Genomic DNA, 71,569 nt, shown 5'->3' on the forward strand with positions numbered 1-71,569 from the left:
AATGAGTTCCTGAATCCCACCCAACAGTGTATGAAAAGGTTCTTACAATTTGTGTGTGTTTACAGCTACGGTAATTGGAAATATTTTATATATGAAGGCATTGGATAAAGTAGTTCCTCTTGAGTGCTAATCTTTATTTTGCTGATGTAATTTGAATAGGAATTTATTTGATGCCAGCAAAATGGCACTCGCAAGTTTTCTCATGATAGCTTTTCAGTTTAGCCCTGTTCACATGTTATATACAATCCATGCAATGAACACTTGTTTTTTTTTCCTTTATATATGTATTCTGTAATTCTCATGTTAAATTCAATGCATGTACAGTTGAATATGTGATTGAAAACACACATCGATCCAGGTGCTGGTCCCCAGTTTGATCTGAAAAGTAAACTTGTGATGGTGGTTTCTAGCAAATAAACATATACACACATACGCAGGGCTCACTGTAACATGTGAATGGGGCTTTGAAATCCTGCCTTTGGGGATTCTTGAGACTGTGATTTTACAGCTCCCATCTCTGTTCAGGGTGTGGGAGAGATTTTCTCTGGCTTTTGGTACTGCAGTGAGAGAAGGGCATTACTAAACACCCATTCCTATGTCATTCATTCTAGTCTGCTTCCTCAGTTCTCCACCCCAGCATGAACAAAACTGGGCCCTATGCTAGTTTCTCTGGCTAAACCCTGAAAAGAGGGTGATAACTCTTAAAACAAAAATGGAAATGACTTGAAAATTACACTGATGAGTCATAAAAGAGACAGGGCGGTATGTATGGTGGGTGTGTCTATGCAGTATTTTCTGAATGCCTAACAGCAACAGTGAGGTATTGCATTATTTCTGCAGTAATATGTACTAGTATGGGGATTTCCTATTATAAAGAAATAGTAGGATTTGTATTAAATACATACCTAATATTTGTGTAGGGATCTTAGGAAGGATGCAGTGAATAGGAAGTTGTTTAGACATAAGAAGCACAGGGGCAAATCTGTATTTAACTACAAGGAAAAGCCCTGAAAATCTTTCAGTCTCTGTTATTCTCTCACAGGGCTGTAGAAAGGGTTACGGCTTCAAACTGTGCATTTGGAAACAAGGGATGACTACACAATAGGGAAGGGAAAAGGCAAAGGGACACCAAGGCAGGCAGAGCTTCTCTCCTTCCACTAGCCAAGAACTAGGTGCACTGAATGGGCTCTAGGGCTGCCAGCTCCACATTGTAAAATTCCTGGAGATTCGGGGTGGAGGCTAGGAAGGCAGGAGTTAGAGGGTTTAATGCCACAGAGCCCACCCTCCAAATCGGCCATTCTTTCCTGGGGAACTGAACTCTGTAGACTGGAAATCAATTGTAATGCTGGGAGATCTCCAGGTCCCACCTGGAGGTTGATAGTCCTGAGTGGACCTGTCAGAGGAATCTGATTGGTCCACAAATGGATTTATGGGGCTGATTGCTTTGTTCTGAGGAGGACTTTTTGGATCAGATTTTAGGAGAAAGTCACAGAAATATCCTTCCATGCTTATGTTCACATATGGACCTTCTGGGTTTGGAAGGCCAGGGTGAGGCATGATAACGCTCAGTAGGAGGGAGAAGAGTTCCAAGGAACCAAATGAAACAATGAGAGGCTTATGAGTTAAGGCGGTGTGTGTGTGTGTGGGGGGGGGTCCTTGACCTTTTGACCCTGCAGGCACTTTTGGAATTCTGACATAGGGACAATGGGCACAATAACAAAATGGCCACTGCAGGAGGTGAAGTGTCAAGGAGCGAGGTTATATATCTAAAACTCTAATACTACCTTTTCAATATTTCTGGCAGAAGCTCTGTTGAAGCAGGATGCCTTTTAATCTGCACAGCCGATCAGAAGCCACGCTAGCAAAAGCCCTGCCCACTTTCTAAAAGCACTTGGCAGGCGCCATGAAAGGTGTTGGCGGCCATGGTGCCCACAGTCACAATGTTGGGGACCCCTGAGCTACGGGAAAAAGGAGTGATATGGATTTTTCTGCCCTATTATAGGTTTCCAGCTAGCCACCACTAGAAGCAGAAGACTGAGTAAGATGAACCAGAAAGCTGGACTGAGGTGAATGTCAAGTATAATGGAGCAGGCCTTTCCTGTCCTTATAAAAACAGATTGATGATGACAATATGGACTTCCTAACCCACAGTTCATTTGCTCCATGGCCCAATGCATCCAACCAGTATGAGGCATCTTTAAATGAGGGACTGCTTCCTACTGAGGCTAGCTTGGGACAGAAGGGAATTGCTGTCCTGTCCTGGTGAAATCCTTCTTACTTCATTTTCTAGTAACAAATGTTTTAACACCAAGCACTGCACAGGGATTAAAAACCAACAAAACCAGTGATTTATTGGTTAATTGTTAAAAAGCAGGAAACCTGTGCATTACGTAGGGCTCTCCTGGAGTCACCAACGAGCTGATACAACATCCTACAAACACTTTGATTTCAAAATAAAGATTTTTTTTCAGCCCAGCTGAATATTAGAAACAACAATCATTATAGACAATGCCCACTGCTTCCTGACACAATCACACAACTCTTGTTATGAAAAAAAAATAGATATCTATGTACATTATATAAACACACATATATCACATAAATTAGGAGCAAGAGGAGGCTGTTTGTGGGGCACAGTGCCATGCTTCCTGGAAAGTAGGATTTTCCTTGGGGAAGGACCATGGAAAGGACTTGTGAGCCTTGCTCTCTTAAGCTGTTTAAGATTCACAATGATCTTGGCTTGAGATGCAAAGTATGGCCAAATAATTTCGGCCACTCTGCAGCTGGCACAGTTCAGACACCACTCCAAAGTGGACATCCATATACTCAGACTCCAGTGGCAAATCCCAGTTCCCCACATACAGTTGACTGTAGCATTCACTCCAAGTCAGCAGACCATTTGATGTTTTGAGAACTGTCCTTCAAGACAAAACAATGGCTGAGAACGGCCTGTTCCTTCTGCCTGGGTGAGTTCTGCACAGTGCCTCGGACAGCCAAAGGCATTGTAATGCCATTCAGAATCAACAGCAGCCAGAGTCCAATTGCAACAAAATAATAATGGTTCACAATAACCTACTTGAGCCAAAATATCAGCTGTAATTACCTGTGCTCCGGTCGGGAGCCAGCATGTACACTTTGCCCTGTGAAAGGGCTGGAGTCTAACACACACTGCTTGAGAAAGCAGCTTCAGGGCTCAAGGCCCACATCAGTGCATTGTGCTTAGAACAAGTCCTCTAAGCACAAGTGAGCCAAAACCAAGTCTGTGTGTGGCTCTTGCAGCTCTTTTTAGCTTCTCTCTTGTACTTCTTCCTCCTTCCACCCGCTGGAGTTCTTGCCAAACTTGTACACAAGCCGCCGACCATCTACTCGCTCTAGGATCTCCCGCTTGTAGTAATACCTGTGTGGAGGAAGGAGAAAGTCAAGGTCTTATCTAAAAGAAGTCTCAAAGTCACAAGAAATTTTGGGCAATGTTTGTTACTAAGGAGGGAACAAATATAATCCTGAACCAGTGGAAGCCTTCAAAAGTTAATGTAGATGGGGTTCCATTTTATTCTCAGAAACAAGATGGCTTAGTGATTTACAGAGCAATCCTAGTTCAATTTAACATCCTTCTAAATCCATTGAAGTCAATGGTTTGGAAGGGTGTAGCTCTCCTTAAGAATACACTGTTAAGAATACTGGAATTAGGATGGTGAGAACTGAGTTCAAATCCCTGCTGAAGTCACCAAGCACACACAGTAAAGTTGGGCTGATAATTCTCTCATCTCAGCCTAACCTACTGCTCATGGTTGTTGGGTGGGAGAAAAACAGGACTATTCAATCCATGTATGCTGTCCTGAGTTTTGTGGGGGAAAGGTGAGATTACAAATATGATGAATAAACCTATGAGGTAGGTTTAACTGAAGGAGTGTGACCTATTCATGGCGACCCAAGTTCATTTTGTGGTTGAGATTTTATGTCTGGGGATTCAAATCCATTAGTTGCCTCCTTTGCCAAAACCACCCATCCAGAAAATTAACATGGTACTAGTCCTTTTTTTTCCGGGGTGGTGGTGGTGGTGGTAGAAATCTTTAGTTTAGTCTTACACTCCCTACTCAAAGTAAACCTAGATGCATGCAACTGCATTGGCTCACGTCTACCCCTTGTTAATATCAGTGGTCCATTCCCTCCTCCTTTGCTGTCCCCTCACAGTTTAAAGGTGGATTCTATGTTAGTTAGGGTCCAACCTATTTCCCCCTTTTATTACTCTGTAGAGGGTTATGCCTTTTGTATAGCCCTACATAAATAATACACCCCACTTGCTTTGAAAAATAAAATCAACCCCCCCCCCACAAAAAACACCACCAGGAAAGAAATGCCACATGGCTTCAAATAAGGTATTTGCCTTTGATCAGAAATGAGTCGATGGAAATGTCCCCATAGCACAAGATTATAGAAAGCTGTGCTTCCTGTCCTACCAAATTATTGTTTTTTAAACTTCCCTCTCCCTCTGTCTTGTTGCCATGGCACCCACCTCATGGCCCGGCTCAGCTTCTCGTAAGTCATGCTACTGTTCTTCTTCTTCTGTCCCCAGAGCTGAGCCACTGCCTCAGAGCGCAGAAACTTGAAGATGCCTTCTCGCCGGTCTTCCCATTTCAGCAACCCCTCATTCATCTCTGGGTGGATTAGGATGTCCCGGATGAATTCCCACAGGTGGATGCCTCTTGGGGCTGCTTCAAAAGAGAAGAGGAAGGAAAACACATCACAAAATGGTCCCCATTTAGGATCAGCTGTCTGAATGCAAGGAGAAGATTCCTAGACTACAAGTTTCCATGGGTGTCAGAGTACAAGAAACTGGGCTGAGCATCTGAACCAGCTCTGCATTTCCTTGAGGGCAGGAGACTTGCCAGGCAGCTGGGCTGGTGCTATTCAGCCCAGCAAGAAGCTGGATTTCTGTTATAAAGGGAGACAGTTTGGCAGGCATGAGGGTGAGCATGTCCCTCTGGAATAAAACCACTAAAGCCACTGTCATGTCTGTGTGCTATGTAATGTTTCTGAATCTTTTTTTAAAAAAAAATTGTAAAAAATTACAGTCTCCCATCCAAGTACTAACTACACTTGCTTAGCTTCTGAGATCTGACAAGATCAACCTTGCCTGGGCTACTGAAGTCAGGCCATAATGTTTATGAATCTTGATTGTGCAGGTGCTTTCCCTGGGTTGAGGACTGGGATAAGCAACTCAAGGGGATGCTATGGGCAGGGGTACTGAACTGCATCTATATAACATGAGAACTGAGTCCCAAGGATGCTGGGGCAACCAATTCTGGGCTACAGGAAATGGCTAAAATGTCTTGAATTGTTCCTAGCCAAGAATGGGATTCACGTACAGTGTTTGCTCTTTTTGGTCTCCAGGCAATCTCTGCTCTCCTTGCTGACTTTCCTGGGTCGTCCCCTTTTCCGCTTTTTGAGGTCTTTCTTATAGTCACCTGCAGGAACAGGAGGAGAAGTATGATGAATACACTCTTATTCCTCAGAGCACATCCAGGACCAACTCTCACTCTATACCCATGCTCCTCTGGTTGCCAAGTTTTGCCTACCCCACTGGCTGCCAGCTTCCAAGAAACTAGTGCTTCTTTCTTTCTCAACAGTGGCTTCCACTATATGGAGTGGTCTCCATGAGGAAGCAAGAGGCATGCCATCCCTGGAGATAAAGCACTCTCTTTAGCCATTCCTTTTGCAAGAGAATTTAAGGGGATTTCTGATGATGATGAAAATGAAGAAGAAGTGCAGATTTATACCCCACCCTTCTATCTGAATCAGAGACTCAGAGCTGCTTACAATCTCCTTTATCTTCTCCCCCCACAACAGACACCCTCTGTGAAGTGGGTGAGGCTGAGAGAGCTCTCACAGAAGCTGCCCTTTCAAGGACAACCTCTGCCAGAGCTATGGTTAACCCAAGGCCATTCCAGCAGGTGCAAGTGGAGGAGTGGGGAATCAAACCCGGTGCTCCCAGATAAGAGTCCATGCACTTAACCACTACACCAAACTGACTCTTATGAAGGCAGTCTCTGGGATTTTAATCAGTTTTTAGCTGAGTTATGTCACTACTTTAATTATGAATTGTAAGCCACCTTGGGTCACAAAGGAAAAATAACGTGTAAATATTTTAATAAATAACTGATAACCACCATCCTTTCTCCTCATGTGCTACAACAATGTCTTCTCACTTACAAGCTCTGACTAAATTGTTTGTTTTCACATTCTGTCACTAAGAAGAGTATGTTTATGAATAGCTAAAACCAAAAGTCAAATTTTAAGAGAACTGGCTATTAAGACAACATTTACATCTGCTCCAATTTCACTTATCTTAGTTTCCATTCACTGATCTAACCAAATAAGCTAAACTGAAGCTTCTCATCCCAAACACCAGTGTTGGTTTGTTATCTCCAACTGCTAGGGAATGAATGATCTGGTTGCAGTTTACTTTCTATCCCTTCCTTGGCTGATTCAAGGACTTGACAGAATTCTCAGATATTAGAGACAACTTCTTCTAGTTCCAAGAGTCAAATTATACTATCCAGCTTTTTGTTTTTATTTTTTCCTAATACCATCAGACCATTTTCCCACTCAAAGTCACTCCCTCAAGTTGTTTTCCTCCCTGCAGCAGGAAGATAATAGCTCCCTGTTATCATCTCCTCTATGAAGAGACAAGGAACGGGAGTTGACTCTCAGGAGAAAATTTTATCCCAAGAATTAAGCAGTCCTCCCCTACTGCTAGTGTTCCACACACACACACACTCACATGGTGGCTTTAAGAACCAAATGTTAGGACAATGTTAAACCCAACTCTACATATGTGCCTTGGCCCCTGAAGTATGGACAGGCCCAACCTTGGTTTGTCCAACTGAGTCCTAGAACAAATATATACTATGGTTAGAAGATATTGGATTTATATCCCGCCCTCCACTCCGAAGAGTCTCAGAGCGGCTCACAATCTCCTTTACCTTCCTCCCCCACAACAGACACCCTGTGAGGTGGGTGGGGCTGGAGAGGGCTCTCACAGCAGCTGCCCTTTCAAGGACAACCTCTGCCAGAGCTATGGCTGACCCAAGGCCATTCCAGCAGGTGCAAGTGGAGGAGTGGGGAATCAAACCCGGTTCTCCCAGATAAGGAGCTGTGGCTCCTTGCTTCTTAGAGAAATGTTACTAGGATTTGACAATAACCCAGTTTTATTTGGATGGTGGATTTCTCATGATTACAGTCTCTCTCTACAGAGGAGCATCTGAACAAGGTATCCAAGGATTACATTTGTGACAGCAAAGCTAGAACATTCCGCTTACTGCTTATATTCTAAAGTGTGAGGTGGTTAAATTTGTAGGAAAATCATGGTTTCCTGGAAGCCCTTTCATAAAATGCTATACATAGACATGCTCAAAAGTTATTTTAATTTAGTTATGGTTAGTCTTCGCTTTACCAGATGCTCAGGAAACTGCTTTTTAAAGCAAAATAATAAAACTAAAGTTCTTTCCTGAAATACTAGAAAGATCCAAAATGTTGTAGACATTCATTTTCCCTCAAAATTTTATGTTTGGCTACATGCTTTTGGTAGAAAGGACTGAATTCTTTATTGTCCACCTGACCTAGTTTGCCTTTGTTGATGCAAGTCACTCTGTAAACAAAACGTCTCTGAAGGTATGGGCACATATTTTCTCTTTCACACACGCAGGCCCCCACTGATAAGCTCACACATTTCTCACCATCAGAAAAGGGACAGTGCTTCATATCTATGGGGTCAAGATCAAGGTCACTTCCACCGGAGTCCTGAGAGTGAGGGCTCTGTGACATAGTCCCTGAAGAGAAAGAAAAGCACATGAAATCTCAGATACTGAACCAAGTGGAAAGCCAGGACCAAACCTTTCTAGAGGGTTCTCCCAAATGTCCTCTGTTTGGCAAATATGGGTGAGGAAAAGGAAATCACATTCCGTCACCCCATTTCTAATACCCACATGCGAAGCATGAAAAAGCTGAATATAGCCCATAAAGCAAAGCTAGCTGTTGTCAGGATGCTCCTAGCCAACAGAAGCAGAGTTTATAGCTGGTTGGAACTGTTAAGACCAGTCTGCCCCTCTAATACTCAAGGCAGAGTTTACTGAGAGGTACTAGATGCTGAGAGCATACAGCAGCCATACCTGTGAGAGACCCAGAGCTGTCTGGTGACATAGCTCCAGATAAGTAGCCAAGGTCAGGTTGTGAGAAAAGGTTTGCTAACTTCATCTCCTCCAGGTACTCCTGAGAGCAAGAGTTTCCAAATTCTACAAAACAAAGAAGACAACTGGGAGTTAAACACACACATCAATCCACAACATCAGCAGCCATGAGAGAGAAAGAGAGAGAGAACCCAACCAAAATATTTCTCTTCTCACCTAAAGAGTTGGCATCCAAAAGGGACTCTTGGGAAACCTCCTCACTCTTCAACACGGACATAATCCAGGCCAGTTCATCTGGTACTGAAGCTGCAAGTAAGGAGAAAGATATATGCCTCAATATTCCTTGTGAATAAGACTGAATGTGTCATTATGGATTCTCCCCTTTGCATTGTCAAGGGACAAGCTGAGAGATGCTTTCCCAATTCTCTGAATGGAAGGGATTTATTAAGGTCAGCTATCAAAAAATCTGTGATGGGCTTTGAGAAATAGGGACCAAAGGACTAAATGCTGCTGCTCTTTTGGCTTTGGGCAGCAGCTGGTTGTACAGAAATTCAACAAATGAAGCTTTATCTGGTATGGGTATAAAAGGATTGGAAAAGGTTCACAGAGTGGATTGCTGGGTCTTTGGATGGTGTTACAGGCATGTGGGCTGAACCAGTCATAAAAGGTGGCAGCCACACAGTGGATTTCTAGCATCTCCAAATTGTTTCTGTGTGGCAACAAAGCCCTAAGATTTGGATCCATTCATTTTCCCTCAAGTTGTCAGTTCCTGCCTAGAGAGGGAACAGCCGCACTCACTGATTTCATGCAGACGATCATACAGTTCATCACCCAGGGGCCCAAAAATGAGTCCCAGCTGGTCCCGTGTGTATTGGCAAAGGGTGTAACCATCCATGTTGCAGCAGGAGAAGTCAATGGCACTGGCGTCGTACTTGTTCTTCTCCACATGGTAGCTGATCCACTCCAGGACTTGAGACTTGCTCCAGCAATGGGGCATCTCACCATACCATGTGGGTTTGCCTGCAGAGCGGGAAGGGAGGAGGGAGAAAAGAGCGGGCTTAGTCGAGCAGGTGCGGCACTGGTTATTGCTTTGCTGGTCTAGAACACTCTGCTGCCTGAACAGCACAGGGTGTGGCCCATTCATTTACGCACAAGATTTATCTTGCTTAGTCACTGTGGCTAACACGTACACCTGTCACCTGTTCTCTTATCTCTGAGCAGGCCCTTCCCCACCAAGATGAGGTCATTCAGGACAACAGTTTCTCAGTTCCAAGCTTAGTCAGTCAGGCCTCCATTAGAAGCCAACAACGGCAGCTTCTGCAGTGCTTAGTAACTTCCCCTACAAAAACTGCTCTTCTGCTTTTCACTGCTGGGAAGGTGAACTGGAAAAGTTCCCAGCAACTCTTCAAGCTACCCACTGTCTGCCTTGTTTAAAGAGAACCTGTGTAGCTCATAGTGCTTCAAAGGCAATAGTCTCTCCTATCCCTCCCAGGTCAGTTCTTTAAATAAGGAATGACCCATGGTTATTGGAGAGAGAAATGGTAACATTATCAACTATAATGTTAATAATAGCCCAATAAAATAGTTCAAAGCTTTTCCTATACATTATCTCAGTAATAATTAAGGAAAAGAGCCAGATAGCTCAGCCTAGCTTGATCTTGTCAGAATCTGGAAGCTAAGCAGGGTCACAGGAAACTACCAAGAAGACTGGGGTTACTATGCAGAGGAAGAAAATGGCAAACCACTTCTCCTTATCTATTCCCTTGAAAATCCATGGTCCAGGGGTCACCATGAGTTGGTTGCACGTTATTATTATTTTTAAAAAGGTAAAGGTAGTCCCCTATGCAAGCACGAAGTTGTTACTGACCCATTGGGTGATGTCACATCATGACACTTTCTTGGCAAACTTTTTACAGGGTGGTTTGCCATTGCCTTCCCCAGTCATCTACATTTTACCCCCACTTTACCGACCTTGGAAGGATGAAAGGCTGAGTCAACCTTGAGCTGGCTACCTGAACCCAGCTTTCACCAGGATCAAACTTAGGTCAAATTCAGTACTGCAGCTTACCACTCTGCATCATGGGGCTCTTAGATTAATATAGCCCAATTCAAGTGTTCAAAAGCTCTTCTTGTACATTATCCCAGTAGCAGTTAACGGTGTTGCTCAAAATTACCCATAAGAAGGGCAGAACTGGAGTCCCAATGAACCTCTGAGCTACCCATTCTGCACCTTGTTCAATACCATGTTTCCTACCACCCACCCAGTGTGCGCATTGCAAAAGCAAGACTGCACTGTGCTGCCATTGCCCTGTTAAGGGAAGCAACACCATGCTCCATGTCCAGTTCACCAGTGCACAGCATGTTCCCTGGGGGATACAAAATGCTGATTGACTTGCAGCAATAAGCCCTCAAACAACCTACCAGTTGTTTCTGTTGCCATGTGTAAGTTAGACAGTGGGAGAGGAAGGTTGTCATCATCTCCAAGGTGGGTCAGGAGGTCTGGATCTGGAGGCACTTCCTCGGACTGGTACATGGCAGAGATGTAGTTTGAAAGAAGGTTGCTAATCTCACAGGATCCTGCCATGGGATTTTCTGTCAAAAAATTTGACATAGTTAGATGTAGGGATGGATCCAGTCTGCTCCACCTTCAAGAACTTGTCCGTACAGCAGAGACAGCAATATCCCTCCTGTGTTTGTAATGATCAAGCATAGCCTTCAATAGGCTTGAAACCACCAGTTTTGTGAGAGTCATTTCTGATTTCCAGCAACTCCTTCAGATTCTCAGCAATCCTTCAGTTTCTCTGTGGCTGGAATTTGCCCAAGATTCACCAGCAAATGAGATGGGCTCCCCAAAACAAAGCCACAGAAAGCATATCCACAACAACAAAAGTTATATTCTAGTGATAATTTTAAAAAATCATTTGCCCATTGGCTGTGGCTAACCCACTATTTCTCTTGACTTGAATAACCCAGGATAGCTTGATTTCATCAGATCTCAGAAGCTAAGCAGGGTTAGCCCTGGTTGGTATTTGCATGGGAGACCACCAAGGACTACCACAGTTGCAAGGCAGAGGCAGGTAATGGCAAACAATCTCTGAGCATCACTTGCCTTGAAAACCCTATGAGGTCATCATAAGTTGGTTATGACTCCCCCCCCCCACCCCTCACTTCAAATAAAGAAGAAAAATCACAACAACTTCACTTTGGCCTTTCAACAAACTTAAAGTGCAGTAATGTTTGAGGGCAGGGATTAAAGGCAAGAAGTAGAACTTTTGAAGAATTATAAAAATATTTCTGCCCACCAACTGTCAATAATCACCGTGACTCAGAAACACAAGTTTGTATTTTAATTGGTTTTCGCCTTCTTTCAAGCATAAATGTAGCCCAAAATGTGTTTTTTAGTGTCTTGTAAAGCTGCCTGCTTTTGGCATCTGGTAATATGCCCAGCAAGTCCCTTAACAAATCCTCTGCAATGGGGCTGTGGCTTGGCAGCAGAGCACCTGACCTTGTACGCAGAAGGTTCCAGGTTTGATTCCTGATATCAACAGTTAAATTAGCTCAGACAGCAGGTACTAGGAAAGGCCTTTCTCTTTCTGATACTCTGGAAACTCAATACCAGCCAGAGTAGACCATACAGAGCTAGATGGCCCCATGATAGAATAAGGCAACTCCATATTCACTAGATGCTCGCAGATGGACAGAAGGTTCTGCTTACTCAATGTGATTGCTGGAAAAAAAGGCCTAGACTTTCCTGAATCACCCAGCCTCAGTTTAGCTCAGCCACAGCCGCTCCTGATCCGATTCCCTACTACAAAGTCAAGCACTTACAGAAACTAAATTGCCAGATTTTGAACCCAAACTGAACCAGCACAGGTCCAGTACATGTTCTTTTTCTATTACCAGAAGGGAGTCAGTTTGAAGCAGCTGATAAGAGTGCTGGATTGTGGACTCAAATCCCTTGTCAGCCTTTGATTATCTTGATTCACATCCACTCTCTCTCCCATAATTCACTTCACAAGGTTGTTGTGAACTCAAGGGGAAGGCAGAGGCACAATGCATGCCACCCGGGTAAGAAGGGCAAGATAAAGAAGCAATAACGGTGAGGGGGGAGGAAGAGAGAGAAAGAGAGAACAGGCTGCAAACTGACAGAGTGGGACTGCAGGATGCAAGTTTTTGTCTTCTCCAAGTCTGCAAAAACTGTCTGGCTGGCTCAGTTTGTGGTTCACCCTTAGTGCAGCCTTCCATCTCCAACCCTGGAATGTGAGATTTCTGTGGAAGATCATAGGCTCAGCGAATTGGGAAGAGAGATGAGGCAAGCAATCCTTCTGTCCCCATCAAAAGTGTTTGTGTTCTGGGGAACCTATTTGAACGATGCCAGCAAATACCTAACGCAGCAGTCCCGAAGAGAGCTAAACCCCGATCAGGCCGAGCCCCCCCCCTCTTTGTTACCTACCAGGCAGGTGTTCCTGCAGTTGTTAATCCACTCAGTAGTCGACTCAACAAGCCAAGTCCCAGCGAACTCTTGCCTCTCGCTCACCTGTGCCCTCCTATTCGTGACTCTACTCCTCTGTATGGCTTGGCCCCTCCCCATACCTGTCCCTTTATAGGGCGTCTCCCGTAAGACGATCTCCTCCTCTAGGGGAATTCCGAGGCCCAGGTACTTAGCTCCCGCCCCGGGGAATTTGCATAATGTGTGCCATCTGGGGCCGTGCCAGCTTACCTTGCCGGGAAATCTAGCTGACAGTTTAATCATTACCAGAGACCTGGCAGGGCCGGTGTGCCAGTTTCACCCAGGCCAGTGTTTTTCGGCCTTTCCTATCCGCACTGTTTGCTCATCAAAGCGGAGAAACCGGCTCGGTTCCCCCTCCCCCGCCAAGAATAGCTATATATATAAATGGGGGTGGGGCGAGGCTGAGGTCTCACCAGAGGAGCAAGGGGCGAGGGGGCATCTGACAGCCAACGAGGGCCAGGCTCGCACTTCGATAGTCTTCACCCTCACAACCCCCACCCCGCATGCATGTGGCGCAGTGGGCTCGAGACTTAAGACCGCGGCTGGCACGATTCATGCGCGAAAGACGCCACAAGACTGGCTACCGGCTTTCCAGGCTGATGGGGCTTCTGCCCGCTAGAGGGGTCCTGCTGCGCTTCCCCTGTGCCTCTGAGTGCCGACTGGAGGGGAGCGGCCTGGCTGGCGAGTTGCGCTGTGGAAAGAAGTTGCTGAGGCGGAGGCAACCGGGAAGAGCTGTGCCATTGCTTGTTCGACCACTGCCCCCTTCTGTCCCTCTTCTCACAAGTACTGTTCGCAGCCTCCTCCTCATTAACAATGTCAGTGTAATCTAGAAAACAGAAGAAAGGGATTTCTTAAAAAGAGGATACATTCAATCTGTCGCGAGCGTTTAATTCCATGGACAGACAAGGGAAATACAACCCAACCCCTCCCCCCCCCCCTACACGCACAATGGCATAAACAGGCTTCGTAAAAACAGCCATTGTCTCCCTGTTTTCAACGGGACGCCCTCTCTGTGTAGGGCCCTACCTTTGGGGGGAGGGGCAATTGGTTCTGGACTCTTGCTTCTGGTGACCTGGCAGCAATGCTTCCAGGCGGCTGAACTATTTACTCACAACAGCTTTGTGGTAAGACCAACAGCCCACCAAGCAGCCGGCCTAGCTGGCTGAGCCAGAGGCATTGTGCCTGTCACACCCTATTGACGTCAGGAGCTCATTGCTTGGCATTTCTGAGAATGCTGTCTGGCACTGGGTTTGCCCCAGGACTCTGATGCCACTTAGCACGCACTACATTAAACTGGCAAATTTCCCCACCTCTGCCTGGCATTTCCACTAACAATAACAGTGCATAGATCCTTGGGATTATATATTGGGCCCCCATTGGATTAGCAAAATGGGTAGATCTAGGTCATTGACTCATCTTTCACTTGTGGGAACGGAGATCACACCTTGGATTATACAGTCTCCCCATGGGTTCTTGTGCTTTTAGCACCAGCGCAGGAGACAGGAGTTCAACAGGTCAAGCCTTTCCAATATTTCCAGCTAACCTTCATGTGCTACTCACATAGCTGGTAAAGGCACCAATGCTAGGCAGGGGGTGCGTTAGCAATGCAGCCCTAATTCTGTGAGAGAAATAATTTCTTCACAGAAGCATTTCTGCACCTGCGCTACATGTGATTGTATGAACAGAGCAAAGACCACAACCTTTAGTAAGGCACATTTACACCGGAAAGAGACCACTCGGAAATCTCTGTAATTTACATCATAATCTTAAAACATTTACTTGAAAGTAAGTGTGTTATCACAATTGTCACCTTACCAAGAATAACATTAACACTTTACAGTGTTTGCAAATGGGAGAAATAAACCAATAAGGACAGATTCTAAGCAACCACCATGTTGACAGATATTTAGAATGGAGGCAAGGGAATGGGGAATGAAACTTTGAGTCTGTGACTGCCAGGACCATATTTCCTTTCAAGCCAGCAGTCCAAATGGCAGGAATTGGTCAGGATGTTTTAGACTAACATATAGTGAAGATCAGTATTCCCTCTAAGCCAGGGGTAGCCAAACTTGCTGAACATAAGAGCTGCATAGAATCAACGTCAGATGTTTGAGAGCCACAAGACATGAACATCAGATGTTTGAGAGCTGCAAGACAGGAAGGAAGGAAGGAAGGAAGGAAGGAAGGAAGGAAGGAAGGAAGGAAGGAAGGAAGGAAGGAAGGAAGGAAGGAAGGAAGGAAGGAAGGAAGGAAGGAAGGAAGGAATACAAATAGATAGGGAGAGGAAGAGAGAGGTGGAAAGAAAGTGATTTTAAATGCACTCTCCAAACTTCCAGCTGGCTTGGCTTTGAGAAGTGGTTTAAAGAGACAAATGCCTTCTCCAAACTGGCCGACGGGGCAGTGGGGGCTTCAAGAGCCCCACAATATGTGTGAAAGAGCTACATTTGGCTCCCAAACTGCAGTTTGGCCACCCCTGCTCTAACCTGAGGAGTTTTGTTAAAGTTGTGAGCTATTGCATAAATTAGTTTGCTCTGGGTCCATTTTTCCTGAGCTAAGGCAAAAAGTGTGAGCCAGAGGCTAAAAAACTGTGACTCAGCTTAGAGGGAATACTGGTGAAGATAATGAATAGACATTGTTTCAGGTTTCATTATTTTAAAAACTTAATATTAAAAAATGTGTACTTCTTAGTAATCTGTGGGTGATTCACTTTATATTTGTACAACAAAGTATTTTTGAGGAATGTGTTTTGAAAGGCCTGTTACTGGATGTGTGTTCATACAGACGTTGCCTCCAAAGAAAGGTCAAAACCCATTGAGTGACAGCATTTCTTCATGCTGAATAAGAGCCAAATGCCTTCTGCTCTTATTCTTCAAACTGGGCTCCATAAGGTGGCTGGTAAATTTGGGCTGGACCAGAGGCAATCTCCATCTACTGGAGCTGTTGCAACTCCAAAATGAATATCTTCTAGCACAGGGGTCCTCAACCTACGGCCCGCGGGCCAGATGCGGCCCGCTGAGGACGTTTATGCGGCCCGCCGGGTTATGGCAAAATCAGACCGGAAGTGACGTTCGACCTAAACTTGCGTTAGCAACGCACACTTCCGGCACTGGGCTGAGGCGGCGGAGACAGAGTGTGAGGTGATACCGAGGTGAGGTGAGTTCCCAGGCCAGGGTGTGTGGTGTGGGGAAGGGAGAGAGATGCAGAAGACGGAGAACTGACGGCCCGCGGCCTTGTATAGTAACGGCAGTCCGGCCCTCCAACAGTCTGAGGGACAGTGAACTGGCCCCCTATTTAAAAAGGTTGAGGACCCCTGTCAGTTCTCATGTCAGGAATGCACGTGATAGTAGGCTTAAAACTATGCCCGTCAGGCTGTTTTATTTTCATCTGGCAACCTCCTGGCTGACCTACCTGTCCAGCTTTGGGGTTGCTTCTCTCATTACCTCCCTATAGAACCATTTCTCCATTCCTTGAAGATAGTTACAGTTTGTAAGAACTGTATTTATTTATTTATTTATTCAAAGGGTTGGATCTGGCCAGCTTTCCCACTCTATCTTGCCCAGTTCTCTTCCTTCCTAGAAACCCCATCCCACATGGCCTTTGCTCATGCAAGTCTCATGATCCCAAACTCTTTGGCTGTCCAAGCAGACCCTGACCTTCCTTTTTCACCTGCAGAATATCTGTTTGGCTCCATCCCCATGCCTTTGTGCCTGATAGCAGACCTTCAAGGCAATTCAAAATAAAACAAGAACACAATGTCATAAAGATAATAACATTTTAATGTTCGTCCCCTTGCAGCAGTGCTGAGATCACAGCCAGCATGTGCCTAGGAGGCCTTGTATCTGCAGAGGATCACAGTTATATTGCCCACAGAAAATTCATCTCACCAAGTCACCAGGTGAAGCCAGTTGGCCATATCCTGCTGTTTCCTTCCAGGGTCAAGAAGTTTATGTGAATTGTTATTTTTTTGCTGCTGTGGTCATGTCCGTTGTGGCTGCTCATACTGTGATGCTTGCTCCACTTCCCTGGCTCCAGGATCCAATTTGCTAAAAAGAGAGAGAAAAGCATTAAAATAAGCAGTCATTGACACGACTACCCTCTAGTGGCTGGTAAATGTTCCAGTTGACGAGATCCCAAGCAAATATGTGAAAGAGTGAACTGAAAATAAATTAAATGGTGGGTGGGATATACCTCCACAAACCAGTGGCCTCAGCCTCATGCAGGGGTGGGTGTAGGTTGCCACCCTGCTGCTCTTCCTTCCGTCCGAAGCCTTTTTCTAGGGCTGTTTTTGCCTCCCAATCCACCCCTGACCCACTTGCTGGGAAGCTTTGACCCTCCCTCCACATATCCTGCTAAATCAGTTGATAAAGCTGCATGGGTTTCATGTTTGGTGGTGGGGGGGAGACATTTAGTTTTGTGCAATTAGGCAAAAAATATTCCACAATGAACCTGTGACCCTGAGTGAGAGAAGAGGGTCACCTTGGGTTGGTTCTGGTTCCCCATTGTGCATTTTGGCTGAATGCTTATTTGACTAATCAAGTATCAGTTGGTTAATTTACCATATTTTGTGGCTATGAATGGAAACATGGTTAGTCCATTAGACATGAATAGTAATCTGATGGGCTTCCTGCTGCAATATGGCAAATTTTGTTTTCTTATTTATACTGCACTTTCCCCCCAATGGGAACCAAAAGCAGCATACAACATCTTTCACCTCAATTTTACCTTCACAACAACCCTGTGAGTAGGTTAGGCAGAGAGCATGACTGGCCCATAGTCACCCAGCAAGCATCTGTGGCAGAGTGGGGATTCAAACCTGCTTCTCCCAGACCTTGGTCTGATACCCTAACCACTAGAACAGCCAGCGTAGTAATCTTCCCCATTGTGTGTAGCATGGCAGTTGCTTGTTGGACTTTGATGAGCAGAGGGCACCCCTAGGGTGTTGACAATAACAGGTCTCTTGAAGGGTGCTTCTTGCCACAATATAGTATGTGTCTTTTTTTGAGGGGGGTTCCTCTCATTGCTTCCAGTGCTCACAGGCTTGCCATTGCTGCAGTCTCAGATGAGCGTAAGACCTGGCTTGAAGAAGGAAAGAGTGGAAGTGAAAAATGCTGTTGTCTAATAACAACTGCTGTTCCACTACCGATTCTAGATCATCGCATATCATGCCTTTGGGACAGAGAAACAACACTCTTGGCCCAAAACATCCTGCAAGATTGTTTTGCTACAGTCTGTGCAGTCCTAACAGAATTGCACCCTTTTACATGGATCTAGAAAGATGTAACTATGCTTAGGATTGCATTGAGCCTAGCAACAACTGTATATTCTACAGGGTGGTTCCATGGATCCCCATGGCTCAGTGACTCCTAAAGCCTTGCATTGAATTACGTCAGTGAGATATTAGTCAAAGCAAACCATGCCCGCAGGTAAAACCTGAACTACCAGCTCAGACTTCAGTTCTGTTCTATCAAGACAGATTTGGGTCACCCATGCCAGATTTCACCCTGGGCAGAAGGGTGTACACAGATCAAAAGTAGAACAAGAGACTGGTCATCACATATATACGTGAAGATGCCATCGTACTAAAGATTAGAGAAATTCAAGGAAGGTAGTTCTGTCAATGCCTGTTAGTCATAGTTACTTAAGAGGAGGGGTGGAATTCTAGCCGGAGCTCCTCTGCATATTAGGCCACACACCCTTGATGTAGCCCAAGGGTGACCAACAGTAGCTCTCCAGAAGTTTTTGCCTACAACTCCCATCAGCCCCAGCCATTGACCATGCTGGCTGGGGCTGATGGGAGTTGTAGGCAAAAAACATTTGGAGAGCTACTGTTGGCGACCCCTGATGTAGCCAATCCTCCAAGAGCTTACAAGGCTCTTTTTTGTAAACTCTTGGAGGATTGGCTACATCAGGGTGTGTGACCTAATATGCAAAGGAGCTCCTGTTAGAATTCTACCCCTGCTTAAGAGAACCTCTATGTACAGAGGCAGTACCCAAAGCCTGCATTTGCTGGAATGAGGGCAGGCAATGGGATTGCCACTGCCCTGCTTGTGGGCTTCCAGTAGGCAACTCACTGTGGGAAAGAAGATGTGAACTAGATGGATCAGGTCCCTTTTGAGGTCCTAGTGATTCCTGGATACAGATTCTTACTTCACTTCCAACCCTGCTCAAGTATCAGCCATCTCTTTGCATGATTAATTGCATAATCTAGCACTTGTGGTCTTCTAATAACATATCCAATCAGAGCCTAAAATAATGACTAGGATTTATCATTTGCCACATTCAATTTGAACTTCTCAGATTCTTGCTTCTACCTCTATGGAGTTTGGGATTGGCCCCTCCTGCTCAAAATCTGCTCAAACAGTTGGTTTGAATTACTACTGAGCAGACCTAGTTGTTTAAACTGCTGACTAGATCCAAGGAAACTATTTTTGCCATGTCTATAAATGTTCTTTAATAGTTTAAAATGGTTGTAATTTTAGATTTTTAGAAATAATTCCTTTATCACATTAGATGATAACTCTTGTTAGAATTTTATGTTGTAACCTGCCCTGAGCCCACTTTGGCAGGAAGGGCAGGATAGAAGTCATACTAATAAATAAATAAAATAACAAGGCCAAAACCCATCCTGACATTACCGGTTCTCAAAGCTGTATATGTGCCACATGGGGTTGGTAACCATGAAATAAGAAAACAACTCTTTGGTGGGATCCTCATGCTCACCTTGTCGACACATATTTTCTCTTCAACAAGGAAGCTGATAACATGGCATCAAAATGTTGCAGGATTACAACACAGAATTTGGTAGAAAACAAAACAACCCCCCCCCCCCAAAAAAAAAAAAATGTTTTGAAAGCAACCAGCAGAATAAAAACAAAATAGCAAAAAACTGTATGTCTTTAAATGTAGCTGAGATAAAACACAGCAGATGGTCATACACACAGTGGTTAGTAACAGACTCTACAGGATGAAATATTCTCAGGGTTGTTGCTAAATTGCTTTGTCATGTGAGTTAAAAATTGACTTCAAGTCAGCATGATTGCTACCTTTGATAAGTTTTTGCAATAATTTCCCTTTCGCAATACATTTCCTTTTGAAATTACTACAGCAGATCCTACACAGACAGCTTCACTCCTCGATCCTCATCCTCAGGGTTTATTTTTCTGAGATCTGTTCCACAGAGCAATCAATATAATAATCAGGCAGATAAAGCGTTAGGCGTTGGATTAACACAACCATGATGTTGGGGGTTTTTTAAAGTTACATGCCCAGAAGATTATCAAAGTCTAGTAAACACAGCAATATTATCAGTGGGCTGGGGGGACTCTGAATATCATCTCAAAAATGGGTACTGGATTCAGTGTTTACCACCATGAGAATACTAGTCTGTACCTAGATTCAGATGGTCTGAACTGGTCTGAAGCAGACTTGTTAAGCAAACTTCACCCCTGGTCTGAAGCTTAACATTAGAGCCACATAGAATAAATGTCAGATGTTTGAGAGCCTCGAGGAAGGAAGGAAAACAGATGAAGAAACAGGGAGGGAGAGATGGAAAGAAAGCAACTTTAAATGCATTCTTCAATGAACTTGGAGAAGTGATTTAAACAGAGAAATGTCTTCTCCAAGCTGGCTGATGGGGCAATGTGGGTTTCAAGAGAGACACAATATGTGTGAAAGAGCCACATGTGGCTCCTGAGCCACAGTTTGGCCACCCCTGGTCTGAAGCAATAGAACAAAGTTTGAGTCCAGTGGCACCTTTAAGACCAACAAAGTTAAATTCTGGGTATAAGCTTTCATGTGCATGGACACATCTTCCCCAAACCTTACATATAGGTGGTGGGCAGTGTTCCCTCTAAGCTGTTAGTATGAGCTGACTCACAGATTTTTAGCCTCCAGCTCACACATTTTTGTCTTAGATAGGAAGGATGACCCCAGAGCACACTAATTTATGCAATAGCTCACAACTTTAATGCCAGTAGCTCACAAAGTAGAATTTTTGCTTACAAGACACTGCAGCTTAGAGGGAACATGGGTGGGGGAGGGGTTAGTTGCCAGGAAGGGCTTGTTAGAGTCAAGGTGCATAAGTAACTGACTGATAAGTACAGCTAGATTAAAGCGGTAAATCCTGTGAATGGAAGCAAATTAACATACAAATACAAGTATTAACAAACAGATGTGAGAACTAAATTTGAGTCCAGTCTCACCTACAAGGTCAGCAAAGCTCAATTCTGGGTATAAGCAAGAACTGAGAGACTTAGCACGTGTAGATGCACACTTTTCCAGATATGTTGAAGCAGATATCCTCAAGGTTTACATATAGGTAGAGAGAGGGTGGGAGTGGGGGTTAGTTGCCAGGAAGTGCTAAGTCAAGATGCATAAGTACAGCTAAGACTGGAATAATGCATTCGGTAAGGTCTATGAATAACAGCAAAGTAGCATCTTCCTGGCAACTAATTCCCCTCTACCTATATGTAAGGCTTGAGTAAAACTGTTTCAATGTATCTGAAGAAGTGTGAGTGCACACAAAAGCTTATACCCAGATAGGGTTGCCAGGTCCAACTCAAGGAATATCTGGGGACTTTGGAGGTGGAGCCAGGAGCAAGGATGTGATAAGCACAATTGAACTCCAAAGGGAGTTTTGGCAATCACATTTAAAGCGACCACACACCTTTTAAATGCCTTCCCTCCATTTGGAAATAATTAAGGATAGAGGCACCTTCTTCTGAGGCTCACAGAATTGGACCCCCTGGTCCAATCTTTTTGTAAGTTGGAGAGTGTTTTGAGGAGAGGCACCGGATGTTATGCTGAAAATTTGGTGTCTCCACCTTAATCAGAGACCCAGATATCCATGAACTGATTCTCCATTATACCCTATGGGGTCTCCATAGGGAATAACGGAGTGCCCAGCAGACATTTCCCACCTCCCGCTTTCTGATAACCCTAAAGCAGGAGGAGGTCCTCCAAACTGAGGGATCACCTGCCCCTACCTGGGGATTGGCAACCCTATACCCAGAATTAAACTTTGTTGATCTTAAAGGTGCCACTGTTACTGGACTCAAACTAAAGTGGCACCTTTCAAAGGGCACTTAAGAGGTGATGGTTTCTGCTGATTTCCCCTCCCATAGTGGACCCCATTATGCCGTTTCTGAGGGTTTGCTGATCTCCTCAAATAAAATTTCAGGGAGCTCCATGAGGTAAAAGAAGAAGACGACACTGGATTTATATCCCACCCTCCACTCCGAATCTCAGAGTGGCTCACAATCTCCTTTATCTTCTTCCCCCACAACAGACACTCTGTGAGGTGGGTGGGGCTGAGAGGACTCTCACAGCAACTGCCTTTCACAGACAACCTCTGCCAGAGCTTTGGCTGACCCAAGGCTATTCCAGCAGGTGCAAGTGGAGGAGTGGGGAATCAAACTGGTTCTCCCAGATAAGAGTCCATGCACTTAACCACTACACCAAACTGACTCTCATGAGGCAGTCTCTGGGATTTCAATCAGTTTTTAGCTGAGTTATGTCACTACTTTAATTATGAATTGTAAGGCACCTTGGATCACAAAGGAAAAAATGTGTAAATATTTTAATAAATAATTGATAACCACATCCTTTCTCCTCAGGTGCCACAACAATGTATTCTCACTTACAAGCACCGACTAAGTGTTCACAAACTTATCAAACTGGCTCTGGTGAGGGGAGTTGGCAGAAATTAGGGTTGCTAAATCCAATTCAAGAAATATCTGGGGACTTTGGGGGTGAAGCCAGGAGACTTTGGGGGTGGAGCCAGGAGACACTGGAGCAAAGCCAGGAGCAAGAGTGTGACAAGCATAATTGAATTCCAAAGGGAGTTCTGGCCATCACATTTAAAGGGACCGCATACCTTTAAAATGCTTCCCCCTCATTGGAAATAATGAAGGATAGGGGCAGCTTCTTTTGGAGCTCATAGAATTTGACCCCTTGGTCCAATCTTTTTGAAACTTGGAGGGTATTTTGAGGAGAGGCACTGGATGCTATGCTGAAAATGTGGTGCCCCTATTTCAAAAAACAGCTTCCCCAGAGCCCCAGATACTCGCACATCAATTCTCCATTATACCCATCGGAATCAGTCTCCATAGGGAATAATGGAGTGCCCAGCAGACATCCCCTCCCCCCGCGTGCTTTCTGAATTCTGATGACCCTGAAGCAGGCGGAGGCCTCCAAACTGAAGGATCTCCTGCCCTGCACTTGGGGACTGGCAACCCTAGCAGAATTGTCCCCTCTTAAGAAACATAAGGGCACTTAAGTTTTCTTAACTGCATGGGTGAATACAAGTCCTCTGTTTGTTATTTTAAAAAATAACTATTGTGACCTTTAGAATTAGACTTCAAAGTCTGTGGCCAATGCCTTTTGAATTTTCAGGAACTTGCTTGTGTGAGCATTTTCCCACTAGGCAGCAAAATTTCTAGAAATCGAGGCCTCTCTGCCCTGCCTTGCTCTCTCCTTCTGCTCCAGCAGAGTAAATTATTTGACTTTCATGATTTAAATAGGTCATGCGTTAGCTTTTGACACCACATTCAGATTTATCTTAGTAGGTTTAAAAAAACCCCCACAGAATATACACCAGCTCTATTAGAGAAACCAGGTACAACACACCCACTTGCAATTATTTTGGTAACTTAATTAGAAAAAAGAGGTGAGAAGGAGCCGCACTTCATAGCAATAATCTTGGGACTCTCTCATTCTTCTCCTTCAACCATAGGGGTGTTCTTAAGTACAGATACCTGCTGGACCCCTCCCATTACATTCCCTACCAAGAATGGTGATTTACTAGGTCACCAAAGTTTGCAGGGAGGACAGCTGGCTGCCATTGTTGTGTTCAGAATGGCTAAAGGGATAAACTGAAGCCTAGAAAAGACTGGAAAATGTTGGAAAAGCAGCTCCAGAGTAAAAAAAGAGTTACTTAAGCGGATCCTTCTAAAACATGAACATTGTAAGCATGGAATAAAATCACAAGCAGATAGTGGCCAAATCTGCACCCCCGTAGAGTCTGAGGAGGACAGAGTTGCCATAGCCACATGCATGTTTGTTTTGACCTTTACCAGGAAAACAACTTGTGCAGAACAACCTTGAACCTCAGCCTCTGAGAAGAAGAGAGCCACTCCCCTCTCCTGTTGCCTATAGCTGCCTATTGCCTATAGCTGCCTACTGCCACCTGCTGCTCTATACAGACAGGCAGGAAGTCAATCTGTGGATCTATGGCGAGGACCAACTTGAATTCTCATCACTATATCCAATCATAGCCCTTGGCCAAAGTGAACTGGTCCAGACCTACATACAGAGCAGCAGTTTAAAATGAAAGAATGTAGACTATGCCTGAACACTTTTCAGATAGATCCAGGTGGGTAGTCTTGTTGGCCTGAAGCAATATAACAAAGTTAAGAGTCTAATGGCACCTTTAAGACCAACAATGTTTTTATTCAGGGCAAGCTTTTGTGTACAGGCACACTTTGTCAGACAAAAATATGGAATACAATGAACAGTGCTACATATAGGTAGAGGTTGGTGAGTTAGCATGCAAAATAGTGAAAATGTTTTTAATGTTCCCTATTGTTACTACTAATCTGATTTTGTTTCTTCCCTTCCACTAGCTGATGGTGCCCTCCATTAAGAAAAACAAAGAATATCACTGGAGCAGAAGCAGTCTTAGGTGAAGCTCTGCTGTCAGCTGGCCCTATATATGAGGTTTTGAAGGGGGAAAGTTGTGAAGAGTAGAATCAAAGGTCATGAAATGCAAGCAATATTCAGAGGTTGAGTTTATGTACCATTGAGATGTACCAAGAAAAATACAAAGGCCACTGAAAATAGCAGTAACTGGTGATAGTGTAGTTTCCTAAATTTTGCTCATCCAGTTAACACTTTTAATAGTAAAAACCAAGACATGGAATTTCTTCACCATGTAAATTCACCAATTAAATGCATTCAAACTTCTTTATGAATTCTAACCCAGCAATTGCACACTGAAACCTCTTTTTGAGAATCTTTTCTTGGTGATTGCATTAGAAAGCTTAACCACGAATTCTGTTTCTTCAGTCATAAATTGATTTGTGAAAACTTTTGCTGGAAAGCGAGAAATGGGTACAGTTTATCTCTTATTTTGAGCTTACCCAGTTCCTATACAGTAGCAGTTCAAAACTTATAGAGCAATTAATACAATTTGAATCAATGTGAATTTGGAACCAATTTTTGCTACAATATCCAGTAATTTATTAGTGGTTGAGGTAACTTCTTTTTCCTTCCTCTTAATTTCCACCCTCCCTTTGATGTAGCTAAGGTTTTAATTCAAGTTTGTGTTCTTAAGAACATAAGAACATAAGAGAAGCCATGTTAGATCAGGCCAATGGCCCATCCAGTCCAACATTCTGTGTCACACAGTGGCCAAATATATATATATATATATATACACACACACATACACACTGTGGCTAATAGCCACTGATGGACCTCTGCTCCATATTTTTATCTAACCCCCTCTTGAAGGTGGCCATGCTTGTGGCCGCCACCACCTCCTGTGGCAGTGAATTCCACATGTTAATCACCCTTTGGGTGAAGAAGTACTTCCTTTTATCCGTTTTAACCTGTCTGCTCAGCAATTTCATCGAATGCCCACGAGTTCTCGTATTGTGAGAAAGGGAGAAAAGTACTTCTTTCTCTACTTTCTCCATCCCATGCATTATCTTGTAAACTTCTATCATGTCACCCCTCAGTCGACGTTTCTCCAAGCTAAAGAGCCCTAAGCGTTTCAACCTTTCTTCATAAGGAAGGTGTTCCAGCCCTTTAATCATTCTAGTTGCCCTTTTCTGAACTTTCTCCAATGCTATAATATCCTTTTTGAGGTGCGGCGACCAGAACTGCACACAGTACTCCAAATGAGACCGCACCATCGATTTATACAGGGGCATTATGATACTGGCTGATTTGTTTTCAATTCCCTTCCTAATAATTCCCAGCATGGCGTTGGCCTTTTTTATTGCAAACGCACACTGCCTTGACATTTTCAGTGAATTATCTACCACGACCCCAAGATCTCTCTCTTGGTCAGTCTCTGCCAGTTCACACCCCATCAACTTGTATTTGTAGCTGGGATTCTTGGCCCCAATGTGCATTACTTTGCACTTGGCCACATTGAACCGCATCTGCCACGTTGACGCCCACTCACCCAGCCTCAACAGATCCCTTTGGAGTTCCTCACAATCCTCTCTGGTTCTCACCACCCTGAACAATTTAGTGTCATCCGCAAATTTGGCCACTTCACTGCTCACTCCCAACTCTAAATCATTTATGAACAAGTTAAAGAGCATGGGACCCAGTACCGAGCCCTGCGGCACCCCACTGCTTACCATCCTCCACTGCGAATTCTAGATAATACTAGTGCTCTTCTTATTGGGCTCCTTAATTTCTAACTTTCTGTTGATCTTGTTTTCCTGTTTTGAGGACCTAATCAGGCATCAAAACAATTTTTCTCTCTGCCATCTTTCTGTATCCATAAACATCTTACTTTTAAAGCCCCTCATAATCATGCCCCTTCTTTGAGGACACCTTTACGTTCTTCTCTGTCTAAACCTTGAGCTATGCCATCTCTTTTCCCAATATATTTTCTTCTTCACTAACTACATAATCCTAAATGGAGTTTACGCTTGAAAGCCCAGTGACATCAATAGGTGCATCTCTTCATAGGATGGTACTGGGTTCTCCCTGTGTGTGGAAGGTTCTGCTTTCCTCTTCTCGTTCATTTAAAAGTCATTCCACACTGCATTTTAATGTGTTCTGGTTTTTAAAAATAATTTCTATACCATTTTTAAAATTTGCTTCCCTCTGTTTTTCAACTCTAACACTTCTCATTGTGGCTGCAGATTTTAGAGTATGAACTGGAGGAAAGATTCATTTTGAAAGTTTCTTTATAGCATGCAGTAATTTCAAGTGCTTTATAAAACTATCTTGGCAGTTCTCAGATTTCAGCAAGCTGGGATCCCTATTTGAACTCCAAGGCCTGCAAGCCTCCCCACCTCATCAGCACCCCCTGTACACCCGCTTTCAAAGGGCATGGCAAATTATAAATATTTTCTCAGTATGTAGCCTACAAGTTCAGATCTCAGAGGATAGACGATTCTGTACAATCCTGACCCAAGCCCTAATCAATTTTACCTCTTGCTTAGAAGAAACAGGGAAATCTTCCCTATCAGTTAAAAACCTTATTTGGGGGGGGGGGGGACCTCTGAGAGCTGTTCCTAGAAATAGCAAAAATGATCAACCTCACGCACAAACCTGAACTTCCACTGTTCAAAAAGGGGAAACTGACTACATGTCCCTGCCCCCATTCCTGAAAAACAGACGTTTTAGTTTTCTCATGATCAAAATAAGCAAAAGAAGGGCCTTGCTAACTCCAAAGGTCTCCGGGGCTGCACTTTGCAAAATACTATGTGTGTTAAGTGCTGCCAAGTCATTTCCAATTTATGGGAACCCTATGAGTTAATGTCTTTCAAAAGGTCCTATCATTAACAGCTTTGCTCAGGTCTTGCAAACTGGGGTCCATGGCTTCCTTGGTTGAGTCAATCCATCTCATGTTGGTCCAGTGTTCCCTGTAAGCTGAGCCAGTGTGAGCTAACTCACAGTTTTTTAGCCTCTGACTCACACATTTTTGTCTTAGCTCAGGAAAAATGATCTCCGAGCCAACTAATTTATGCAGTAGCTCACAACTTTAATGCCAGTTCTCACAAAGTAGAATTTTTGCTCACAGCTTAGAGTATTGGTTGGGTCTTTCTCTTTTCCTGCTGCCTTCAACTTTTCCTAGTATAATTCTCTTTTCCAGTGATTCTCTTGTCTTCTCATAATGTGATCAAAGTATGACAGCCTCAGTTTAGTCATTTTAGCTCCTAGGGAGAGTTCAGGTTTGATTTGATCTAGAATCCACTGATTTATCTTTTTGACAGTCCATGGTATCTGTAAAATTCTCCTCCAACACTACATTTAAATGAATCAATGCTAGATTATCCTGTATTATGGTTACAAATTCTTGGTTTTAAATGTTGGAAACAAAGGACACTTTCCCAAAGTAGGAATGTAGATTTCAAAAATAAGTTACAGCAGCAAGAATTAAAGACAAAAGCAAGAATTAAAGACAACAACACTGGAACAAAATTAATGTAAACTGGAAACTTCATTATTTATTGAACTAAGTATTTGCTTCCACAGTTCTACAAATGTTGGAATTTATTTTAATATAGCAAACTGTGTGTATACATAATTATACATACAAAATTTGCAATTATTTGTAAGATCTTTTTAAAAATTAAAAAAAAATAACCAGCAAGTTGTCCATAAAGAAATTTCAAGAAAGTGCCAGAAAAAGTAAAAAAAACAATAATCCAGCATTTAATTGGAAGTCTTTTAGAAGACCTTTGACTCTAAAGAGTGGCACATCCCCTCCTCCCCTCAGGTGAACCCTGGAAATAGGGTTTGTTAACAAGCCCTCCACCCTCTGCTTCCCACTCCATACAAATATTTGCTGACACTCAAAGAACAGACTTTGGCTTTGTGATTCTTCTTGTTAGTTTTTTTCAGTTTTCAAGCCCAAGATCTTTTTGACATAGTTCTGGACATGAACATGAAGTTGTGGTGCTGTGGCTGAGAATGTTTCTACAGCCAGAGCTTGGGCAGTCTCTGAACCACTCACCATGGCTCGGTAGATGGGAAGGGTATATTTCTGCTTTCCCTGAAACAAAGCACAGGCAACAAATTAGAAGGCTTCTTTGACGCTAAAATGCACAGTAGACTATACACCTGCACAGAGAAGCTACAAAAATTTCTTCCAAATTCCACTGCTAGGTATCCCAGAAAACTACACATTTCTCTCTCTTCCAAAAGCTGCTAACTATTCATGTCGCAGAAATCCATTTTTCAGCACAACGAAGTACAGTTTGACATTTGTTCCAATGTACTTCTTCTTAGGAAGTGGACAGAGCTGCAGGGTAGTAAAGAATGAACTGTTTATTGCTGCATCTTCTGGACTGAAACTAGAATCATAAAATGTTTCCTGACAGTTTCACACAAAAGTTGCCACCAAATACATGTTCCCTATGAAAGTACAAACAGGCTAGTGCTGAAATCAAAAGCCTCTAGAAATTAAAACTGAGGAATACAAGATCAGTCACTGCATATTTCCTGTCTGCAGTCACAGTGTTAACATCAAAACGAACACCAGTCCCAACAGCCTCCAACAGCCGATTCCGTGGGCACCATTACTTAATGTGGGGAAATTGTCCACTGCCAACTTTAGTTAAGATCTCTGTTCGCTTGGAGTTTCTAGTTACCACCAACATCGCCTCTCAAGAAAGCTAGTTTGGTGTAGTGGTTAAGTGTGCAGATTCTTATCTGGGAGAACCGGGTTTGATTCCCCACTCCTCTACTTGCAGCTGCTGGAATGGCCTTGAGTAAACCATAGCTCTGGCAGAGGTTGTCCTTGAAAGGGCAGCTGCTGTGAGAGTCCTCTCAGCCCCACCCACCTCACAGGGTATCTGCTGTGGGGGAAGAAGATAAAGGAGACTGTGAGCCGCTCTGAGAGGAGTGTGGGATATAAATTCAATATCTTCTTCAACAGTCCTCTGAAATTTTCCTATTTAGGCTGTTTTCAACCATGCTAGGTTAGTGGTCTGTTTGAAGGAGTTTCCCACTGGTGCAAGAGGACAAGAGACTAGGTTATCCTATTCCTCTTCTTGCTGTAGCCTTTGCCTCCAAGGCTTTTTTTGTTCACGTGGGTCCCATGGTCCCTAGCAGAGCCTTTACAGGGGTCAAAAGTGAGCCCTTCATCCTGCTTGCACCAACCAGCACATTGTTTACATGGAGTAATTATTGTCTGCTGTTTATATTGGCCATCTTAATTTGCATAAAGAGGAGATTTCGGTTCCAAAAACTAAAACAGGAGTCAGTGTTCACTGAACTGTGGAAGAATATTATGTTGCTAAACAAATCTATTTATTACATTTTCCACTTCTCACATGTTACTCCTCTCCCTCCTCTAAGGAATTCAGGACAGTGTGCATGTTTGTCCTCTTCTTCATTTCACCCTAGCAACCCCACAAAGTAGACTGGGCCCCTCACTGTGGGTGCTTTCACATGCACTAAATAACACACTTTCAATTCACTTTGCAACTGCATTTTACTATCTGAAATGGCAAAATCCACTTGCAAATGGTAGACCAAAACTGCTATTTAGCAGGTGTGAAAATTCATCTTTCAGCCTCAGGTCATTGGATAAGCATCATGGCAAAATGGGGATATGCGTCCTCAGTGCAACTCCAACATTTTAAACTCTACACTGCATTGGCTTAATATGCCTGGGAACCCACCATGTGGGAAAATTAACCACAAACCTGGCTGTGAAGGAAGTCTTTCACTTTGTCAAACTCAGCATCACGATTATTCTTGAGGAGAATCTGGCACCACCGAAGACGCAGCTCTGCATTCTGTGCGCTGGAGATCTTGGGGTACAGGCTGCTCATCTTCTCAATGTTCCCTAAATATGAAACAGAGAATATCAGCTATTTTATTGGAACACATGATCACAGCCATAAGAAAGGCATGATTCAGACCTTTTATTCCTAGAAAGGTTCTCATGCCCATGCACACACACCCACACTCCTAGGAGACATGTGACACAAGCTACACAATCCCCACACAGTTCCTAGAGACATCAATTCACAATGCAGCTTGCTAGGCAGAGTCTACAGTGCCCTGCAATCATTCATTCAGTAACACAGACTGCTTTACCATCTGGCAAAGGGGATTTCGCCAACACCTTATCCAGGAAATAGACCAGCTGGAATGTTTTCCAAGCAGCGATATCCACAGCATTAATTGCCTCCATGTTGAGATCAGGAGATGCCCATAGTTCTGCCAGTTTCTCAGCCGGCTTCATCAGCTTTTCACCTGGTGAAAGATCAGGAAGGTATGGGGGCCAACCAGGTGTGTTCAGCCACCGGTCAAACTCAAAGCCTGCCACAAGAACAGGGAATAGGGAGGAGAGAAAGAAGTTCCCTGGAATTAACAGAATGCATCAGATGACGTGGACACAAAAGCTTAGTCTAGAATTAAAACACTGCACTTTAAGATGCCACAAGATTCCAGTTTATTTCTGCTGTGGCAGACTAACCCACATAGTCCTCTGGAATTATTAATAAAAGCACATGATCAACAGAACATATTTCAGATTTTCAAAGTGCTTTGCAAACATCTCAGTAAACTGTGTTACCAACAGACTAGCACTATCATCTCCAACAAGCATGGCTTACAGAGCCAAGATCTGAACCAAAGACCTTCTGCTCTAATCTACTATATAACATCTGCCCAACTTTTTTCAATAAAATTAACTTTGCACAAGAATGAAGATCATCTTGCTGCTGCTGGGATATGGAAAGCATGCTTTTCTCTTCTCTTTGCTAGGATGAAAAAACAATCAAGAAGACTCTCCTGTGAAGAAACTTTCTTTGACACAATGGGCATCTCCTCACCTGGGAGAAGCTGATGTAGTGGGAATGAAAGCACTCTAAGGCTCAGCTAGGACAGGAAACAGCCTTACACAACACCAGGAGAGCACAGACTTGCATGAGAGAGAAGGATGGGCCTGCTCCCTTAAATCTAGCAGCTGGTGAACCCAGATTCAAGGTCTTCAAAAGTTACATGAAGGGAGGAAATCCAGGGCTTTTTTTGTAGCAGGAACTCCTTTGCATATTAGGCCACATACCCCTGTTGTAGCCAATCCTTTAAGACAGTGTTTAGAAAGTTTCCCATTTGCAGGGTCACGACCTGGTACTAGGTCATGGAAGCCTCAATACTGGGTCACAAGAAAAGCCAAAGCTAGCCCCGCCCCAGCAAAACATGAGCTCTACTCTGCTTCCTTCCTTTCCCATCTCTATGTTGTGCAGAGAAAAGCTAGGCTGGAAAACTGACACAGGCTGCAAAGCCTGAGCTCTGTTTGGCTTCCTTCCATCCCCCAACATCTCTGTGTTGTGCGGAGAGGAGCTGCGCTGCCTCTCCTTCCTTCTCCCCCCATCCAAGTGTTTGAAAGAAAAGCCGGAGTCCACTGGCACTTTAGACCCATGAAGTGTTTTTCAAGGTATGAGCTTTCATGTGCCCTGCAGTATGTTCTTTTGGGGAGATTTCCCCGGGATGCCTGGGCAGCAAAGAAGGAGGGGATGGTTTTTTTTCAGCCCAGAGGGGCAGGGAGTGGGCATTCCAGTAGCTTTTTTTTTTAACCAAATGACCCCTGGGCAGAATTGTTGCTGGCTGGCGTCATCTGATGGTAAGGCTTTTTTTTCTTTCTTTGTCCCCCCCCCCCCACCTCATCTCTCTTTCTTTCCCTGCAAGTGATGTTCTGTCTGTATTCTTGGTGCTGGGCGGAGGGAAGCAACAGTGGAAAGGCTTCTAGTGCCCTGACCCCACTGGTGGACATTCTGGCGCTTTTTGGGCACTGTGTGAATTTTGGACTGGATGGCCCACTGGCCTGATTCAACATGGCTTCTCAGTTTTCAAGTTTTATTGGTTTCAGAATGAGTAAGAGTAGGGGATAGGGGGAGTAGAAAGCACAATACAGTTTGACCTTGTTCTGCATAAAAATACTTTCAAAAAGTACAAGCTTAATTCTACAATACTTTCTTTACATAAATTGTCCCATATTATTATGACTAAATTAAACATCATCCACATTTTAAAATTTTACAGCATAAATCTCTTGTTAAAGTTATCTATTAGTTTTTACAATTCCAGTAAAGGCAATTTTATAATATAAAATACAGGGGGGGGGAGAGAAATAAGTTCACACCAGAGAATCTTAAGAGTCTTGAATGTCTAACCAGGCATAAAATTTCATCCAGTATTTTCTTGCTGCTTCTTTAGATTTCCCAGCCAACAGCTGGGATAGAAAGTCCAGCTCGGCTGTTTCCAGAATTTTTCCCACCAAGTCCATTTTCGTGGGAATTTCCTGAGATTTCCATCTCTGCGCCAAGAGAATCCTAGCTGCTGTGTTAAAATGTGCCAACAAATGTCTCATTTCTTTGGAATAGTCCTCAGGAAATATCTTCAATAAAAAGAGTTCTGGTTTGAAATGGATCTGTCTTCATAATCTTCTGTAATATTTCATGCACCATTTTCCAGTAGCCCTTCACCATCTCACATGTCCACCACATATGGTAAAAAGAACCAACCTGTTTAGTGCATTTCCAACATTTGTTAGACATATTAGTATAAATCTTACACAATTTCTGCGGGGTCAAGTTCCATCTATAAAATATCTTATACAATTTTTTTTTTAAGTTGCTGACCTAGTTAATTTAACGTTAAGCTTCCATAGTCTCTCCCATTCTTCTAATGTAATATTATGACCAAAATTTTTTGCCCATTGGACCATACAATCTTTTACAACTTCATCTTGTGTCTTCATTTGAAGTAGATATGCATATAATTTGGAGATTAGCTTTTCCTGTGGACCCAAAAGAATTTTGTCAAATAAATATTGTTCTGTATTGAAACCTATCGCCGTGTCTTTGGCATATCTGGATTCAACTTGCATTCTCAACCACCAGTTCATTTTAACATCCATATTTTCCAGCTCTTCTCTAGTTTTCAATTGATTATCTTTTCCCAACAGGTCATCATACCTATAATTCTGATTTGATTTTAGGAGATTTGGATGAGTAAATGCTTCTACTGGAGAAATCATCTTGGAATTTTTTGATAAATTCTGGTCTTTAGCCATGACCATGTATGGTACAAGGATTTTTGAAACCAGTGATTCTTAAAATAGGAACGGCCTTCAAGTCTTTGATACCATAAATATGCATGCCACCCCATAGCAAGATTATGTCCTTCTAACAACAATTGTCTCTTGTCATTCAGCAGTATCCAGTCTCTTACCCATAGAAGAGCAGAAGCTTTATAATACAATTGCCAGTCTGAAAGGCCCATACCTGCTCTTAATTTAGAATCTTGCAGTGTCTTTAATTTATTTCTAGGATTTTTGCCTTGCCAAACATATTTAGCGACCATCTTGTCCAGTTCTTGAAAAAATCCACTATTTAAAAATGTTGGAATAGTTTGAAACAGGAATAGTAACCTTGGAAGGATATTCATCTTTATTAAGGCTATTCTTCCCATTAAGACAGGTTCAAGTCGTGCCATTTTTCCAAATCTTTTTTAATTTCTTTAAGTAGTTTGTCATAATTATCTGTTTTTAAGTTGCTACACTTATTTGAAATAACAACACCTAGATATTTGATTCTCTTTTCATACAAAACCCCTGATTTTTGCTGGAAGGCTTGAATTTGTTCCATCGTCATATTCTTTGTCAGAAATTTTGCTTTATGGTAATTAATCTTTAATCCTGCCCAGTAACCAAATTGTTTAATCTTATTTATAAGACAGTCTATTGTGTAAAACATTTTATTATACTGTAGTATATTGTAATAACACTTATCATTTGTTATTAAAGATTAATACATATACATTACATTTTCTCCACACACACCCCTTTTGGTGACCCCCGGCAGTGTATTTTAATTAAATTGCTAAAAAAAGGTAATCAATTAAATAATCTTTAATAATCTATTAAAGAATCTTCATAAAAAAGAAAACATCATGAAGCAAAAAAGAGAAAAAGAAAGAAAAAAACATAGATTATATTTATAATCCATCTTCATAGTAGTCCTTAAATCATTATAAAAAAACCCCTGGAAAAATATATTCCAATAGTCTCACTTTTTAACTATAGTCCATTAAACGTTCCTTTAAACTTTAACCATTATCAAAAATCGCCAAATATCCTTTAACATTCAATTGTTTTTCAACATATTTTTGAAATTTTCCCCACTCATTTTTGAACTTCTCTAGGTCATATTCTTTTAACATTCTTGTAAGCTTGTCCATTTCACTCCAATGCATAACTTTTAAAGTCCATTCCCACTTTTTTGGTATTTTGTCTTGCTTCCACATCTGCACATATAATGTCCAAGCAGCTGAAAGCATATACCAAATTATTGTTCTATCTTGTGTTGGAAATATTTCCATTTGTAATCCCAACAGAAAAATGTCTGGTGCCTTCTTGATATTATATCCCCAAATTTTCAAAATCTCTTGCTGAATCATTTGCCAAAATTGTTTCGCCTTTTCACAAGTCCACCACATATGGTAGAAAGATCCTTCTTGTTTTTTTGCATTTCCAACATCTATCCGACACCTGATTGCTCATTTTTGCCAATTTCTTAGGTGTCATATACCACCTATATAGCATTTTGAAACATTTTTCTTTAATATTGTAACATGTAGATATTTTCATATTCTTCCATATGTATTCCCATGACTCCATCTGTATTTGAGACTTAACTACTTCATCTTCCGTAGACCATTTCAATAATAGTTTATAAGTTCTTGAAATCAATTTTTCATTTTCACCAAACAGCATTCTCTCCAATTCTGTTTGTTCTTGTCTTATTCCATCATTCTTGATGTCCTGTTCAAGCAAACTCTTAATTTGTTGCAATTGAAACCAATTGTATTTATGTTGTAATTCTTCAGCCGATTTTAATTCCACCTTTCCTCCATGTATTTTTAAAAGCTGTTTATATAATAACCACTTCTCTTCTTTAGGATCTGAATACAATTTTACTACTTCTGTTGGCACAATCCAAAGTGGTTTCCTCTCATCCCCATCTCTCTTATATTTTGACCAATTATTTAGCAAATTGCTTCTTATATAATGATGTGAAAAAACCCGTCCATCTTATTTTTCCCATAATACATGTAAGCCTGCCAACCAAAAACATTTCCATGACTTTCTAATGCTAGTAATTTTCTGTTTAATAATGTCATCCATTCCTTAATCCACACCAGGCATACTGCATCATGATACAACTTTAAATTAGGGAGTTAAAATCCTCCCCTTTCTTTCGCATCAGTCAAGATTTTCATTTTAATTCTTGGGTTTTTCCCAGCCCATACAAATTCTGAAAGTTTCCTTTGCCATTTATCAAATTGTTTCTTATATTTCTCTATTGAAATTGTTTGAAACAGGAACATAATTCTCGGTAAGACATTCATCTTGATTGCAGAAATTCTTCCCAGCATAGACAAATTCAACTTATTCCATTTTATCAAATCTCCATCGATCTTACGCCAAAGCTTCTCATAATTATTTTTGTACAAGTCCAGATTTTTCATTGTTACTTCCACACCTAAATATTTTACTTTGGAAGTAACTTGACACTCTGTTAACTTCTTTAGTTTTTCCTGTTTGCTTTTTGATATATTTTTGCACAAAAATTTTGTTTTTTCTCTCTTTATATAAAAGCCTGCCAGTTCTCCAAATTCTTGTATCTTACGAAGCAACAATGGTGTTACATGAGTGGGATTTTCATTTATAAACATTATATCATCTGCAAACACTCTGTATTTATAAGAAAAACCTTTCACTTTCAGTCCCTCTATCTCTTTATCTTCTTGAATTTGCATTAGCAAAACCTCTAAAGTCATTATAAATATAAGACAGTCTATTGAGTCTATCGATTGTTCTAGTATAAAGATTAAATCATCTGCGAAGGCTCTGAGTTTATATTGTTCATCTTTTATCACAGCTCCCTTTATACTTGTATCTTCCCTTATTTGATTATTCAATACCTAGAGATAAGATAAAAAGTAGAGATGACAATGGACAGCTTTGTCTTGTACCTTTTTGAATGTTAATTACATCTGTTAGTTCGCCGTTCACTGTCACCCTTGCAAGAATATATTCTACTGCTCTCAAGAAGTTTTCACCACATTCCATGCCTTTCGGTTGCTGTAGCATAAAGTGCCAACGAACATTATCGAAGGCCTTCTCAGCATCTAAACAAATTAAAGCCAGTTGTTTCTCTGGATGAGTCTCATAATATTCCAAGATATTACAAACTGTTCTGACATTATCTTTCAAATACCTTCTGGGAGGAAATCCTGCTTGATCATAATGTATTATAGACTGTAGAACTTTCTTCAAACGTTGTGCCAATATTGCAGCAAAAATTTTATAATCCACATTTAAGAGGGAAAATGAACAATAGTTTTTAATATCTTTCAAATCATTATTTTCTTTTGGATCAAAGATATTGTAGCTTCTTGCCATGAAGCTGGTATTTGGCCTTCCTCTTGATTCTTTTCAATAAGATGTTTAAATGGTAAGAGTAAAGACTCTTCATAAGCTTTGTAGAATTCTGCAGGTAATCTATCTGGACCCAGAGTTTTACGATTCTTTTGAGATGCCATTGCATCTCCAAGTTCCCTTATTGTTACTAGCTCATTTAAAGCTTTTTGTTGTTCTTCTGTAAATTTTTTGAGATTATTTTGGTTGATATATTCTTCTAAATCTATTTTATGAACTTGCTTATCTTCATATAATTTTTTATAGAACTGTTCCACAATTTGACATATTTCTTGTTTTTGAGTTTTCTCTTTGTTGTTCTCATCTTTCAGTGTCGTAATTATTCTTTTAGCCTTTTCTTTTCTCATCCTATAAACCAACCACCTTCCAGGATTATTGGCATGTTCAAAAAAAATTTGTCTAGCATACCTCAATTTAATCTCCATCTCCTCCATAAGAATTAAATTCAATTTGTGTTGCATTTCTTTCACCTTTTTTGAAATTCATGTTTTGTTGGCTGTTTTTTAAGATTCTTTTCAGCTTTTCCAGCTTGTGATACTAAGTTCTGAAAATTTTCAGTTTTCTTTTTCTTGATACTATATCTAATTGCAAGGCCCCTATAATAAGCTTTAGCAGTGTCCCAAACTACTTGCATCTTTACCTCTTGTGTTATGTTCTATTTAAAAAAAGATTCCATTTCCACCTTAGATTCTTTGAGAAATATCTTTCAAAATTGAAATATTTAGCCTCCATGATCTTCTCATCCGTGGACCTTTGAGCTTTATATCATTATAGGTCTGTGGTCTGAAATAACTCTTGTTTGAATTTCTGTGTCAACTAAGTCTTTAATCATTCTTGCAGAAAGCCAACACATATCGATTCTTGACCAAGTTTGGTGGCTAGAGGAATAGTAAGTAAAATCTTTGGAGCTGGGATATCTTGTTCTCCATACATCAACCAAATTCATTTATTCTGCTAATTTCCAAAAACTTGTTGGAATTTTTTTTGTCCATTTGTGTCAGAAACTGCATTGAAATCTCCTTTTAGACAATATTCTACATATTCCACATTTGATAATTTAAGATGCAAATCTTGAAAAAATTTCTCTTGATGATCATTTGGGGCATAGATATTTGCAAGTAAATTTTTTTTATTATCCACTGTAATTTCCACTAATAGAATTCTTCCATCTTCAGAAGCATACTGCAATTGTGGGTTAAATTTATCTTTAGTATATATTACCACTCCCCTTTTCTTCTTATTTATGTCTGTTGCTGTAATTACCAAGTTTTTTATTTTTCAAAAAATGTTGATCTTTAGTTAAAATATGAGTTTCTTGTAAGCAAATTATGTCCATTTCCATTTTTGTCAAATATCTAAAAGTCTTCCTCCTTTTGGCAGGAGAGTTGAGTCCATTCACATTAATAGAAATTATTGAAGCCATTATGGGTTTTGCTTATCATTATCTTTTTTGGAATGCTGTCTTGTATGATATCTCCGTGGTTCATTTGGATTTTCTTCACCAGAACTTTCTTCCTCCTACTCCTCATCTTTCTTTTCCTTGCCTTCTTTTCCCTTCACTCTATCTAGAAAATTCTGAGCTTTAAAAATGGAGTTAATCCTGTATCTGTTCTCCTGGTAGGTAAAAAGAAGGCCTTCCGGCATTAGCCACATGTAGGATATTTCTCTTCCTCTCAAAAAGTCTGTTAATGCTTGATATTCTCTCCTCTTTTGTCTCACTGGCCAAGGTACCTCTCTTAGAATTTTCACCATATTTCCAGCTATCATCATTAAGGTGTTTTGCATTGTCTCTTACGTGCTTCAAAATGTCATCTTTAGTCCTCTTTCTTGTGAGCTTCAAATGAACTTCACTAGGTAATTTGTTTCATCTTGTATAACTTGATGGCACCCGTCTAACTTGATCAAACTCTTCTTCCATTCTCTGAGGAGTCATCTGTAAAATTTCAGCCTAGGTTTCACTTAAATTTTTCTGTAAATCTTCATTTTTCTTTTCTGGTATATTTTGAAACCTCAACATATAGGCGGCTTTGTCTACTTCTAGCTGCAAAAGTCTAGAATCATGTATATTCTGCTCTTTTCCCAGATGTTCCACCTTTGGGATATTCTGTCACCTGACCATCTAATACTTTTAAAGCTTTGTTGGTTTCAGCTGTCTGTCTGCTATTCTCCAAAAGCTCTTGTTTAATCTTTGCCATTTGTTCACCAGTATTGTCTACTTTACTAGTCAGCTGTGTTATAGCAGTCATTAAGGTGTTTTGCATTTCTTTCATATCTCCCTGCATGGTCGTAAATTTCCCTGGCCCGGGTGGAGCGTTAGGCGAAGGAAATGGTGACTTTCCTTCTCTGTTATCTTTTTTTTTTTTACTGTTTCTTTGAAACCAATCCCAGCTTTATTTTCCATTCTTATTAGAGTAAGCGCACTCACAGCCACAAGTTCAATAATGCCTCTTCAACGTTTGTTTTGAAATTCTATGTTCCTGTTAATAACAGATAAGCTAATCTCCACCAAGCAATGCCCTTATTAAGACGTAGTTTTAAAAAGAAAACAACCTTCTAGTTTCTATCAACAATTTGTAGTAGCCAAAACAATGCTAAGAATAATAATAAACAGAACTTTTTAGCCAACCACACTAAATAGTCAATAGGCAAAACAATTCAGTTCACTACAACAACAATTCACTATTACAAGTACTCTAGCAATGCTGATTCAGTTGAAATCCAAATCACCACAATGTCTTTCAAATAATTTCAAATTTCAGAAACTTCAAGATGTAAATTTGTAATCCAGGGCTGAATACCCTATTTGTAATCCAAGAGTGAGATCCAACATTAAAAATACCCCAATAATCCAAACAAAGGAAAGGGAAATCAGGCACTCCCCAAAATAAAGGCAAAAAATAAGAAAAAATAAGAAAAAGTTCTCCTATTTGGTGATACAAAAAGGAATGAAAAATGAAAGGTGCATAAAAAAAGAAATCCCAAACCAAAAATATTTAAACCATGTCAAAAAATATTCCAGCCACAGATAAAAAAGCAAAGAAAAAATAAACACAAGTTTAAAAGGTTATATCCATACCATCCGGCAAGAATAGATAAAAATCCACTTTGGAAATTTGTAGAGGTATTCTTACAGCCAGAGCTCCTGCTATGTCTTATAAATCAATATCAAGTACCCACCAGCCTTTAGAAGTTAATTAAAACTCTTATAAATTCATTCAGAGCACTTCAATATAAGCTTCAAAGTATTTTTAAACCAACTGTCTTTCACATCCATATACACTTGCAAGCAAGCATCTTTCCCAAAATCCAACACATTTTTCTCCCCCAAAGAGGGTTTAAAGCAGATCAGTTAAATTCAACGATCAAGTCTCTTATAAAACTAAAAGTTGATGTGGTCTCCTCATGCAGGTATTTTCAATGTTATCAGGTTAGGCAGAAACTTTTGCAAGCCTTGAAAAAGAATGAGGGAGAGTCCTCCCCCCCCTTCTCAGTCTTTTGCCCCACTTGAAATCTGCTTCAGTCCTGATTCTCCTTTTTCCTGCTTGTCAGAGATGTTACCATTCAAAAAACAGTATAGGAAAAGAACACTTAAAGTAGTAGGAAGATCGATGTCACTTATCTTGATATTAGAAGATTTTAAGGTCCAAAATGTAGAGTGCTGAAGAAAAGAGAAAGAAGCCAGTGGCTGACCCTCTTGCCATTTAAAAATGGCGATTGGAACAATGAGGCTAGAGGCAAGCGGGATCGGGGAGCAGTCACCTCCATTGACACCCCCGTTCTATTGCTCAAGCTCCTTGTCTTTTGGGACCCTTCCTGGGCCCCAGAGTCGAGTTGTCCTTTGGGGGCAACCCCTCTACGGACTGATTTGAAAGAGGCTCTGGACGCGTCGGTCTGAGCCGCTTCCAGCTACGCGTCGCTGAAACTGGAAGCTTCCCTAACATGGCTTTTCTTATGTTCTTATGTTCTTTCTTTCCACGTCTTTCTTTTCCTTTTCTTCCATTTCATTCTTTCCCTTTCTCTTGCTTTCTTTCCTTCCATTTTTACTGCATGAAACTTTTCTGTTCATCATACTGTTGTTGCAGACATAGGAGCTCTGCCAATGAAAAGTTGGCATCCCCAGTTGTAGCCAGCTGGCCTTTCTATGAGATTTCTGTGTGAGTGAGTGAGAGTGAGGGGCAGAAAGAGATTATTGGAGATTACTGCTGTATATCTCAACAGCACTGGAAGTGATGGTACAATGAACCTAGCACCATTTTAGTGGTCCTGCTTTTAACAGCTGTCTGACACCAAAATTAAACTCCTCCTGTAGATATCAAAAAGGATGAAAGAAGTTCACTGGCTAAATATCGGCACAACAGGTTGCTTTTAAAGGCATGGGAAACACAGCCAGTAAAAAACTGCAAGCCTCTCCTAAATATCCTTTTTGGGATAACTGCAGAAAAGCTTGTATGAACTTCATATGACTTGAAATTAATTCATTAATTGCAGTACAATTCTCTGCTACCTTTCACAGCAATTTCCCAGTGTTTCAGCCAAGGAAAAGTATGAAAAATAGCTGTCAAAAGATTTTCTTGAAACCAAGCAAGTTTGGTTGTAGCTTGAGGCAGGGTTCCAGTAGTAGCAGCTGAAGGAAGGGCCTACTAAATGTGTCAGTATATTTTGAGGTAGAGCAGCTGCCAGGGCCCAGTGTGGGTGGTACACAGCGCTGGCATTCCTGATGGCAATGGCAACAGCACTCCCAACTGCATACACTGGCCAGTGCTGTTGAGGAAGGGGTCTGTAGGTAGTGCAGGCAACTGAACATGGGCATTAGGAGTGCTTGCAAGCTGGAGAAGAACACAGAAACAGATAGGTGCATGCAGATGTGGGGGTGGAAAGAGAGGACCTGGGGAATGTATGAAAAAGTTGCAGATTGCCCACTTTCCACCACCATTTTGTCTCAGCATGAGTTTCAGAGAGATTTTTTTGAAAACGAAGTTACTTCAGAAGAAGAGGCAGATTTGGGGGAGTGCCCTGGAAGTGACATCACAGGAAGAGGTTAACATAAGAACGTAAGAGAAGCCATGTTGGATCAGGCCAATGGCCCATACAGTCCAACACTCTGTGTCACACAGTGGCCAAAAAAATTATATACACACACACATATATATACACACTGTGGCTAATAATCACTGATGGACCTCTGCTCCATATTTTTATCTAATCCCCTCTTGAAGCTGGCTACGCTTGTAGCCGCCACCACCTCCTGTGGCAGTGAATTCCACATGTTAATCACCCTTTGGGTGAAGAAGTACTTCCTTTTATCCATTTTAACCCGACTGCTCAGCAATTTCATTGAATGCCCATGAGTTCTTCTATTGTGAGAAAGGGAGAAAAGTACTTATTTCTCTACTTTCTCCATCCCATGCATAATCTTGTAAACCTCTATCATGTCACCCCGCAGTTGACGTTTCTCCAAGCTAAAGACCCCCAAGCGTTCCAACCTTTCTTCATAGGGAAAGTGTTCCAAACCTTTAATCATTCTAGTTGCCCTCTTCTGGACTTTTTCCAATGCTAAAATATCCTTTTTGCGGTGCAGTGACCAGAATTGTACACAGTATTCCAAATGAGACCGCACCATTGATTTATACAGGGGCATTATGATACTGGCTGATTTGCTTTCAATTCCCTTCCTAATAATTCCCAGCATGGCATTGGCCTTTTTTATTGCAATCGCACAGTCTTGACATTTTCAGTGAGTTATCTACCACGACCCCAAGATCTCTCTCTTGGCCAGTCTCTGCCAGTTCACACCCTATCAACTTGTATTTGTAGCTGGGATTTTTGGCCCCAATATGTATTACTTTCCACTTGGCCAAACTGAACTTCATCTGCCACATTGACGCCCACTCACCCAGCCTCAACAGATCCCTTTGGAGTTCCTCACAATCCTCTCTGGTTCTCACCACTCTAAACAATTTAGTGTCATCTGCAAACCTGGCCACTTCACTGCTTACTCCCAACTCCAAATCATTTATGAACAAAGTAAAGAGGACCCAGTACTGAGCCCTGCAGCACCTCACTGCTTACCGTCCTCCACTGCGAAGACTGCCCATTTATACTCACTCTCTGCTTCCTATTAATTAGCCAGTTTTTGATCCACAAGAGGATCTGTCCTTTTACTCCATGACTCTCGAGCTTACTAAGGAGCCTTTGATGAGGAACTTTATCAAAAGCTTTCTGGAAGTCAAGGTAAACAACATCTATTGGGTTTCCTTTGTCCACGTTTGTTCACCCCCTCAAAGAAATGTAACAGGTTAGTGAGGCAAGATCTTCCCTTACAGAACCCATGCTGAGTCTTCCTCAATAACTCGTGTTCATCAATGTGCCTACTCATTCTGTCCTTGATAATGGTTTCTACCAACTTTCCCGGTATTGAAATCAGACTGACTGGCCTGTAATCTCCCGGATCTCCTCTGGAACCCTTTTTAAAGATGGTGGTGACATTTGCTACCTTCCAGTCCTCAGGAACGGAGGCAGATTTCAATGAAAGATTACAGATTTTTGTCAGAAGATCCACAAGTTCAACTTTGAGTTCTTTCAGAACTCTTGGATGTATGCCATCCGGACCTGGTGACTTATTAGTTTTTAATTTGTCTATCAGTTGTAGGACCTCCTCTCTTGTTACCTAAATCTGACTCAGATCTTTCTACACACCTTCCAAAATGAGTGGTTCTGGAGCAGGCAAACACTTCTCATCTTCCACAGTGAAGACGGAGGCAAAAAATGCATTCAGCTTCTCAGCCATTTTCCTATCCTCCTTCAGTAATCCTTTTACCCCTTGGTCATCCAAGGGCCCCAATGCCTCCCTGACTGGTTTCCTGCTTCTAATATATTTGAAGACATTTTTATTGTTGTCATTATGTTTTTTGCAATATGCTCCTCATAGTCCCTTTTTGCCTTCCTGATCACAGTCTTGCATTTCATTTGCCACAGCCTGTGTTCCCTTTTATTAATCTCACTTGGACTAGCTTTCCACCACTTTGGTTGTGTGCCCCAGAAGTGACATCACTTGACCTCTGACCTTGAAGTGACACCACAGGAAATGACATAATTCCTGTCTCTTGGTTTCACCCCCAAAGTCTCCTGACTCCACCCCTGAATTTTAGTGGGCCACAAAGGAGATGTGCAAAAATTACCGGGTCATGGGGGGGTGGGGGGGAGTTTGGGAAACCCTGCTCTTAGAGCTTACAGCAGGCCCTGTAATAAGAGCCCAATAACTCTTGGAGGACTGGCTACATATGAAGGGTATGGTCTAATATGCAAAGGAATTCCTACTACAAAAAAAGCCCTGAGGAAATCCAAGAACAGGTGAATATTCCTGACCTGGCATGGTATCCACTCCTTTCTTCTTCAGTTCTGGGAAATACTCCAGGTAAAACTTCAGAGCATCATCGGCTGTGATGCTCTGAAACTTGAACTGGTTCACATAAGCCTGCAATAGAGAAAAATTGGCACAGCAATCAGTAGTGACATTTTTGTCTTAGCTCAGGAAAAATGGCCCCAGAGCAAACTAATTTACTCAGTAGCTCTCAAACTGGAATTTTTGCTCACAAGACTCCACAGCTTAGAGGGAGTATTGCCCATAACTAAACTCACAAGCTTCTCTTCCAGGAGTGAGGGACACTACAAGCAAGGAGGATTCCTTGCTTTTAGACCAACACAGGATTTATTTAACATGCGGGGTCACAGAACACCTTATGTCTTGGCCTACTGATGTTTGCAAAAAGAGACTGAACTGTCACCATCAATATTTGTGAACTCTTTGGGCTTGTGATGGAACTCTTTGGGTAGCCTCTCATGTGCCTGTTTGCATTATTTCTTCAACTTGGTCAACTTTTAGGGAACACATAACAGTTACAGCAGCAGCTGATGGGTCTGAGCTTTGCAACTGGGGGTGCATTATCAGTATAAGATAGTCTCCCCATTAGAGCTTTCCCCTTTGAATAGTCCTTCAGCTTCCCAAAGTAATGCTTTGATTCCAAGCAAAATCCATCACACTCAGAGAAGCCAGAACTCTGGTTTCTCTGGGACAGCTGTGACTGCCATAAACCACTTTTTACTGAATTATGCAAGCAAGCTCATTATGCAAGCAAGCTCTAGAATTCCCTTTGTTACACTGTCTATGACTGCAAAGTCATGCCCTTTGTGAGTGAGTGCTAGAGGGGAGACAGCATTTGCTCAGGCTCTCATTAAGCAGAAAGAAGTTCCAGGCTAACACATCATACCTGAAGGAAAGCATCAAACTTGCTCTGGTTTCCCACAAGGTGTGCAAGGTAGGAGACAAAGCAGTAGCCCTTCTCATAAGGGGTCTCATTGTAGGTGTCTTCAGGATCAACACCTGATAGAAACAAAAGAGAATGCTGCTTACAAAACTGTCATTACAATGAGTGGAGAATACCAATCAGAAATTATTGCAGTCTGTGATTCCCCAATGTGGTGCCCGGGGTCTTGATGACCATGGGCATCTGCAAACATGTCTCCAGGCACCAGGGCTGGATTAAACTCTGTGGAGGCCCCTAGGCAGTCGATTATCTCTGCAAATTATCTCTGAGTTGGAGCACCCGCCCCACTGCCCACGCCTCCTGCTGCAGCCAGCAGGAAAAGGAAGGAAAGGTCCTCTGTGCAAGCACCAGTCGTTTCCGACTCTGGGGTGATGTTGCTTTCACGTTTTCACGGCAGACTTTTTACGGGGTGGTTTGCCATTGCCTTCCCCAGTCATCTACACTTTCCCCGCAGCAAGCTGGGTACTCATTTTATCTACCTTGGAAGGATGGAAGGTCACCTTGAGGCTGGACTACTGTAATGCCCTCTACATGGGGCTGCCCTTGTGCCAAACCCGAAAGTTGCAGCTAGTGCAGAATGCGGCCACCCAGTTGTTATTGGGGCTTCCCAGGTAGGAGCACATTCAGCCGGGACTGCGGGAACTGCACTGGCTGCCAATAGTATACTGGATTTGTTACAAGGTGCTGGTTATTACCTTTAAAGCCCTATATGGCCTAGGATCTGCCTACCTTAGGGACCGTCTCTCCCCACATGTTCCCCAGAGAGTACTCAGATCAGGGTCACAAAATCTATTAGTAATCCCTGGGGCCGAAGAAGGCCTGATTGAAATCAACCAGAGACAGGGCCTTCTCATTTGTAGCCCCTTGCTGGTGGAACCAACTGCCAGATGAAGTGAGGGCCTTGCGGAACCTTGTGCAGTTCCACAGGGCATGCAAGACTGTCCTCTTCCGGCTGACATTCAATTGACTCGGCACCGGTATTTAAGAGAAGTGGAAGAAGGCCGTCACCACCAGAATAGCACCAACTCAATATCTGTTTTTTCTGTTTTAATCATTGTATATCTATTTTATTACTGAATGTGTAATTTTAATACTCATTAATTTGTGGAATTTTATGTTGTGAGCCACCCTGTGCCTGCTTTGGCAGGGAGGGTGGGATGTAAATCAAATAAATAAATAAATAAGGCTGAGTCAACCTCCAGCCAGCTACCTGAAAACTCAGCTGCCACTATGGATTTAACTCAGGTTGTGAGCAGAGCTTAGGACTGCAGTACCGCAGCTTTAAAACACTGCGCCACGGGGCTCCTATGTCAGCAGGCAGGAACCGGTGGCTAAAAAGGCATTCCCCCATTTTTGTGCCACTGCTCTCCCCAGGCTCTTCCCACCTCATTCCTGCCTCCCCTGGACTCCCCGCAGCCCCATTTCCCCCACTGCCACTCTCCCCGGGCTCTTCCCTGCTTCCTCCACTCTCCCCACGGCCCCATTTTCCCCACTGCCACTCTTCCTGGGCTCTTCCCTGCCTCCCCTGCTCTCCCCGTGGCCCCATTTCCCTCGCTGCTGCTCTCCCCGGGCTCTTCCCTGCCTCCTCCTCTCTCCCCGCGGCCCCATTTTCCCCACTGCTGCTCTCCCTGGGCTCTTTCCTGCCTCCCCCACTCTCCCTGCAGCCCCATTTTCACTGCTTTCTCTCCCCCTGGACTCTTCCCACCCTCAAGAGCGTGAGAGCCAGTGAGCTGGGGTCGGGCAGCTGACGGCTGGGAAAAGCAGCCATGCCCCCCCCGCCAATTTTATGCCCTGGGCCCCCTCCACCCAGAAATTTCTGAGCCTGCAGCAAAAGCAGTCCCCAGCTCCCCCCAGGAGTTAAAGTGTTGGCTGGTCTGGCACTGCCAGATGCAGAAAAGGGACTGAGGAGCTGCTGAAGGGCAGGCAAGCCTGAGGAAGCCGGCTTGCCTGGCTGGCTTTCTCTCGTTTTTCTGCTATAGGCAATTTGGATTTCTGCTTTGGGTAGGGGGAAGTGTCATGTGCCTGCTGCCCACCACTCAACCAGAGCCCAGACGGAGTTTGCAATGGCTTTCCTTTCCTCCACGTCGAAAGAGCGCAGAAATGGTTTTCTCACTCCAAAGATGGGTTTCCCTGGGGCGGGGCTGGCAGATGGGGAGGAGGCGGACAAAAAAGGAAACAACGGGGAGGGGTCAGGTAAAGAGGGAAGTGGACGATCAGCGAAGCAACAATGAGGAAGGGGAGGGAAGGGGTGGGCGGACAAAGGGGGAAGCGATGGGGAGGAGGCGAGGCAGGCAAGCTGAGGGGCAGGGGCCGATGGAAGGAGGCAAACTAGCCGTGTGTGGGGGGGGAATTGGGGGGGGGAGTTGGCCCGGGGCCCCTAAAGGCATGGGGGCCCATAGGCAAGTGCCACATTTGCTTAATTGTTAATCTGGCCCTGCCAGGCACCCACTTGTTTCCCCACCCCTGAAGAGTCTCATCCCCAAAGGAAAGGCTTGAACCTGGCTTTCCTCTACCTTACTAGAGTAGGAAGTGCTTCAGAAGATCCCAGGAAGCATCATCTGTGTGTGCAGGAAACACCCATTCAGAAACAGCTATTTTCATCTTAGAAGGATGTTTGCCACTGTTCTGTGACTGAACCTTGCCTCTATGGCAGCCATTTTGTGGTTGCTCCTCCCATGACAGCCATTTGTTGTGGTGCCCAGTTTCTGTCCTCAGACTTCCAGAAATGCTCACAAACTTCACGGTTGGGGATCTCTGCTTTAAAGTGCATTCGTCCTACTTTTCTTCATATCAGTAGCCAGTAGCCTACTGACTTTTTCTCTTCTAGCTTCCTCACAATAGTTCCCTAATCTCCTTGCATTTCAGACTGCTAACTGGCAAAGAGTTAGCAACATACCCTATCCTGAGTTTCTGGCTAAATATGTAGTGAACATGATACTGATCAACACACAGGACTATACCTGCCTTAGAGCCTTCAACTTACATGAAGAGTGTGTTGGAGGGAACAGAGAAAAACAATAGCAGTTTCAAGGGTAGATTATTTTCTACCTGTCATACATTCTACTTGTCCTTCCCCACCTTGTCAGCTATCCATTTGGTTCTCAGAAGCCCAGACTGTGCCACATAGACATGCACTGTTATCAATACTGACCTGGTTCTATTATGACTCTGAGCTTGTTGAGAGGATGATCTTCCCCAGTGTTGTCCATGTGTTGGCGCAACAAAGCCCTCCCCGTAGCAGCTTCCAAGCAGGTGTAAGCAGCACCTGATATTAGGAGAACAGATAGAAACTAAGCTAGTACCCAAAGGCTTTTAGGACAACCAATCAATGAAATCAAGCTGCCTCCTTGGTATTCTGAGAAGATATTTGCAATTCCAAAAACCTTTATTGGCATAACCTGAGAGGACATTTGGGCGGCAACATCACAGCTACTTGGGAATTAAAAAAATCAGCACTCCAGAGTCCCTAAAGGGCAAGAAAGTTTCCCCTGGAAATAAAAGCAAAAGTATCTCCTTACCCCCAACATATGTATACATATTTCAACATTAGCAAGTACATGTTGCTGTTCCCCAAGTTGAGATTCTAAGTGTGCCTTCAAATATCTAGGGGGGGGGTGTGGTACAATTATCTCATGGAACTGAGATTAACCTTAGACAATATAAATCAGGGCCCCCCAACACAAATGCCTATGGGTGTCCTAGTGCCCACCAACACCTTCCCTGATGTCCACCAAGCATTTTAGAAAGTGGGCATGGCCAAGTTGGGTTTTGACCCAGCAGGGCTCCTGATCAGCTGTGCAGACTTTTAAAAAGTTATGTCACACCAGTACTAAATATTTTAAAACAGTGTTCTCTCTGAAAGGCATCCTGCTAAACAGAGCTGAAATGCAGAAGAGTTACTGTTAAAGTTCTGAAGGCCTCACTCCCTGATATTTTGTGGTTGGCCACACCTCCTGCAGCAGCCATTCTGAATTTGCACCCAGCAGCCCATGTCAGAATTCCAAAGGTGCCTGCAGGCTCTAAAAGGTTCTGATCCCTAATCTAGTTGGGTATGATCCCCTGAAGACATATGCTTGAGGAGTGCTTGTCTGAAAAATCCTTTTGATAAAATCTCTCTGAACAAAAAAAGATAACATCTCAGGGAGGAGACTTTTGGCTTAGCCTAACCAGCATTCCCCTCAAGAGTATACACAGAGTGGTAAGAGTCTTGCAAGAATTATGCTCCCTGTTTAATGTTCGCACAGACTCTAAAGTGACAGTAGACCCTGCACTTCCAAAATACGTCAGTGGTCACCTCCGTATATGAATATTGCGTTCAATTACGCCTTGTGTTCTATGTTAATTTCTCAATGTTATCCTTCCTCAACCCATGTGGATTTTGCCAACTACTTCTCAGCCAGTTTCATAACATCTGATCTGTCAGGCTATGACTTATGCAAGCTCATGCCAGAACAACACATGTGTTTCCTGACATTACCGGAATCCAATCTCACACTGTGAGGAAACCAAACAGGAGCTCATCCTTCTGACTACTGTTTGGGTATAAATTACTATGGTGGGGGAGTGACACAGCTGGAAGTGCAGTCCTGTTCTGCACAGAATATCAGGATTTGCCTTGGTACATCACTGACCTTCAACTGCAAGTGACAACTTCAACATATCTAACAGAGTACTAAGAACTGCAATAATTCAGTTTGGGCATTTGCAGGCTATCAACTGATTCAGATGAACTGGCACTACAATACAAACAGAAGGTCTAGAAATATCTCGAGGAAGGAGCAGTTGCCACAAAAAACATTCAACTTCATTCTCACCAATCTGTTTCCTGCAAGCAGCATCTGAGGAAAGCTCCTGACAAATATGCCCAAGATTGATCGTCAAGATGTAGACCTCAGCCTTGTATAAGCCAGTACAGTCAAGCTCTTCCCCAGTGCATCCATGTTGGTAAGCCAAAATATCATGGTCATCTTGACTTGAAACTCACCATAGATTTCTGTAGTTATTCTCCTCTGTGCATACATGGTGAATCCCTCGTTCAGCCAAAACTCCCCCCAATGGGCGTTGGTGACCAAATTTCCAAACCAGCTATGGGAGATCTCATGAATGATCACATCGGCCAAGGAACGATCTCCAGCCAAGAGACAGGGAGTGACAAAGGTGATACAGGGGTTCTCCATCCCCCCAAAAGGGAATGAGGGTGGCATAAATAGGACATCATACCTATCAACAGGGGAAAAAATCAGCAAAAACAGTACTGTCTTTTAGTAGAATGAAACTGGCTCCCCAGTAGCATTCTAGCTATTTTTCTTTATGTTCCAGTAATGAAGATCCTGATGATAAACATGACTGTTTAGATGTAAGTCTGTTACTGCATGCATTTCTGCATGGCTGGCAACTTTCCAGAATGAAAGTTCATGAAAAGGCAAGGTAAACTTCATGATGGTTCCATCTGTTTCAAACAGCATGCATTTTGTCTAAACCATTTATTCTGCAAGAACATAGGAAGCTGCCTTAGACCATGTCAGTCCATTGGTCCACCTAGATCAGCAGTGTCTGCTCTTGATTAGGGGAAACTCTCCAGGATTTCATGCAGATAAAGGTATTTTCCAGCACCTACTGCCAAGGAACCTTTCATCTCCCTGTGGGTGCAGTGGGAGGGCAGATCCGGGCAGGGGGGTGGTAGGGCAGGCATCAGCCTAGGGCACCAGAGGCCCTAGTGCTGGCCCCGCATGTGGGATTGAAACTTATTACTTTCTGCATGATAACCATGCATTCTACTATTAAGCCACTGCCTGTTCCCCTATTAGGAGTACCTTTCCCAAACATATGGTCCAAACAGCTTCTCTCCAGTGGTGAGAAACTCTTCAATCACACCGTCATATTCTTTCTTAGCAGCCTCAATCAGGCACGGCTCAGCCCATACATGACTCCTAGTAGGAAAACCAACATATTGATGGAAATCTGTAAGAACACAGTCATATAAGCAATGATGAACACCAGCATTAACCCCGGTTTGTAAATACTGGCTAACTTGGTCACCAGCAACATATAAAAACCTACTGACTTAGGTATACATACTTTTACCCCTAAAAGTGGCTTACAACATCACCTTCCTTTCCTCCATGTTATTCCCACAACAGCCATCCTGGGAGTTGGTTAGGTCAACAGAAAGTGATGGACTGTTGGTTACCTGGTAACCTTCCATAGCAGAGTGCAGATTTGAACCTGGGTCTCATCTGGCACTACTGCACATTATTTCTCCATCATAATAAGATGGAACCATTTTTGGACTTTGCATCTTTATTAGTGATTGTTAAAAGTCATACAGAAAGGATTGCAAATGTCAGCCACTGAGCTAATGATCCCTTGCTGCTGACCCTGCTTTTAAGCCTTTTGATTATCAAAGAATATCTCAGCGTAACTAAGACTATGGATGCTATGCATATACACACAAATATGCCAAATTGAAAAAGAGACAATGATTCCAAGGAATTTACCAAGGGACAGAAAGATCTGGACAGAGGGTGCTGGCCCAGCCCTACCTAAACTCCCCCCGCCCCCGTTCTTCTTCACAAAACTAGCTGAGGGCTAATGAGAAACTGCAGGAAGGGAGAACAATCTGGATATCCCTCCATCACCTTCATGATCCCCCCCACCCCAGATTCTATAAGTTTTCAGGGCAGGCTGATCCCTGCCTCCTCCCCCCAACCCCTTAACTGGCTCTCTTGGAACACACCCAGTCTTAATCAGGCTATGTCTGAGGTTTATTTCTTTTAGCTAACTTGTGAAGTCATGCTTCCCTGCATATCTGGAGCCCCCATAGTATACAGAAACCCCTTATCAGTGGTTTTGGGGCTGCCACAGGGTCCTACCACTTTAAAGTCAGCTGTACTGAAAGAGTGGCCCCATCATTTCATTTCATCCAGTGTAAGGAAAGCCCCCTACTTTTCATACATATGGACATCGTGATCACCAGTATGGTTGCCAGGGTGCCTGGAGTTTTGACTCTCAAACATTTGCTCTAAGAAGTGGACTTTGCTTACAGTTTCTAAGGCTTATGTGGATACTATAAGCCTCAGCTTTGCAGCTGCATTCTACATCTCTGATGGGTGTTAGCCAGAACTCTGCTCCTTGTGTGCCCAGTCTTGGCCGCTGCAGTAAAGGAAGCCATGCCACCATGAACTGTACAAGCAAACAGTTTCCAGCCTGTTTCCATGAACCAAAGGCTAACACCACCAGAATCCATCTTGCTTTCCTGACTCCATATCCAACAGCTGCTTCAGCTTTTGCATAAGGCAATCAAGCTTATCCAGGCAAAGATCCTGCCAGACCACTCAAGCCTTTGTCTAATGAAACCCAGAACAAAGACTGGTGCCAGGAAGAAGATAGAAAAAGAGGAAGACCATCTCCTGCATGAGCCAAGTCTTTGTCTAATCCGGGTGATACCTAGGTCAATATTTGATTCTCTATTGTCACCTTTTCAGATAAGTCCATCTAATCTTAAGTGTTCCCCACCCAGTAATTACTTCTATTCTGTCACTTCGGAGCCACCCCATGGCCTGTTCTAATCAGGAAGATTCTTTCAGGTACCCAGGATCCAGGCAAGCTCATTGGTCAAGACAGGTACCCAATTAGGTGCCACCAAGGGACTTGCTATTGGCTCTGCAATAGTCCAGCTCTCCTGGTCATTGCAGAGCCTCCCCTTTCTCCTCCCTCCTTCCTCCCAGCCCCTTGAGGGCTCAAGGGAGTCCTTATAACCTCTGACCCAACTCCACTCATGTGTGCTTCTAGCAGTATCCCAGTTCCGCTGTCTAGATCCATCCCCAATTCTGGCCACAGTTTTGGGTCCATTCCCCCCATCCTCTTTTGTCGCCATTGGAGCCTTCCTTGAAGACTACGATAGGTAATATTACCCTGTGTGTCTACCCTTATATGTTTCCCTATCCATCTATCTATATTTCTTAGGACTGTGTGTGTGTATGATTGTATGTGTATTTTTATCTTGTATGGAAGACTATATTTTTCTTAATAAATTATAATTGGTTTTACTAAATTAGAGTCCCAACTATCAAAGCATCACTTTTCTGGACGTGTATTCTTGTATACATTGGTAAAAGATTCCTAGTGAGCCAGGTGCCCACCTAACTAATTCCCCAACCTCGTTTGGAGGGCATTTTGGTTAACACCAGCTTTTAGCAAAAGACATTTGTTCAATTCTTCTCTTTCAGATGGGCAACCATGCATTAAACTGCTGCAGCCAAAAACAAAAGTAGTGCAACAATCTAAAAACTAATTCTTCTTTGGTAAATACATTGTTGATTCATCTCTTATTATGTCTGTGATTTTATTGTGTAGTACAGGGATATGGATTTATTTTTCTGTGCAGTTTTACTGCAAGTCACTTGGCATTTTTGGTTTTAGAAACGCAATTAACACCATGTATGAAGAAAACAATCGGGATGTATTCCTGTACCACAACAACTCTTACCTGGGCCCCACTTCAGCAGAAACTATGTCACCAACAACCAAGGCAACCAAATAGGATGGAATAGGCTGAGGCATCTTGAAGAGGAAAGTGTTGTCCTTTTGCTTCTCCCAGTTAATTGCACTCATCACTGCTGTGAAACCATCAGGGACCTAGCAAGAGAAGAAACTAATATGAAATGCCTTTTGTGGGCAGGAGAATAGCATTAGGGACGGATCTTCTGAGAAAGACCCATTCACAACCACACTATTAAAGACCGTTGCTGTCCCTCTTCCACGAGATTCTTGCTCTTAGCTGAGCATGAAGATGGACACACCAAGAGAAAAGTCCATAGAACAGTCAACTGCCATCCAACAAATCTTCAGATCAGAAACTGGGTATTTCAGACAAGCTTTGAGCCCCACCACCATTTATTAATTAAACAGAAACTATAATTTGTAAATTAAACAGAAACTGAGCCCACGTGCAGGGAGGGCACAATATAATTAGTTAAAATAAATAAAAACTAGCCAGGGGATCCAGCACTTGAAGAAGAAGAAGATGATGATGATATTGGATTTATATCCCGCCCTCCACTCCAAATCTCAGAGTGGCTCACAATCTCCTTTATCTTCCTCCCTTACAATAAATACCCTATGAGGTGGGTGGGGCTGAGAGGACTCCCACAGCAGCTGCCCTTTCAAGGACAACCTCTGCCAGAGCTATGGCTGACCCAAGGCCATTCCAGCAGGTGCAAGTGGAGGAGTGGGGAATCAAACCCAGTTCTACCAGATAAGAGTCCGCACACTTAACCACTACACCAAACTGGCTCTTCACACCAAACTGGCTCTTGAACAGGTCACAACATAGTGGATAAGCTACCTAACTTAGAAAACAATCCTAGGCAGGTCTATTCAGAATCCTACTAAGGTCAGTGGTGCATATTCTAGTAAAGTCTTTAGGATTGCACTGTACACCTTTATTTCTTTAGATTTAAACATAGCATCCTAGAGCAGAAGCTGCTGCAGCACTTCTGTAACCTGCTTTAGGCAAATGTGTCTGGAACACAGACCTTGGGGTTTTCCAGATGGGCACAGGTGAAGTTCCCCTGCTGTTGTTGCAGCTGCTAACTCAGTACAGTGGTAGCAGAGCTTCCACATAACAGGCTTCCCTGTAGGTTTGGGTTTTTTTAATGGTGACTTAACAGCAACAGAACACCACTAGTGGTCACAGACAGCTCTCAGCTCAAAACAGTTCAAGGCATCATCAGAGACTTACAACCTCTACTGGATAAAAACAGTTCTTTCACAACTACTGGGGAGCAAACATTTTCTTGCCCACAGATAGCCCCCCAATTTTAAACTATTACTTACCCAAAATAATACAGCATCCTATTTGAACATGGACACTGATACCAGAGTTTGAAACAAACCCAAATGCCAACATTGCTTCCATTGTACTGGTTTATCACTAATTTGGGTCTTATCAGGGACCAACAGTTGTACTTTTGGATTCTGGTGATATCACCTTACTCTTATCCCAAAGTACTGTAAATTATCATGGGAAACAAGTAATTTTTGTACTATCTTGCTGGACTAGAACATGAGGAGAATTCTCTGGAAATACAACAGACTGTTTAATCTCTCAACTAGTTTTAAACCTGGCTATATGATGGAATATTTGTGCTTCATTGATTGTATCATTCCCCATTCATCCCTATTCCTAGTTGCCCTCTCTTAATATCATTACCCCTTCTAGCTATTGATTATTTTTCCATGCTCTCTCTTGCCCTTACAGATTGATTATAAACATAAGTAATCAATTCTAATTTAGCACAAATTTTTTTGCAATGCATCGGCAATTAATTAAGTTTGTTTCACCGGAAGGCTATAATTCTCTGAAACATTAAGTCATGTGTGAGGAGACAAAGGTGACCGCACTACTGTACAGAAGGATTCATCTAAAGAGGAGGAGGGAGGGAGAAACATTAAAGCTATACACAGTGGTGATAGAAGTGACATGACAGATATAAAAAGAAATTGAATCCAGATGGGTAGCCATGTTAGTCTGAAGCAATGTGGCAAAGCTGCAGCACAATCCTAAGGGAAGGGGGAGGGGAGGCTGAAAGTGCTGTGGAAACTAACCTTTACATTGGCATAAGTCCCAGTTATGCCCACGTAAGTCAAGTTATGTTGGTGCAAACGGGACTCACATCGGCGCAGGGGTGCCTGAGCACCCAGATGCCTACAGTCGGCAGCTGAGGGGCATGGCATCCAGGCAGCAGCACAGCTGAGGCACAGATGGCCACGCCAGCACAGGTGGGGGTGGTGTTGGGGGCGTGGCCAGAGTTAGTCTGCTTCCTAAGACCTTTCAACCTGGAAATGCCCCCCACGAAAGGTGTAAAGTCACAACAAGAAAAAAGTTGGCATAACCCATTGGTGCCCATAAACCAGGAAAATAAAGTATTCCACTGCTGTGGATCAGCCTCAAAACTCCTCAGGGAACTGACTACAGGCTGCATCAATCCTCTCGTGCCCTGGGCTGGCCAAGACCCCTCTTTAACACCCAATCATAGCCCCTCTCATCCTACGAAAACTTCAGCTTGAGCCTCACACAACTCTTTAGGTAGGGTGCATGGCACGAGACTCACAGCTCTCTGCCATGTGAACTTAAAGCGAGGAGCGAGGCACTTTGGTGGTGGGCAATGCATGGAGAGGGCACTTAAGACAGTACAGGTGAGCTCTTTGACATGCAAGGAGGAAAGCAAGGTCTCTACTCTGTGGCTAATCTCTCCCATTTCCAAGTCCCAACAGGTACCCAATCTTCAGAGGCTCAGCACACAAGGGGAGTCACATACAGGTAGATGCAAGCAAGCACCCCAAGCTTTCCTCCCTCTCCCCTTGCTAGAGGCTGGGTAGAGTGAAAGTGTCTCTGGCACTCAAGCCCAGAGGTGAGCTCAGGCATGGGGTCAGACAGTTTTCCACGGGACAGCCTGTCCCGTCTGGTTCCCACTCTCGGCAGGCATAGCTATGGGAGGGGCCTGGCCACTCCAGTCAACCCCCCCTTAAAGCTCTGTGGCCCCTCCGTTGGGCCGAGACCCCAGGCAGACACTGCCAGCTCCCCTCCCTGATCAGCTATCGATGGGTAAAACTGTTGCAGCGGCTGCCACCCCCTCCCCTCCTCTGCAGCTCTGCCCCCCATGGTGCCTCCTTCTCCCTCCCTTCTTCACACTTTGAAGGGGTGGTGAAGCACTGCTCCAGGCTCTTTAAAAGATGATCCCCCCCTTCCGGCTGATCGGCAGAAAAACCCATGCAGAAGGCTGGCCGCTCAGCTCCTATGCCCCTCTGGCGCACTCACGATCAGCACTGGGAGCAAGGAGGCAAGGGCAGCGCCACTTTTTCCACGGATTGTTCACTGCTGCTGCCCCCAGTGCTGATGGTGAGTGTGCCAGAAGGGCATAGGAGCCAAGCAGCCAGCCTTCTGCGCAGGCTTTCCCACCAATCACCTGATTGGTGGGGCGGGGAACCTTTTAAAGAGCCTGGAGCAGTGCTTCACCACCCCTTCCCTGGGCCTTAAACGTTTGAAGAAGGGAGGGAGGAGGAGGCATAAGGGGGGGCGGGTTTGCAGGGCACAGAGATGAAGAGGAGGGGAGGGGGTAGCAGCTGCTGCAGCAGCGTTTTATGGCCCGCCACCTAAAAATTTATCTGCAGGGCCCCCCAACCAAAATTTTTCTGGCTACGGGCCTGGGGCACAAGACAGGGGTCTGGCAGCTGCTCTGGTGCTTGTGGTGAGCTAGTATGGCAACTGTCCAACTACAAGCGTGTGTCCTTCTTGATGCATTCTAAATCTTCCTACAGCTGCAAATGAATGCAGCCTGGATTCCTTTACTTCACCGAGAGGGAACAGACAGGTGAAAGGAACAGTCATGGATGAAAGGAACAGTCATCACAAGCACAGAAACACATAAGACACACTGTGACAAAGAATCCACATGCATACACCCAAATTGCTAATGGAGCAGATGCTTAGACTTCATACAAGCGTGTAAACCAAGAAGTCTGCAAATACAAAAGAGAACATGTGTATGTATTACTAGCAGAGACTGACCCTTGGTTGACCCCCTTCATCTCAGAGTCCAAGAGCCCTGATGTTTATTAGAAAGGTGATAAGAACTACTCCAAAACAATTTCTGGGGTGATGCCCTTCTAAGTCCACTGAAGCCAGCGGGTTTAGAAGGGTGAAGTGCTGCTTCATTTTGCACCACTCCTGAAGTTCCTCCTCCTACAAAGAGCACATTTTCTCCCTCCCCAATGGAACTTTTATAGCCACTCAGTCTCCTTTGTACCTAGGGAGTAGCTTACCTTGATTACAGCTGAGTATGTGCTTTTAACTGCAGGGGAGTCAAAGCAAGGGAAAAAGGACCTATTCAGAACAGCTTGGCCTTGGGTGTACATATAGGGCTTCTGCTTGCCTGCTGTCTGCTCAGGAGTAAGCCAACACACCTGACAAGAGACAAAAGACAGTCCACTGTGAGCAGTAGGAAACTTTACCTGAATGTGCGCTGAATAGGTGCTCTTGACAGCTGGGGTGTGAAATCCCGGGAAAAAAGACCTGTTCAGCACAGGGAAGCCAGAGGTGTAAAGCAAGGGTCTCTCTTTCTGAGCTGTTTGGTAAGTATCCAGACAAGATATCTATAAAAGCAGGCAAAGGATCAGACTGTGAGCTACTATCACTTTGTTATGACCAGAATTAAGAACATAAGAGAAGCCATGTTGGATCAGGCCAATGGCCCATCCAGTCCAACACTCTATGTCACACAGTGGCCAATATATGTGTGTGTGTGTATCCTATTTATTTCTATGCCACCTTTCCACCAAGTCCCCAAGAAAGTGAACATTAAAACATTTCCATATTTAACATTTTAAATAAAGTATGTATAAAATAATTCAAAAACAAGTGAACATACAAACACACATAACACCAAAACCAGGGAGAAAAGGGCCAATAACAGTTATTGGGGCTAAGTCAAGCAAAGCAAAAGTCTTCACCTGCTGGTGGAAGACAACAACAGAGGGAGACAGATGACTCTCCCTGAATAGGGAGTTCCTAAATTTTGGGGGCATGATCTAGAAGACCATTTCTCAGGCTGCCTCCCATCTAGCCAGGGCACCTGAAGCATGGCCTCCAAAAGTGACCTGAGTGGACAGTAGGTTTATATGAGAGAACACTGGTGAGAAGTAGCTGGTGAAGGGCACCCTTGGCCACTGCTGCAATCTGTTTATCCGACAGGAGGCCTGGGCACAGCAGCACTCACAGGGAATGAACCTGCTCTAGAGGGAGTGCAACACCATCCAGAACAGGCTGTATCCCAACTCCTGGGTCAAACCTCCCCCCCACACACACACACACCAGTGGCACCTTCATTTTGTTAGGATTAAGTTTCAGGTTGCTAGTCCTCAACTGTTCCAAAACCGCCTCCAGGTGCCTATGCGGGGTTTTCAGAACCTCCATAAAAAGGAAATGCAAGTTCAGGTGGAGAGTACCTGCCCCCCCCCCCCAAGCCTGTTTCTGAACACACAGTTCTGAACTCCACTGAAGACCGCACTCCGGGGTATGCCCGCAGTGCATTTCCTTCATCACTGTTCCACCACTACAAGGCCCCCTACAGCGAGTATCAGTCGGAAGGACTTTCAGGTTCACGCGCATAATCTGAACTCTGAACGCCAGACTTCAGCAATCGGGGCAAGGAACCAGCCAAGGCCAGGCGGAAGGAGACGGAAGCAGCTCCGTGGCTCTCTCACCCCGGGACCCCCGCCTGCCCGGTAGGCGATCTCCACCACCACCGTGTCGCCGCACGTCAGAGGCTCCGGGAGGGTGATGTGTAAAGCGGAGCCGTAGCCAGCGAAAGGGCGGTTCTGAAAGGCGAGCGGGCGCAGCGCTCCGGCCTCCGGACCGTCCTCTCCGCAACGGCTCCCAGGCGGCGCCAGCCCGGCGCTTTCCACCTCCACGCTAGGGTGCGAGTCCAAGACGAGATCGACGGCATGGTCGCGCAGGCAGGTCAGCTCCAGGCGGACCGAGCCTTGCAAGCGGCCGGAAGCCGGCGGCTCGAAGGCCACGCGCAGCGCCAGGTGCAAGTGCCGGAGCTGGAAAGCGTCCGCGCTGCAGGCGGAAGCGGGGTCCGGACCAGCCGCCATGGCGAGCAAGAGCAACAAGCCGACAGAAGCCGTCGGCGCACGCCGCTCGGGGCGGGGAAAGGCGGGCCAGGGCCACGGGGAGGAGCCACGAGCTGTCGCGACGCCGCCGGGGTGGGCGGAGCAGCTGCAACATGGGCGGAGCAATGTTAGAGAGTTCTTAGAATTTGGGTGTGCCCTCTCAGCAGGCTCCCGCCAGGAATCTGCAATATGGAAAATGCACCAATGGACCACATCACAGGGCTGCCGTGGACCACACGCAGGCACCGGCCAGAGATGACAACGCGAGCCTCACTAACTACAGGATTTACATTTATAAAAGATTTCAGGTTTTCACGGCTGGTAACATCATTAGGGTTTGTAGAATCTTTCTGGCTCAAGTGCCATATTATACTGGAGAAAGTTTTCTTTCCAGACGTTTCGTTCTCAGCTGCGGAGAATATCCTCAGTGGCGTTGCAGCCGGAGCAGGCGCTCTGACCTTCTTGGCTGCTGTGCATTGAGTAGCCAAGGTCAGAGCGCCTGTTCCGGCTGCAACGCTACTGAGGATGTTCTCTGCAGCTGAGAACTAAACGTCTGGAAGGAAAACTTTCTCCAGTAGAACAAGGCACTTGAGCCCGAAAGATTCTACAATCCCTAAGGATTTACATTTGTTTGCCCTTCAAATTTATAATTATCATTTTGATTTAAAAAATCCCCTTTTAAATCCCCAAAATTTTCGCAATACATCGTCTGGAAAACTATGTGTTATCTGCGGCTTCGGATGGAAGGTGTCGATCCAGTGCTGCCAAATTATGGCAAAGATTTTCATTATCTCTTATTAGCGACTGTCATGTTTATTCAGGCCCGTAGCCAGAAAATTCTAGTTGGGAGGCCCCACGGAAAAACATTCGGGGGTGGAGGGCCCCCCCCCCCGCACTCTTCGCGGCCACTTTTCAGGCGGCCCCGATCTCTCTGGCGGCCCCGCCCCCCTCCGCGCGGCACCTTCCCCGCCCTCCCAATCACCAACCCGGTGAAACAGTAGAGAGCGGGCTTTTACTCCCCTATGAGGGTGGGGAAATGGCATCAAAAGTAATCTGGAAGTCGCGTTTCCAGGCAAAGGAATTGTCAGCCTAGTACTTCTTTTTAAAAAGGTCCATAACTCCCGCCCCCTGACTTCCCATTGTATATGGGCTCTCCGTTTTACCCTGGGAGAGTGGCGGCAATGCAAGGCTGCTGCGTTGAGCCCTCCTTGGACTGGACCCCCTCCCACCCTCCAAACATAGATCCCAAAGGGTTCTGCGCCAAAACGACTCATCCCAGAGGGGACAAAGGGGGCGCTACTGAGCATCAAGGCGAAAAAAGCCTGCCTCCTGCCCACCCCCCGCAGATAGCACTGCGGCTGCACTTCTCAAGGGAGGGACCAGACAAGCTGCTGGAGGGATTCTGGTTTGTTTTCTGCCTGGTGTCACGTGGTTACCAGATGTCCTTCCCCCCTCTCTTTGGTATCCATCCTCTTTGGGGTTTTTTTTTTTTAAAAAATACCTGATAAAAATATTCTCTTATGGATTGGTAGGTTAGGAATATTGCTAGTTAGTAGCAATGATCACAGTTTAAATAGTAGCAGGGGTATTTGAAATGAGATTTGTCGAAGTTATCACTTGTTATATTAGCCTCAATGAACATTTACAGTAGCAGCTCTGTTCACATTACAGTGAATGCAAGTACATCTTACATATACATGTGTATCCATCTATTTGTATGAAACAGCCAACGTGTTCACAAATGAAACCAGGCACCAGTACTGGGATCAATGTGGGGTTTAAGTCATATAGTACTATATGCACTGAACACACTCCACACACACATAAGGAAAAATCACGGGTGCGTGCTACAAAGATCGTATGTATGTTTACTGTAGGGTTGCCAGTTCTGAGTTGGGAAATGCCTGGAGATTTTTGGGGTGGAGCCTGGGGAGGGTGGGGTTTGGGGAGGGGAGGGACTTCAGTGGGGTGTAATGCCATAGAGTCCACTTTCCAAAGTGGCCATTTTGGGGCAGGTGAACTGAAGATCAGTTGCAAGAGTGGGAGTCGGGAGAGCTCCACCCCACTACCTGGAGCCCAAATTCACTGTAACTTGTGAGCAGGGCTAGGAAGAAGCTCTTCAAGGCTAATTCCAGTTAAAAATCTCACTTTCCATTGATAGAGCTGAAATGACCAAAACATCAAGAGGTTCCACTAGATCCCCACCCCCAGTGCCTATGCTCAGCTTTGGAACAAATGAAGAACACAGAGAACTATATTTCCTTTGCCAGCTCTCTTCTTAAGAAAGCCCTGGGAAATGTTATTACCAGTTGGTGGGAGTAAACAAACTAACTTGTTAATAGATGGTCAGAATATTTGAGCAGACCTTGTTCCACCCATCTTGGGCACCTTTTTCAAGCTGCACCTAACTCTCCCAAAGATTGTGCTTTATTTTACAAACTGTGTCAAATGAGCACTGAAGGAACACAGCAAACAAAAAAAAAAAACACCAGTGGGCCTTTGGGTTGAAGAGAGGGGCCTATGCCTGAACTATTTCTTTGGGTAATGCATCTAGAATAGAAACTGTGTGGTCCTAATCCATCTAAGGCTGCAATAGACTTAGAAAGGTATAATGCTGTTTAGGATGGAACTGCCCTAACAAACTGCTAGGGGAAAATCAGCTTACTGAGCTTGATGACCAAAGAGTTAATAAAGAATTCAAACATCCAGTGGCATAAAATCAGGCTGTGTAGTGTGTGTCAAAATAAAGGAGAGGTCATCTTTAGGATGCTACCTAGCGACCTAACTTGCCCCCTCTGCCCTGCCCCAAGGTGTGATTAGTGCAGTGAGCACAGTCTGCCAGCAGATGTCACTGTGCTCATGCACTTGGTTTTGAGGTGGCTCCAGTAGAGATGTCACTCTGTGGCTTTGATAGTCCTTTGGCATGGACCAAATAATGGAAATGAGGCATTTGGTTTAGATATCAAGGCTTTCCCCCTTATTTCATTTGTGTGTAAGTTAGCTGTTCTCTCTTTTCTGTTATTAACCACTGAACCTCAATCTACTCTGGATAAGGTAGAACCATGTAATTGAGAGTCTGACGGAACAGTCTATATTAACGACATAAGAACATAAGAGAAGCCATGTTGGATTAGGCCAATGACCCATCCAGTCCAACACTCTGTGTCACACAGTGGCCAAAAAATTTATACACACACACACATATACGCACCGTGGCTAATAGCCACTGATGGACCTCTGCTCCATATTTTTATCTAACCCCCTCTTGAAGCTGGCTATGCATGTAGCTGCTACCACCTCCTGTGGCAGTGAATTCCACATGTTAATCACCCTTTGGGTGAAGAAGTACCTCCTTTCATCCATTCTAGCCCAACTGCTCAGCAATTTCATCAAATGCCCACGAGTTCTTGTATTGTGAGAAAGGGAGAAAAGTATGTACTTCTTTCTCTACCTTCTCCATCCCATGCATAAACTTGTAAACCTCTATCATGTCACCCCGCAGTCGACGTTTCTCCAAGCTAAAGAGCCCCAAGCGTTTTAACCTTTCTTCATAGGGAAAGTGTTCCAAACCTTTAATCATTCTAGTTGCCCTTTTCTGCACTTTTTCCAATGCTATAATATCCTTTTTGAGGTGCGGTAACCAGAATTGCACACAGTATTCCAAATGAGACTGCACCATCGATTTATACAGGGGCATTATGATACTGGCTGATTTGTTTTCAATTCCCTTCCTAATAATTCCCAGCGTGGCATTGGCCTTTTTTAAATTGCAATCGCACACTGTCTTGACATTTTCAGTGAGTTATCTACCATGACCCCAAGATCTCTCTCTTGGTCAGTCTCTGCCAGTTCACACCCCATCAACTTGTATTTGTAGCTGGGATTCTTGGCCCCAATATGCATTACTTTGCACTTGGCCACATTGCCATGTTGACGCCCACTCACCCAGCCTCAACAGATCCCTTTGGAGTTCCTCACAATCCTCTCTGGTTCTCACCACCCTGAACAATTTAATATCATCTGCAAACTTGGCCACTTCACTGCTTACTCCCAACTCCAAATCATTTATGAACAAGTTAAAGAGCAGGGGACCCAGTATTGAGCCCTGCGGCACTCCACTGCTTACCGTCCTCCACTGCGAAGACTGCCCATTTATACTCACTCTCTGCTTCCTATTAATTAGCCAGTTTTTGATCCACAAGAGGACCTGTCCTTTTACTCCATGTCTCTCGAGTTTACTAAGGAGCCTTTGATGAAGAACTTTATTAAAAGCTTTCTGGAAGTCAAGGTAAACAATATCTATCGGGTCTCCTTTGTCCACATGTTTGTTCACCCTCTCAAAGAAATGTAACAGGTTAGTGAGGCAAGATCTTCCCTTACAGAACCCATACTGAGTCTTCCTCAATAACTCGTGTTCATCAATGTGCCTACTCATTCTGTCCTTAATAATGGTTTCTACCAACTTTCCCGGTATTGAAGTCAGACTGACTGGCCTGTAGTTTCCCGGATCTCCTCTGGAACCCTTTTTAAAGATGGAGGTGGCATTTGCTACCTTCCAGTCCTCAGGAACGGAGGCAGATTTCAATGAAAGATTACATATTCTTGTCAGAAGATCCACAAGTTCAACTTTGAGTTCTTTCAGAACTCTTGGATGTATGCCATCTGGACCTGGTGACTTATTAGTTTTTAATTCGTCTATCAGTTCCACAGTGTTGTGTTTTTGGCAGGGCTTTTTTTGTAGCAGGAACTCCTTTGCACATTAGACAAAACCCCCTATGTAGCCAGTCCTTCAAGAGTTTACAGGGCTCTTATTACAGGACCTATTGTAAGCTCTTGGAAGACTGGCTACATCAGGGGGGTGTGGCCTAATATGCAAAGGAGTTCCTGTAACAAAAAACTCCTGGTTTTTGGATTTTAACAATGCCTTCCTAAGAAGAGTTGCACCCTTCTTAGTCCAAGGCACTGGACTCAGAAGGGTTTAATTTTGCTAAGGATTTTGGCCTTGTAGTCAAACCTAGAATAAGACTGTAATGGGCCCAAGACCTCTGCGCTCATCACTGTCTCAGTTATTCTTCCACTTGTTCAGCTTTTGAATCTGGACAATCAGAATCCTTTCTCTGCCTTCTTTGCCAGCCAGTGTCCTGCTAGCATTTAGACTTCTGCAGAGTTAGTATGTCAGTTGCCAGTCCTACTTGGCTAGGCAATGTCCATCTTCTATATGGAAAGCTTTTTCAAGTGAGAAAAATCTTGTAAAACCATGTGACGCATCACATGTAGCATACATGCATTGGCAATCCATGGTCAGTCATGCCTTCTGGCTTGCATGCATGCAGCCAAATACTAAATAGATCTGTGAGCAATTCCTTCTCCTCACATGACAATCTGCAAATGGCTTTCAGACATTTTCCTAAACAAATTATTTCCATGTGGGAAATTCTATGTTTGAAAAGATCCAGTGCCTCCATGAGGCCAACAGTCTTGTCAAGCCTAATCTAGATCACAGTGGAGTTCAAGGCATTCAAGCAACACATCAGGGCTGGCCAGCAATAAGCTGCAGATTCTGGGGTACCACAAAGGGCAGCAAGCTGCCAATGATTTATGTTGTTATTATGTTCATGATCGGTGGAACTGCCATTTGCATTTCAGAATATCTCAGACATTTCTGACTATCACAGAGCTAGAGCTGCTGTTAGTCTTTGTGGAATTGATGAGAAGTTGCCCTGGAAGGATCTGGGCAGTCTTGGGGTAGAACTAGAATGCCAAGGCTGGCAGAGGGAGGTGAATGAGACAAGTACCAGATGACAGGGAGAAGGAAATCAAGAGCTCAACAGGGTAATCCCCTTCCTTCCCACTACAATTAAGACTGAATTTGAACTAGGGCTGAGCCCAGTGCCTTTTAATGATGATGTTCAGCACTGAAAATGAGAGTGCCTCTGGGTGTACACAGATTGCATCCCCACTGAATAACACCAGCCTACTGTTGTATCTCTTGGATTCAGAAGAAGGTCTTCTTGGTCGAAGGGCACAGATATTAAGGAAGTTGTGAATCATGCCTCTTTTCACAAACCAGACAAAACAAGCCAGGAACAGCAGTTACAACACCACAGAGCTAGAAATGCTACAAAGCAGAACTGTACAAACATAAATAAGCCAAAGTTAATGGGCATCCTCTTAGTATGATTTTTAAAAATTAAATTACATGATCTTTACAAGATTAGCACAGAGATGTACAAAATGCACAGGAGGCCAATACTTTTCCTGTTTCATGATAGAACATCTTCAGGCATTCTCCTTGAAAACCATCAGAAATACCATGAAGACTTTATGAATCATTGCACTGCCTGCTTGATTTAATGTCTTTTTATTATTTCATAAAGATCTATAGTTTTTATTTTGCATGCATATGACTTTAAAATTTATATAAATCTCTCTCTCTCGCTCTCTGTGTGTGTTTGAATTGTCTTTGGGTCTTTGTGATTTTTAGCAATGAATTAATGTATGTGATCACATGTCTGGATGGTTCCCCATTGCTAGAATACTTAACCTGCTCTGTGGTGTGGCTGTAGCTTTCTTGGCCAGGAGTAGAACTCCCTCTTATGGTGTCTGGCAGACAGACAGACAGATAGACAAGCCAATCCAAGCTTAAGTACTGTGTTTGCTGGTCCTCCTGAGGATCTTGGAGATAGCTGGCTGTCTTTAGGTTAGATGTTGTGGTTCTGATTGCCTGCATGTTGTTCTCTGTCTGCCAGCACCACAGTGTCAAGGTTTGCTTGAAACAGGTCCAGTTTTTGTGGTATCTCTAGTAGGACCAGTGTTTCAGCCATGAGACAGCTCATAGAGCTCTCTGGTGGGCATCTCTGACAGATCACTAACCCACCAGGGAATGGGTAGGCTAGGCATATAACACAATAGGAGCTCTTGTGCTCTTTGTGAAGTGGGTGTAGGGTCAATGCTGAGTTCTAAAATAGTGAATAATGTGTGACAAAGGATGTTTAAGACAACCATGCAGATCAGAGCATTTTCACACCCAGGGAAAACTTTACTCGCCAGCTTCCTGAAAGCATCTGTGTGACAGAAGGCCACTGGGCTGGAGTGGTCTGGTGAGCAGCTTGCTGGAAGGCAAAGTTGCTCCCTCTGGATGGGTGATTGGCTACAGCACTGGACTATATTTTAAGCAATCATGCAAAAAATGTGGGTTTAAATTATATTAAAAGATAGGCTTTGTTTCACTGTACTCAGTAATGTATCTATCCATATCCCTTGTCTGCTTTGAATCAGTATGAATAATGTGTTGGATCCTGTATGTCCCCTTCCCCAGAAGGCACACATGTGAACCAAAAAGGCAATGACAGGAGAGGACCAACACCCTCAAACACTATGCAAAACAGGCAGCTGCAATGAGGAAGAGGAAGTCTTTTGTGTCAGTGAAATCTCTACTGCTGGCAGAAGGCATCTTGCACTGGTGGAAAGGGCCCAATTCAGAGTGTTGGGCTTAGATTGTCGAAATCCGGGTTTGATTCCCCACTCATCTGTGTTGCTCACTAGTTAGCCTCAGGCAAGTCATCATCACTATTTGTACCTCTGAGCCTGACCAATTCCACAGGGCTGTTGTTAGGGCAAAAGAACTCTCTGTGTGCTGCCCTAAGCTCTCCAGAGGGCAAGTGGAATGCAAAAGTGATAAACAAAAACACAATAAGAGACTTCCAAATCTGTTATTACTGTTTTTATCTTTAAAACCTTGCGTAAAATGTCGATAAAATTTACTTCAAAACAAATTATTTCAAAATGAGTATTCTCGGGATTACATTTTGGTCCTGCCTCTGCTGATACTGGGAAATTCTCATAGACCTGGTCTCCGTTATTTAAAGTCACTGTATGAAGTTGGTCTAAGTTAGCCCAAGTTCAGTTTGATTGGTGAGCCCCGTTCTAGAAACTACCAAAACAAACTAAAATGTGTTGCTAAGATGTGAATGCAATTGAATGAATTGTAGGGTCCTTGAGGATACATTGAGGGTTGCAGAAAAGCTTGTAAATTGGGCTACAGAAAAATTATCAACATACTTTTAAATGTTCTGCACTAAAACATAAACCAGAAGGGTAGTTATGTGGGGGAAGTTTCCAGGATCATGCAACTTTAAACTAAATCTCAAAACCACCACCAAAGGAGTGCAGGGTTACCTCCACTCTCCAACTCTGGGAGGGGGGCCCCCTTTGACCACCCAAAGTGGCTATGCCAGGAACATTATTACTGTAACCCAGGTATGGAATAGAAAGGGGAGGAGCACAACAGTAGCTCGCAACCAAAAGCAGTACAAAAGCAGTGATCCAATTTTTAAAAATCAGTTTGTGCATATATTGTTGTTCAGTCGCACAGTTGAGTCCATCTCTTTGCGACCCCATGGACAAAGTCACACCAGGCCCTTCTGTCTTCCACCTTCCTCCGAAGGCTGCTCAAATTCGTGTTTGTTACATCAGTAATGCTGTCCAGCCATCTCATCTTTTGCCATCCCCTTCTTCTTTTGCCTTCTGTCCTTCCCAGCATCAGGATCTTCTCCAGTGAATGCTCCCTTCTCATTTGGTGGCCAAAGTATTTGAGCTTCAGCTTCCAAGGAACAGTCAGGGTTGATTTCCCTTAGGACTGACTGATTTGATCTTCTTGCAGTCCAATGGACTCTCAAGATTCTTCTCCAGCACCACATCTCAAAAGCATCTATTCTTCTGCGCTCGGCCTTCCTTATGGTCCAGCTCTCACAGCCATACATTACTACTGGGAATACCATCACTTTGACTATACGGACTTTTATTGGCAGGGTGATGTCTCTACTTGTTATTATGCTGCTCAGGTTTGCCATATATTACTTTAAGCTTAAATAGCCAATTTAGTTATTAGGAGTTCCCATTACATTCTTCTGACATGGCTAATCCAGAGAAAACCAACTCAAGCAGGGGAGATTTCAGAGTGAAAAGGGAAGGAGTCCTTAGTCAGTTGAGGGTGTTCTGTGGAAAGACCAGCTAGCAGTGAGACAGACCAGCCACAAACAGCTAAGAGGCTAGGAGCACATGGGAAGAAGTGGAGGGTCAATGCCAGAAAGGGACACAGAATGGGAGAAGGACAAATACAAATGCTGCCTACCTTGACAAGGGGGTCAAGCAGTTTCAGCATTAGAAAATGATCTGGAAGTAGAGAACCAATCCTGAAAATTGAAGGCTTGGAATGCTCTTCTTTGTGCCTGGATTTACCTGCATACCAATGGAGGAGCCCTGCTATTGGCTTGATCAGGGGTGGAATTCTAGCAGGAGCTCCTTTGCATATTAGGCCACACACCCCTAATGTAGCCGATCCTCCAAGAGCTTACAAAAAGGAGCCTTGTAAGCTCTTGGAGAATTGACTACACCAGGGGTGTGCGGCCTAATATGCAAAGGAGCTCCTGCTAGAATTCCACCCCTGGGCTTGATGCAGAACTAGGTTCCATGTTGATGCTGAGCCAAGATTTCTGCCCATTGGTGAGCTTTGGTTGTACATCCCTCCCTCCCCGTGAGCCTGGGATCCAGGCTGTTATAGGCTAGTTCAGCCTACCTATGGCAGAAGGGGGTGAACATTTTCGGATTATTTTCAGAGATACCCCGGACAGGGGAGCAAATTAGGCTAAGTAGCAATCTTGACTCCAATTGTCATCTCTAGCTGGGTAGAATGGCAAATGGCCCTTCCGGGGTTTATTTCTGAAACATCTGACAAGCATTTTGATTATTGCCCTCCAAATGTGGATCACTGCCAAGTGGCCAAAAGGGGTGAGGTGCTCTGGAGTTTCAAAGGAAGTAGGATCCATGAGCGATATTCTTCTTGTATGTTCAGGAAGTTGGCTACTGTCCCTTTAAAGTAGGGATCCTGCCCAAAGATCCTGCTTTTATATCATACTAGAGGAATTTCACCATACCTAAGGCATATGAAGACCAAAGGATCTTGGGGTGAAAACAAAATGGGTTTCTTTGTATGTGGGGTGTTGCCTAATTGGCCTAATTGTCACAACAGCAGGACCACAGAAGCTTAGATGGACCAATATCTAATTTTCCCTTAGAGGCCTTGTCTTGTGCATATTGTGAGTTGTTTAGTCCAACATAGGCAAATTGTGGAATTAATAATTAAGAAAAACTTGTTTATTTATTTATTTCCATTTTTAACCCCCACTCCACCCTGGTAGGACAACTTGAGTTGGAGAACTGAATTGTGGTGTAAATCCTGGCAGAGAAAGGAGCATTACAGCAGTGGTTTAAGATGGTGTCCAGGAAGGACAGGGAAGTTTTCCAGTGGACAGGAATTTAGAGAAAGGGAGTACAGTCATGAGCAGTGAGTCATGAGCATTTTCCCAGGTTTTTTTTTTTTTAAATATAGTCATCTAAGTGCAATATATCCTGCTATGGAAGCAGAACCACCAGGAAAGATATCAGGATTCTCTAGCAAAGAAAATGATAGAGCCAGTGGCCTTATTTTGCAAACATGTGATTGTCCCGAAAAGTCATTAAGGAGCCAGTAAAGTGCTGCCTAGCCCCATTCAAATGAACTGAGGTTATCTGCATGCCTTAATTAAAGGAGGGGAGTTGTACCACTGTTTTAGGCATTAAAATGTTACTACTTATCTAGTTTTCAAAAGACTATTCCAAAACAAGGACTATTCCAAAACATTTACTCTTTTGCTGTGGGGTATCCAGATAATCTTGCAGGCTATAGCACTTCTCCAGCTTGCTGGCTGTAGTATTTTGCTACTGAGGAAGAGGAAAACTGCAGTTCTTTACCAGATAGCACATTTGCTGTTATCACACTTATCTCAGTTGTTCCTGATGGGTGATGCCTGTAATCTGGATAATTTATTCATTACATTTTATTAATTGAAATATTTATATCCCACCTTTATTTTGGTTTATTATGATTTGTGTTGACCAGGGCTTTTTTTGTAGCAGGAAATCGTTAGTATATTAGGCCACACATCCTTAATGTAGCCAATCCTCCTGGAGCTTACAGTAGGTCTTGTACTAAGAGCCCTGTAAGCTCTTGGAGGATTGGCTACATCAGTGGGGTGTGGTCTGATATGCAAAGGATTTCCTGCTACAAAAAAGCCCCGGCGTTGACTATGTATGAATCTATTTATTTGTAGACAGCTTTTCTTTCCAATGAGACCCAAAGCAGTTTACAACATTGATCTTGGTTATTCTGGAGACCAGCCCTGTGAGGAAGGGCTGAGGAATGTTCAGTCAGGAGAAGAGGAGGCTGAGGAAGGACATGATTGCTCTCTATAAGTATTTGAAGGACTGTCACTTAGAGGAGGGCAGGGAGCTGTTCCTGTTGGCAGCGGAGGAGAGGACTTGCAATAATGGCAGGGCTTTTTTGTAGAAAAAGCCCAGCAGGAACTCATTTGCATATTAGGCTGCACCCTGACATCACCATTGTTTTGCACAGGGCTTTTTGTAGAAAAAGCCCAGCAGGAACTCATTTGGATATTAGGCCACACACCCCTGACACTAAGCCGGAACTGTGTTCCTGTGCGTTTCTGCTCAAAAAAGCTCTGAATAATTGGTTTATATTAAGGGTGAGAAGGTACGGGCTGGGTATTAGAAAAACCTTTTTACAGTGAAAGTTGTTCAAGGGTGGAATCAGCTACCTAGGGAAGAG

General features: G+C 43.6%; 2 protein-coding genes across 3 annotated transcripts; both read right to left on the reverse strand.

The window, feature by feature from the left end:
- Positions 1 to 2,325: 2,325 nt before the first annotated feature.
- ELF3 (E74 like ETS transcription factor 3) lies at positions 2,326 to 16,627 on the reverse strand. Its single transcript, XM_060231121.1, has 10 exons — positions 16,581 to 16,627; positions 12,640 to 13,522; positions 10,608 to 10,778; positions 8,985 to 9,206; positions 8,403 to 8,492; positions 8,169 to 8,291; positions 7,737 to 7,829; positions 5,367 to 5,465; positions 4,514 to 4,712; positions 2,326 to 3,397 (listed from the first exon to the last, which is right to left on the reverse strand). Exons 3-10 carry the CDS (start codon positions 10,768 to 10,770, stop codon positions 3,286 to 3,288), a joined length of 1,101 nt encoding a protein of 366 aa, XP_060087104.1. The 5' UTR covers positions 10,771 to 10,778; positions 12,640 to 13,522; positions 16,581 to 16,627; the 3' UTR covers positions 2,326 to 3,285.
- Positions 16,628 to 27,864: 11,237 nt separating this feature from the next.
- On the reverse strand, positions 27,865 to 59,915 carry RNPEP (arginyl aminopeptidase). 2 transcript variants are annotated; one of them, XM_060231122.1, is made up of 11 exons: positions 59,494 to 59,915; positions 58,054 to 58,194; positions 53,717 to 53,865; positions 51,042 to 51,158; positions 50,213 to 50,448; positions 48,380 to 48,493; positions 45,172 to 45,284; positions 44,270 to 44,378; positions 30,493 to 30,717; positions 30,096 to 30,238; positions 27,865 to 28,438 (listed from the first exon to the last, which is right to left on the reverse strand). In XM_060231122.1, exons 1-11 carry the CDS (start codon positions 59,884 to 59,886, stop codon positions 28,274 to 28,276), a joined length of 1,905 nt encoding a protein of 634 aa, XP_060087105.1. In that variant the 5' UTR covers positions 59,887 to 59,915; the 3' UTR covers positions 27,865 to 28,273. The 2 variants fall into 2 exon arrangements, with proteins under 2 accessions (XP_060087105.1, XP_060087106.1); XM_060231123.1 differs by lacking the exon at positions 58,054 to 58,194 and adding an exon at positions 58,243 to 58,383 and having other exon boundaries at positions 59,494 to 59,905.
- Positions 59,916 to 71,569: the final 11,654 nt, after the last annotated feature.

Source organism: Heteronotia binoei, chromosome 2 (assembly GCF_032191835.1).
Source record: "Heteronotia binoei isolate CCM8104 ecotype False Entrance Well chromosome 2, APGP_CSIRO_Hbin_v1, whole genome shotgun sequence".
Lineage (NCBI taxonomy): Eukaryota > Metazoa > Chordata > Lepidosauria > Squamata > Gekkonidae > Heteronotia > Heteronotia binoei.

Bases quoted from the DNA above. Each gene is read 5' to 3' on its own strand.
- ELF3 (XM_060231121.1), bottom strand. From the start codon at position 10,770: ATGGCAGGATCCTGTGAGATTAGCAACCTTCTTTCAAACTACATCTCT. The intron at 8,292-8,402 runs GTGAGAAGAGAA...TTTGTTTTGTAG, and splicing joins TTTGGATGCCAACTCTTTAG to AATTTGGAAACTCTTGCTCT. The intron at 4,713-5,366 runs GTACGTGAATCC...TCTCTTTTGAAG, and splicing joins GACCAAAAAGAGCAAACACT to CAGCCCCAAGAGGCATCCAC.
- RNPEP (XM_060231122.1), bottom strand. From the start codon at position 59,886: ATGGCGGCTGGTCCGGACCCCGCTTCCGCCTGCAGCGCGGACGCTTTC. The intron at 53,866-58,053 runs GTAAGCTACTCC...TTCTCTTGCTAG, and splicing joins CATACTCAGCTGTAATCAAG to GTCCCTGATGGTTTCACAGC. The intron at 44,379-45,171 runs GTATGATGTGTT...TCTCTATTGCAG, and splicing joins AGTTTGATGCTTTCCTTCAG to GCTTATGTGAACCAGTTCAA.